The following is a 72,089-nucleotide window of genomic DNA, read 5'->3' as shown; positions in this document are numbered from 1 at the left end:
CAGGAAGGAATAACACCTATCAAGGAAGTTAATGAATCAGTTTTCATGTGTATGCCTTTATTATGTATGTTAGCATGTAAAAATATTGACTGAGCCTGGTTTTCTGCCATGAAAGGAAGGCCTGGACATCAGCCTGTTATTTTATATTCATAAACAGTAATGAAACGTAATTCAGTCGTAAGAGGTTTGCTCAAATAAGAGAACTGTAAGCTAGACCCCAGTTAGAGAGTTTGCAAATTATTTCATGCTGCTGGTATTCTAATATTTGGGGCATTAGAGGCTTTATAAAGATATATAAACCAGTTGGCAGTTCATGCTTAGGGGAGATGAAAATTATTCCTACATAGTGTTTACAAATAGCTACATATTCTGAGTATGGATCAATATCTATCACAAGACTATCCTATGACTGATAACCATTTTGAGTGAAATCATCATAGGATATGGTTAATGGTATCTTAATAATGCTTAATAATGTCTACCACCGAAAATAAAAGCATAGATTGCTGTTGTGTGCATGTGTGTGTACCACAATATCAAGAGATATTTACTTTTTCTCATGAACGTGCTTGTTCATTACAATTGCTTTAGGTTTTTCTATGTGTGTGTGTGGGGGGGGAGAGTTAGGAAATCTACAGGGTGGTGTTGATAAAGATAAAATCTTTTCTTTTGGGGAATATAAATGTCAAACCAAGGATTATACTACAGAATCAGAGAATACTCTGCATATGTGCAGAACTGTTTGTCTATCGTGATTAAATTATTCTTAGAATGTTTTCATTTTCTAAGCAGAGAAGGATATTTAGGTACAATGCTATAAGGTGGCTCTTTTTTTTTTTTTTTTGGCATTATTATTATTTTTTTTTATTTTACAAATTTAATCAGTTATACATATACATATGTTCCCATATCCCCTCCCTTTTGCGTCTTTTTTAAAAAAAAAATAGAGTAACCGGGGGCTTCCCTGGTGGCGCAGTGGTTGAGAGTCTGCCTGCCGATGCAGGGGACATGGGTTCGTGCCCCAGTCCGGGAAGATCCCACATGCTGCGGAGCAGCTGGGCCCGTGAGCCATGGCCGCTGAGCCTGCGCATCTGGAGCCTGTGCTCCGCGGCGGGAGAGGCCACAACAGTGAGAGGCCCGCGTACCACAAAAAAAAAAAAAAAAAAAAAAAAAATGGAGTAACCATTTAGAGAAAAATCAGGAAAAGACTAGGCAGATAATTTTAGTGCAAGCAGGCTTTTGCTTCAGTACCCGAGATAATTGTCTCAATCTCCTTTTTACTCTGCAGGGTCACAGATGTCAAAAGGCATTCCCACATGCAAGTTGAAATTGTGCAATACATAGCCCAGAAATTATGTGTCTTTTACTAAAAAAAAATCAGGTAGACCTATATGCCATAATAATTATAAAAATTATACTAGCATTTATTTGGTTTTATTAATATGCTATTTGTATTAACTAGTTTTACTAATTACCTAATTATTACCCGCTAGGGTAATTACTCATCTTGATTAAATGAATGTTGAAAGGTGAACTCATAGGCACGAATTTGGTAATCATTTTCCTATCTAGAATAATAATGCTGAGGGCAGATGCTCAATCCATTTAATACTCTCATTGATTGTAGAACTAGAAGGAGATTATAAGGTATAGTTCATAAAACCCGTATAACTAAATAGGAAATTGAAGCAAATTAGGTATACATTAGAAGCACTTAGTGGTGTTTCTTTGATAAAAAGGAACATTAATATGGATTGTTTGAAAGTCATTTTTAAAAAGGTGTAGCGGAAAAAGCAAAGACATTGGCACCAGATGGACTTGAGTTTGAATCTTAGCTTCATATGACTTGGGGAGAGCAGCCTCACCCCTTTGAGTCTCATTTTCCTATTCTGTGCAATGCAGATATCATATTCAATATCAACTTCTAGTATTGTTGTGAGGAGTGAGTTAAATAATGTTTGCAGAGTGTCTGGAACTGAAGAAGTAGCTTTTAAATCGCCTATGTTACACTCTATGATTTGGGTTTCATCATCTTGACATATTGTTTAATTATTAATAAGAAATCAAAATTGAAATAAAAGTGATTAGAATGATTAGTAATGTGGCAAAGAGAGGATTCTCATAACAAGTATGCTTCAACAGCTAAAGGCCGGTATCCCCAGTCCTAAAGCCCTAAAGTGTCCTGGTTGTATAAGACAGGTATAAATTTCGGCATAGGTGCCACCTGTGTGAATATGAACATCATGATGGTAGAGATTTGGTTCCTTTTGCTTACTCTTATATCCTCAGTACTTATCATGACTCTAGTACAGTTTGTTTAATAAATATTTGTTGAACGAATAAAGGAATTAATGGATGAATATCTGTCTAGATGTTTGCATAATAAATGCATCATATTCTTTGTGTTCTCCATGGCTTTGAAGGTCACTTTGGGGAGCCCATTGTATTCCTAGGAAAATAAGACATTATCTCTGTGGGCAACTTTTGCACATGTTAGCAGCTGTGATGGACCTGTATAGTTTACACTGCCCAGCTCTTATCAACATAATGTTCAAGGTGACAATGAAATGCACCTCGTCTCCCTCCTGTCATCACAGGTATGCAATTTATTTCACACTCTGCTTTAGTCTGCTCTAGTCTGCAGCTGCCAGCCAGCATGACTGACTCTGGGACCAGGCCAGAGATGGGGACCCACTCATTGCAGAGGGAAGGTCAGATGAGACGAGCCTTTTTCAGTTGGTGAAAGGGCTTTCTCTGCCTGCATTAAAGGGCTAGCTGTGAGGATTCAAAGGAGAATAAGACAAAATCACTCCCCAAGGAGTCCAATGGGCAAGCCAAACGACCAAGTGAGTGATTGCAGCCATGCAGTAAATGCTCATGAGATCTATGTTTGAGTACAGAAGAGGATCTGCCCAACACTTCCTGAGATGATCTGTCAGGAGGCCTGAAGGCAATCTCTGATGTCTCATAAGATGAAAAGCTTGGTGGGTGGTTAAGAGGGAAGCTCTAGTCCAGCGAGTACCCTTGAGAGAATCTGCATCATTTAAAACCCTGCCAGCCCTCTCAAAGATGTTGATCACAAGAAAAATGTAATAGTGTGAGCATCAGTAAGTGCAGATAACACACTTACGGTGATGGTGCAAAGTTAACATCAAACACTGCTAACAAGAATGGTGGTACATTAACAATTGCAAATACCACCGTTCCCCGTGATGGATGGACATTTGGAATAAAACACAAGCTGGGGGGGGTGATTACTTGGATAATTTTATGAGTGAATGAATTTTTTCTTTTACAGAGCAACTGTTTTAAATTGCACGATGCTCCTTATGCATTAAATGGGAACAGGGTTGCATGAGACATTTCAGTGACACACTGATACTCTAAAGAGAGGTGTACTCACATCATTCCCTGAATTTTTGTCTCACAAAAGGTCAGAGAGGGCCCTGAGTTCTTAGGACAGAAACACTGCTGGCCATTAGTTTCTCACTTAACCTGCTGAACTGGACTCAGTCTTTGCTTCCAGCTTTCAAACAAACAAACAAACAAACAGAACAGAACAGGACCTTGCATTTTATGCAACACAAGCAGAAGGTGAAGACTTCTTTTTTTCTTTTTTTTCAAGAGCTTTTAGGTGAGCTTCCAATCATTTCTAATACCATTTAAAAGCCTTTTAAAGAACAGCCTTCTCTCCCAGTAATTGACAGCCAAGACAACACCATGGGGGAAAGGAGGTGGAGAGGGACTGAGGTGTAGATGTATTTGACTGAAAGAGCCTCTGCGTTATGTTGTCAAAAAATTATAGCAACACCGTTTTAAATGCTTTTCCTCCTATAATGTTCTTTCCTCCAATCCTGATGTCTCCACTTCGTTTGTTTTGTGTGATCCACCTACAAGGTGAGGTTATGTTGTGTTTTGGGGGCCTCTCTTTACAGTGTTAAACGGAGATCCCCACAGTCCAGGCAGAGAGTGTTGGCTGCTAGTGTAACTGTACTGAGTTGTTACTATGTGCCTCTGAAGAAGTCCTAATTTGAAGTCTCCAAGAATGCTTTTCTTGGAGGATTCACTTGGAAAACCCAGGGAAGCAAGAGAGGTGGGTAAACTAAGGCAGGAGGGGCCTCAGAATTCAGTGGATTTAGAGACTACCTGACAGGAGCTGAGAAGGCAAGGCATGCCTCAGTCTAGAATGGGCATCCTCGGGGAGATTTTGAAAAGCTGCCATTTCCAGACTCAGTAAGTTAGCAGAAGTCTTGCCATCAGGAGGACCTTGAAGTCAAGGCATCAGGAACAGGAAGGACCTCAGAGGGTCAGGATGCTACCACCTGGTTTTTCATATTCTTAGAGACCCCAAAACGCAGATTCTCTTAGGGACTGATGAGAATCCTGTGGACTTAATGTCAGCCTCAGGGGCTCTCTGGTTAAGGTTTTCTGCATTTGCCCATCTCTTCATCTATCCATCCATTCATTCATGAAACATTGGACACCTAATGTTTGGACACGTATGTGTCAGGCTTTGTGCTAGGTACAGATATAGAGACTCAAGGGCATCACACATTTGACTGTTACTAACAGAAATTTTGGACTTCTAGTTTTTTTTTTTTTTTTTGCTGTACGCGGGCCTCCCACTGCTGTGGCCCCTCCCATTGCGGAGCACAGGCTCCGGACGCACAGGCCCAGCAGCCACGGCCCATGGGTGGGCCTAGCCACTCCGCGGCATGCGGGATCCTCCCGGACCGGGGCACGAACCCACGTCCCCTGCATCGGCAGGCAGACTCCCAACCACTGCGCCACCAGGGAAGCCCAGGACTTCTAGTTTTGGTTGATGCCTTAATGCCTCTTGTCAATCCTTTGACTTACTGGTTTACTCTTCTCTTAGTTATTCCAATCCTTTTTCACTCTCAGATCTATTTCATAGGAAACAACCGCCATTGCCCTCTGGCTGCCAGGTGGGCTCAGCCTATGGGGTGCACTAACAGAGGGTGGGAGGAGGAGGGAAACCAGGGTATTTCTCCCTTTCTTGCCCTCTCTTTCATATGTTATCTCTGGTGGTGACTGTGTCTTCTTTTTGGCTCCGGGCCCCTCACAGAGCTCCTCCCTCTGGAGTATCAGTTACTACAGGGCAACCCTGCAGTGCTCCAACTTCAGCTAAGGTGACCCCAGGTTTGGGCTAAGGTAACACCACTCTTCTTATTGTCTTGCAGTCCTTGGGATGACTGTGGCTTCTTGCTGTTGATAATCTCTGGAATGGCTCATCATTCCCTATTTGGCTTCTCAGCTTTTCCATCACCACTTGACTGTATTATATTGCCTGTTTGAAATACCTGGTGCTATGGACTGAACTGTGTTCCCCCCACCACCACATTCATTTATTGAAGTCCTAACCCTACTGTGATGGTATTTGGTGTTGGGGCCTGTGGGAGGTAATTGGTTTGGATGAGGTCATGAGGGTGGGGTCCTCATGATGGGATTAGTGCCCTTATAAGAAGAGGCACGAGAGAGTTTGATCTCTCCTTCTCTGCCATGTGAGGACACAGTGAGAAGGTGACCATCTGCAAGGCAGAACCTGGCTATGCAGGCACCGTGATTTTGGACTTCTAGCCTCCAGAGCTATGAGAAAATATATTTCTGTTGGCATTTTGTTTTGGCAGCCCAAGCTGACAAATATGCCTTGAGTGGCCTCTCTTTTCCTGATTAGACCCTGCCTGATACAGTCATCATTAATTTTCAATTCTTGCTTACTTTATTTTATGGCATTTAACCTTGTTGAACACTATTTTTAACCTTGTTTCTTTGGTCTTTGTGGTGTTTGTCATTCTCTTGATTCCTCCCCTACCCCCAAAATGTCCCTTCTCAGTTTCCCTCTGGCTTCCCCTCCTTCATCCTCTCTTTATTGTTCTCTGGGTTTTAACCTTCTTCCTTTACATATTCTCCTTGGGCCACCTCATCAGGTGTTACTCAAGTGATTCTCAAGTCCAAGCTTCAGTTCTGATCTTTCTCCTGAGTTCTAGACCTATATATCCACTGTCTCCTAGATATCTCTACCTGGATGTCAGATTCAGTGTATCCAAAATGCTCACTGACTTGTCCCCCAAACCTTCAGCCTCTGTGTTTTCTTTCCTGGGATTTAAACCCGACAAAAGTCAGGAGTTCAAAAGTTGTATGTGGCTCCTGAGTCTCCTGCCCCACCCCAATCATGTTCTAATAGCTCTTTACTTCTAATGGCCTCACTCAAGTCTTTCCCCTGTTTTATATCTCCACTGCAAATGATTTAGTTCAAGTACACATTTTTTCTTGCCTTTACTATGAAACTATTCTCTGATTTGTTCTCTCTGCTTTCTGTCTTGCTCAACTTCTCCATCCATGTTCCATTTTGCCACCAGAGTGACCATTCTTAAAAACAAATCTGATCATGTTATTTGTTTGTGTAAGACCATTTAAAGGCTTCCCGCTGCCTCACGAATAGTCAGGAATGGCAAACAAAGTTTTCCACTGCCAGTATTTTTTTTAAAGAGTTTATTTATTTATTTTAATTAATTAATTAATTTTTTTTTTTTGCTCTGTTGGGTCCTCGTTGCTGTGCGTGGGATTTCTCTAGTTGTGGTGAGCAGGGGCTACTCTTCGCTGGGGTGCGTGGGCCTCTCATTGTGGTGGCTTCTTTTGCTTTGGAGCACGGGCTCCAGGCATGTGGACTTCAGTAGTTACAGCACACAGGCTCAGTAGTTGTGGTGCACGGGCCCAGCCACTCCCCTCCACTGCCAGTATTTTTTGGTTACTGGAATTATAAATATTTCCCCACCACCTTCTTTAACACTTTGAGCCTGGAGGAGGCTCTATTCCATGCATTCAGGGATCCTGGCTTCTCCCATCTTGAGAAGATCACCCTCCTCTAGATCCTTGGAGTCCTCTCCATTCAGCCAGGTGGCAGGTGGGGAAAGAGCATGAGGGTTGAGTGTGAGAGGGTTTTTATGGACCAGGTTTGGAAGTGGTGCACATCACTTCTGCTTACATTAAGAACTCAGTCACATGGCAACATCTAACCGCAGGCTGCAAGGGAGGCTTCAAAATGTAACCTGGCCACGTTCACCCGAAGAAGAGGGAACACTAGTGGTTTCCGCCACTGTGAGCAGAAGAGAAAAAATCTTTGCCACCTCACCCTTTAAGAACTAGTTCAGGAGTCACTCCTCCCAACCTTTCCAGCCCAAGCCAGGCACTCTGTCCTTTGTCACCCCACTGTACCCTACTCACCTGAATTGTGGCACACATCATTCTTTTTTTAAAAAATTAATTTATTTTTATTTAATTTATTTTTGGCTGTGTTGGGTCTTCGTTGCTGCACGTGGGCTCTCTCTAGTTGCAACGAGCGGGGGCTACTCTTCGTTGCGGTGCGTGGGCCTCTCATTGTGGTGGCTTCTCTTGTTGCGAAGCGCGGGCTCTAGGCATGTGGGCTTCAGTAGTCATGGCATGTGGGCTCAGTAGTTGTGGCTCACGGGCTCTAGAGCGCAGGCTCAGTAGTTGTGGCGCACGGGCTTAGTTGCTCTGAGGCATGTGGGATCTTCCTGGACCAGGGCTCGCTGAACCCGTGTCCCCTGCATTGGCAGGTGGATTCTTAACCACTGCACCACAGGGGAAGCCCGGCACACATCATTCTGTGTTTCACTTAGTTCTTTACATGAATGGTAGTGGGAGACTCAGTGACTTGAGGAGAGGGACAGTGTCTTAGAACTCTTCATGGTATCCTTGGCACTTAACTCAGTGCCTGGACCAGAGACAATGCACAGTAAAAATTGCTTGAGTTAATTATTGAATGAATTCATTGTAATTAAAAAATTTTTGTATTGGAGTATAGTTGATTTACAGTGTTGTGTTAGTTTCAGGTGTACAGCAAAGTGAGTCAGTTATACATATAACCGCTCTTTTTTGGAGTCTTTTCCCATGTAGGTCATTACAGAGTATTGAGTAGAGTTCCCTGTGCTACACAGTAGGTATTCATTAGTTATCTGTTTTATATATAGTAGTGTGTATAGGTCAATCCCAATCTCCCAATTTATCCCTCCCCACCTTCCCGCCCACACCCCCATCCCCCCCCGTAACCATAAGTTTGTTTTCTACATCTGTGACTGTATTTCTGTTTTTTTTTTTTTTTTTTTTTTTTTTTTGCGGTATGCGGGCCTCTCACTGTTGTGGCCTCCCCCGTTGCGGAGCACAGGCTCCGGACGTGCAGGCTCCGGACGCGCAGGCTCAGCGGCCATGGCTCACGGGCCCAGCCGCTCCGCGGCATATGGGATCCTCCCAGACCGGGGCACGAACCCGTATCCTCTGCATCGGCAGGCGGACTCTCAACCACTTGCGCCACCAGGGAGGCCCTGTATTTCTGTTTTGTAAGTTCATTTGTACCATTTTTTTTAAGATTCCACATATAAGCGATATCATATGATATTTGTCTTTGTGTGACTTACTACACTCAGTATGACGGTCTCTAGGTCCATCCATGTTGCTGCAAATGGCATTATTTCATTCTTTATTATGGCTAATATTCCATTGTATATATGTACCACACCTTCTTTATCTACTCCTCTGTCACTGGACATTTAGGTTGCTTCCATGTCTTGGCTATTGTAAATAGCACTGCAGTGAACATTGGGGTGCATGTATCTTTTCAAATTATGGTTTTCTCTGGATATATGCCCAGGAGTGGGATTGCTGGATCATATGGTAGTTCTATATTTAGTTTTTTAAGGAACCTCCGTGCTGTTTTCCATAATGGTTGTACCAATTGATTGAGTACATTTCCCACCAACAGTGTAAGAAGCTTCCCTTTTCTCCACACCCTCTCCAGCATTTATTGTTTGTAGATTTTTGATGATGGCCATTCTGACCAGTGTGAGGTGATACCTCATTGTAGTTTTGATTTGCATTTCCCTAATTCATTGTAACTTTTTTTTTTTTTTTTTTTTTTTGCTGTACGCGCGCCTCTCACTGTTGTGGCCTCTCCCGTTGCCGAGCACAGGCTCCGGACGCGCAGGCTCAGCGGCCATGGCTCACGGGCCCAGCCGCTCCGTGGCATGTGGGATCTTCCTGGACCGGGGCACGAACCCGTGTCCCCTGCATCTGCAGGCGGACTCTCAACCACTGCGCCACCAGGGAAGCCCTCATTGTAATTTTTTGGAAAATATTTTTAATTTACTTCAATGGTAGATATATTTTCAAATGGAGAAATTTTGCTAATTTCCATCAAGTCTCTTGATTTTGTTCTCATATCACTCTCTCTAGGGGCCTCATAGCCCATCAAAAGAGAATATAGTTCTCCCCACCCTAGGTGACTCGATAATTAGGTTTTGGGGCTAAAGGGCAAATGAAAACACATTTTACCATTCAGGCAGGAAAACAGCCATTAATAAAGGCAGCAGTAGGGGCTTCCCTGGTGGCGCAGTGGTTGAGAGTCCGCCTGCCGATGCGGGGGACACGGGTTCATGCCCTAGTCCGGGAGGATCCCACATGCCGCGGAGCGGCTGGGCCCGTGAGCCATGGCTGGTGAGCCTGCACGTCCGGAGCCTGTGCTCCACAACGGGAGAGGCCACAGCAGTGAGAGGCCCGCGTACCACAAAAAAATAAAAAAATAAAAAAATAAAGGCAGCAGTTGTCAGTTGAGTAGGGAAAGCACTGGATTTAAAAGAGGCATCAGCACAGGCATGGTTCTGAGTGAAGAGCAACACTGATGGATCGGGCCTTATCTGTGCCCAGTTCACATGTCCTGCAGGGGCCACCACAAGGCCAATGAAAATGGCTACTGGAGGGAACACTCAGTGATTCTGCCTGGCCCACAAGTACTCAGGGTACTTTGTAAGAGTGATTCATCCAGTGCTCTTCAAAGGACCTTCTCTTGTATCCTAAGCCAGGGCCACAGACCTTAATGTAGAGAATTAAATTGTTCTCTAATTGCTCATTGTGTATAATCTTTTCCCTACCAGGCTGATAGGTTTGACGTATTTCTATCAAGTGTCTTCATAAAATGTTTGCTTTTAAAAACTTTGGCCACTTAGCCTGATAGACAGTTGGGGCACAAAGGGACTTTAGAAATCACTTGGTCCAATGATCTTCAAGTCCTGACGTCCAGGATTCTGCAGAGGTGAGTTAAGGGGCTTGGGTTGGGGACAGAAGTGGGGGAGGGGATGGTGGTGGTGGGTGAGTCTGGCCTGCCTGTCCAGACATAGTCACAGCAGCTGCCTTTTGATCACTGGCATATTAGGATTCTGGAAACTCTGAGAAAAAAAGGTTTCACTGCTAAAAATATTTGAAAACCTACTGATCTTGTAATCTCTTGTTTTACAGATAAGGAAACTGAGGATGAACGGGTTAAAATCACATTGCTAGTTAGCGGTGGAGGGTGTGGTGGAAGCCAGATTCTCTGTTCCCCCCCAGCCGGTGACTTTCCACACAGGCGCAGTGATTCTCTGTCTCTAGCTGACATTTAGAAGCAAATTAATTTATTTTAGGATGACTGTATAACACATTTGTGCACAGCATATTCTTATTTCAGATCACAGGCAAATAACACACAGCTAGTTCTAGAAAAAAGTTGTCCTCAGTGATGAGCAGAATTTGAGTCCTTAGCAGCCATGAGTAGAAATTTTAATTTGCTTTGAAATGCCCCTTTAAATGCCCCTTAGAGACTGCATCTACCACTAAATTATGAAACTTTAAAAAGGTAACGACTGTAGCAGAACTTTATGAAGCTGTGCTGCTTCTCTCTCTCTCCCATCATGGAGAGCGTGGCTCTGGTCAGTGAACGCCCATTTACTGCACTCAGAAGTAAATGAAGAATAAAGGGACTTCCCTGATGGCGCAGTGGTTAAGAAGTAAATGAAGAATAAGAAGCGAGTTTGCAGATGCCAGGGACTGAAGGGTGGGGCTTGCTGCCTTTGTCCCTTTTGTAGTCACTGAAGTGCTTGAGTTGTTGGTGGAGGGCCAGTGCTCCCCTCAGCAATTAGCCACAAGGTGGCCACAGCTCACCCCATCACCTGCTCAGAACCGCTCCCGCTGCCGCCTGCCCCCACCCCGTGCCCCACCCCCTTGGCCCATGGCTGCCGTGATGGGGATTTTAAGTACGTTAAGCAGTGTTTTTGGAAGATAAGAATAAACATGATTTCATCTTTAATCAGTGAAATTATGATTTTTTTATGAAAGAGCTGAATGAAAAGCAACGGGTAATGTTTTTCAGCTGAAAACGGATGCAGCAAGACTCTTGTAAAAAAAAAAAAAAAAAAAGAAAGCTCACAGGCAGTTTTATTGGCTGTTTTGTTTTTTATATTGAAATGAGGAAAGGAGATGATGCTGATATATTAAAAGAGATCATAGCTACCATGAAGTAATTTTGTGTTTTTTGGGGAAGTGGGCACTCTGCTAGGATACAGGGTAAAGATAATAGGTCAGGTCAATTCGCCTGTAATAATGTACTCTTCAAGTGGTCACTTTGAAATTCTAAATCTCTGCAGAACTTTACTCAGTCTGTTTAGGATAATGGTGACAGTGTGGGCACTGGTGTCCAACAGATATGGATGCAAATCCTGGCTCATATGCTGGCACCGAAGGTTATTTAACCTTGTCGAGCTGCCTCAGTTTTATTATCTGTGAAATGGAATAGGAATACCTTCCTCACAACCTTGTTTTAGAGATTAAATTGATAATATATGTGAAAGTTTGTAGCACATTGCTTGGCATATGGTAGCCATTTAATAACTGTGAGTCCCCCCTTCAAATTGCTTACATAGCAGTAAGTTGAGGTCAGGTTACTTAAATGAATATATGGTATATAAGGCCTATATTAAATAAGCTACACTGTACATGAAAATAAGACCCAAGAGACCTAGATATGGGCTTTTCTTTCGTATCTGCTCAAGTATTAAGACCCTGTGTATGGCAACTTTATTTTGTCTCCTTCCCATAGGATAAAGTGAATTAGAGCTGAAAATGAAAAAAAAATTTAAAAAGATATAACAATTGACCTGGACAAAATCCTAATAATTTTGCTGGAGAAAGAGCCAATGAAGATTAGGTGGTGAGGATTGTGGGTGAGGAGTGGGGGAGGGGAGGGGAGGTATCCCAGACAGCAGGTGGCTGGTTATCACTGTCACCAAAAACTGTGTGGTGCTGACTGAAGAGTCAGCACAAGAAAATGGCCTCTAAAAGTAGGACACGTTTTTACTGAAGGGAGTAATGTTAGGCTGAACCACATGAAACTGCCATCTTCGAAGGCCAGACTTGCTCAACTATTGGCAATTTCAAATGATTCAACTTAACATGTTGTTCATTAGGAAGATAAATATTGGAACAAGTTGCTACAGGGAGGCTGTGGGGTTTTTACTCCTGAAAATATTTGATAAGAGACTAGACGGTTATTGGTCCTGGGTGATTTAGACCTTGAGTTCCCTGAAAGCAGGGGGTGGACAAGATAATCTGTCAAGATTAATTTATCTGTCTCCTTGAGGAGAACAACTCTGTTCTTCTGGGATGTTAATGGAAACTATGGGTAGAATCTGGGCCTTTATGGAAAGAAAAATCCATCAATATTTTCTTCCTCCATCGTTTGTTGTGGGGACAATTCTGTAGACCAGGGTTTCTCCACCTTGGCACTAATGACATTTGGGGCGAGGTACTTCTTTGCTGTGGGGGGCTGTCCTGTGCATTGTATGATGTTTAGCGGTGTCCATGGCCTTGAACCACTAGATGCCAGTAGCACATCCTACTCCACTGTGAAAACCAGAGATGTCTTGAAACATTGCCGAATGTCCTCTGGGGGGCAAAATCACCCCTAGTTGAGAGCCACTACTCTTAGATAGCAGTCCCCAACTGGAAAACTTGTCTACTCAGATCCTGACAAATGTAAGGCCTGACTCTCCACCTGCTCTATCTCCTTTTCCTGGCCTGACATCCACCCTTGGGTGCTCTTGGGCGGTTTCATTGAGGCGACATGCTTACAGATTCTGAAATGCTTAGAGGTTCTTCTAGACTTTTTAAGGAATACTTGATTGAGCTTTGTGGAAAACTTCTTTTTTTTTGGCTGTACACAGGCCTCTTACTGTTGTGGCCTCTCCCGTTGCGGAGCACAGGCTCCGGACGTGCAGGCTCAGCGGCCATGGCTCACGGGCCCAGCCGCTCCGCGGCATGTGGAATCTTCCTGGACCGGGGCACGAACCCGTGTCCCCTGCATCGGCAGGCGGACTCTCAACCACTGCGCCACCAGGGCAGCCCGCTTTGTGGAAAAGTTAAATTTCCAGTGGGGGATCTGGTTACCATCGTCATTGTCATCTATTATATATTACATTCTGAAGCTCTGTGACAAGGCATTGTTGCTTGTTCCTTCACTGGTCATCTGTGTAATGTGAACCTTCCCAGTCAGGTTGCCACTGTGCCATTTAGCGGTGAAGCCGTCTCCACTAGGTGTACCCCCAAAGGTCCCGTGCACATGCATAGAACTGGGGGAGAGTCTGGCTATACGTTGCATAAAGTTACACAGGTTCTGTGGTACTCTTGGACAATTTAAACCTGTATGGTTTCTGTCTGGAGGCTTGTCCTTTCCTGAGTGTTCCCTCTCACCCACTGACCCAAGTGGACTTAGGTTATGTAGACAGTTGCTCCTGAGGCTAAGCCTTGAGGAGGAGAGGGTCGTGTGTTCCCATGCAGTTGAAAGCCTTTTTTGTTGTCCCTGGCAGCCGGAGTTGACTCAGTGCTTCCTTTCTTTTCCCACTGGAGACCCTCATTCACCTGCCAGGTTCAGGTGAAGCTGGTCTCTGGAGAGTAGCTGAGGGGCTGTGTGGCTTAAAGTTGGTGATGCGATATCTAGACCTCTTGAGGCATCTGCCTGTGTATGCTGGGGCCTGAGTGAGTTCTGGGGGACAAATGTGCCAATGGCCCTGTGGTGGCTGCTGCCACTTCAGTAGCAGAAAGTGCAGCCTCTCCTCCTCACTCGCTCCCAGGGGCACTCCGTACACTGAGGGCAGGGAAGGGAAGCATTGCTTGTACAAAGCCATCTCAGAGGGTGAGCAAGGGACGGGCAAAAAGGGCTGGCTGCTGATTATATTTTCTTTGCTGCTGAAATAAAAGCAATTTCCCTGCCCTGTGCAAAAGCATAGCAGCGTTGACAGCTGAGAATATATGTGTGAATCCTTTGAAGGCAGCAGAACGCCATGTCAGAAAGAGACCAGCCTTCTTTTCGAGGTCATTTATGTAGCATTCTTGAATCATGTCCTCCCACACTGCTTCACCTCTTACATCAGAGGTTCCCAGCCCTGGCCGCACATTTGAATCTCCTGGAGAGCTGGTAAATAATTTGGATGCCTGGTATCCATCTCACACTAAATTAAATCAATCTCTGATGATAGGCCAGCTTGGGCATTAGTAGTTTCAAAGTTCCTCAGCTGATTTTAGTGTGCAGCCAGGGTTAAGACCATTAGGCTTTTTTTTTTTCTTTCTTTAAAGCCATCCCCACAAGATTCCTTCATTTCTCTAGGTCAGTGGTTCTTGAGTGTGCATCAGAATCCCCTAGAGGGCTTCTTAAGACAGCTTGCTGGGCACCATCCCCAGAGTTTCTAATTCAGTAGGACTGGTGTGAGTCCAGAGAATTTGCATATCTAACAAGCTCCCAGGTGATGCTGATGATGCTGGTCATGGGACCACACTTTGAGAACCACTGCTCTATGGCTACGAGAACCCTGAAGGCTTGATGCATTAAGAAGTTCTCTGACACCGTCCCTGTCCTTGTTTTTCATTGCTACTGCATTTTCCTCTCATTTCTTGGTCTTTTGTAATGATAAACCATTTCCTTTTGATTCTAATTCATCCATCCATCCATCCATCCATCCATCCACCCATCCACCCATCCACCCATCCATCCATCCATCTATCTATAGACAATTCCCAGGCACCTGATACATGCCGGGGGCAGTCTTCCTGTGTCTTTCTTCCATTAAGCCTCTTTTCAATCCGAACACCATTGACAATAGCTGCTTTGCTGCCTCTATTACTATTCCTGGTTTAGTCTTTGCCCTTGGAGTTTGATTTTGACATGGGCATGCATTTCAATTTGGCACTCATTGTTACCTACTGAGTTTAGTATTTTCTTATTTCTTCTGAGGCACATTTGGTTTATACAGGTCTTTGCACTTAGGGGCTGTGAGAAAAGGTAGACCCAGAATGATGGTCTGTAGTCAACCAACAATGCTGGGACAGGGAAAACCTTTCTGAAACATACATTAGGTCTCCTTTATAGATCCTTTGCTCTTAGACATGGGAAGACAGATGAGGTTGGATGAGAATGGAAGCACTTGTTCTAATCTGTGATCCTCTGATTTCTGTGTTGACTGACGCTTGTGGGTTAGGGATCCACTTAGTGGAAGACTTCTATTCCACTGTTGATTTTTCATAACTGTATTCGTTTTCTGTTCTGCATAACAAGTTATCACAAACTTAGAGGCTTAAAACAAATGTCATTTATTAAAGTTTCTGTAGATCAGAAGTCTGGGCACAGATTGGCAGAGTTTTTTTGCTCTGGGTCTCATAAGCCTGAAATCAAGATGTAAGCCAGGGTAGTTCTCATCTGGAGCTTCCACTAGGGAAGGATCCACTTCTGAGCGTGGTTGTTGGCAAAATCCATTTCCTTGAGACTGTAGAATTCATGGAAGTTTGCTTCTTCAAAATCAGCAACAGAGAGAGAGACAGAGAGAGACAGAGACAGATTGCTGCTTCAAGTCTCTAACCTCCAGACCCTCTTTTAAACAGCTCACCTGATTAGGTCCAGCCCACCCAGGATAATCTCCCTTTTAATTAATGTAAAGTTAACTGATTAGGGACTTTGTTTACTTATGCAAAATCCTCCACATTGCCATATTCTGTTGGTTAGATGCAAGTCATAGGTCCTGCTTACATTTAAGCAGAGGGGATCTTTAAGAGGGTGTGGATCATTGAGGTGCATCTTAGAATTTTACCTACCACAATGACTGTAGCAAAATGCATGTTAAAAGCTGCAGAATTCCGTAGGTACTCCAGAACTGTAACTATGAGGCTGTATCACTGCATTCAAATAAGTGCCTTATGGATAAAGCTTCTTGAGCATAGTATGGAAGGCAGTATCTAGTCCTTGGGAAGCAGTTCTATAAGCCACAGAAAGTAATTGATTTGGCAAGAGCATCATTTTTCCCTTCTTCAGTAAAACAGACTCTTGATTTATTCTTCTGTGCTGCATTCCATTTTTTATTTCTAGTACATTTTCTAAATAAACCAATTATAAGTTATATTCTTGTCACCAAAGACAAAAAAAGTAAGCCAACCCATTTACTGCAAAATAAATGGGGTCTTCAATAAGAAGTAACAAAGTTCATCAGGCTGAAACTCATCATAAATCACATCCCTTTGGGTATATGTAACCAACAGGGTGAGCTATTATATTAAAAACTGGTCCACAAATCCCAGTCAAGATGACATGCAAGAGCATCTTTACCTAAACCAACTGGAGAAGCATTAGTACCCTAGAGTTTTGCCATTCTCTAGCAGCCTGGGAGTCTCTCACCATGTTCTAGACCCAAGCGTGATCTGACCACTGTGAAGTGTGATGGGCTTTCATACTCTTGGCACTGAAGACAGCATCTTTCTTTGACTTGTCCAGGAGGAGTTATCAGGAGAGCTGAGTGAGAATCAAGTGTTGACAGGGATAACAGAGTGGTAGAAGGAGTTGTGGGCAGGCAGTGGGGGAGCACTGTGGTGACACAGTTGGGAATGGTGGGGCCAATGAGCTCCATCCTCAATTCAAGCTTTTCAGTGACCTACCTGAGATTTCCAGGCAGCCCAGTCTTCAAGAGACAGTTCTAAAGTGAGCAGCTTAGTCATCTTCTGTTCCAACGAATCCAACCAGCAGACCAGTCATTTCAAATTACCTCTCTCCTGGATTTAGTAGCATTTTGCGTTTATTCTGTAATTTAAACTGAGTCATGGCAGCCAAAGTACTGTTGCATCACGTAACTCTGTAACACAGGCTACAGTTAGTAATGTTTCCCATGAGTGTCTGGACAAAATGCTCTTTCAAATGCTATTGGAAAAAGTAAGAACATCAGTAATGCAAGATGTTGTCCTAAAACACATAACATAGATTCTGATCCTTGGTAAAGAGATATAATTTCAATGAAATCCCATCAAAGGACGTCCGAGTCTTGGGAATAGGTATGCTTTACTCTAAGAAAACTTGATGAACCTTCAATCTAATGATTATTTATTAATGTTTTGAAAGAATCTTTTGTTCAAAAGGATTCACTCAAGGGTTCCTTTAAATAGTGCCTTTAAATGTTTGTTTATAAACTGTCACCTACTTGACAGAGAAGCAGGGAAACTTAAACTGTTGGGAGCCACTGCCAGTTGAAGATTAATCCAAAATGTAGATAAGGCCACTCTCTGATTATAATGTAAGTCAATGAGAACATATAATTAAATTTATAAAAATTTAATCACCACAGAACTCTTCAGGAGCATATCTTTTGCAAGAAAGTATATACACCTGTGGAGTGTCTCTGTCTAGCTCGTCTGCAAATCCTTCTAAAAGTCATTGCCCCCCAAATCTCAACTCAGCCCACGCAGTTCCCATGAGCCTTGTTTGCATTTGCCAGTACTTCACATCTTTCTATTTTGCTTTCCTCACAGTGCCTGGCAGATTGCCTGGAGCACAACAGGCTCCCTTGTAGGTATTTGCTGATTTGATGCAAGACATTCCTTCAACAGTAGGCCAAGGTATGGATATCACACATACGGTTTGTGTAGGGTTGTGTTAAGTCCTGCTATGGTTTTCAAAGTTGTTTTTGAAGCAATGATCAGGATTTACACCTCTGGGCTAAGGGAACATAAACATCGACCCGAACTTAATAAATTCAAAGTTCTCTGCTCAAGGACAGCTCCCACAGAACTTCAACTCAAGTGCAGTAGAAAGGAAGGCAGATTCTTCTGTTTATTGATTATGTTTTTACTCATTTATTTATGCAATTTACTGGAAAAACACAGACACAGAAAACTGGATAAAACAAATATAAAACTCAATGAATTATTATAAGGTCCACACCTTTTCCAAAGTCAAGAAATAGAATACTGCCAGTTTCCTAAGAAGCCCCAAGGTCGACCAAATGTCCCATCCGAACCTCAGCCGTCTACCTTTCTCCCTATTGGACTTGTAATTACTTTCTTCCATTTCTTTATAGTTTTATCACCCAAAGGTGCATCCTTAAACCCTATAGTTTAGTTTTGCTTGTTTTTTAAAAATAAGTTTTTTAAGTCTATTTTGATCGAAAGATTCCCCCCTCCACTGCTGCCTTTTCCCCTGGAAATTTATTCATTGAAGAATCTGGGTCATTTGATCTCTGAAGTTTCCCACAGTCTGTAATTTGCTGGTTGCATCCATGTGGTTTAATTTGACATGTTCCTCTGTCCTCTTGTTTTAACCTGTGGAATGGTAGTTGCATCTAGAGCAGTGGTTTTCAGTGGGGAGTGCTTTTGCTCCCACTGCCTGGGGACTTTTGGCAGTGTTTAGAGACATTTTAATTTTTTAATTAAAGAAAATTTTTACAACAGGGTGAGTGGTGCTACTGCCATATCCTACAATGCACAGGAAAGATCCCCACAGCAAGAAGTTATCCGGCTCCAAAGACCATCAGTGCTGAGGTTGAGAAATCCCAATCTAGAGGTTTGTTCAGATTCAGGTTCAATTTTTTGTGTGTGGCAAGACTGTAGGTGGTATGATCTTTCATCAGCAGACACATAACATCTGGATATCTCTATTTTTATGATATTAGCAACTTTTGATGCTCAATGCCTAGATTAGTGGTTGCAAAATGCTGATGTTACATATCTCTAATTTCTCCTTCATTTATTAGTTGGAATATTTCAATGTAAGACCCTTCACTTCATCTCATTGGTTAACCACTGGTACAATTCATATAAGAAAGGCAGGATAAATACTTGATTCTTTCCTTTCATTTAATAGTTGTCAAGATAATGAATTGGTTTCCTATCATCCTCCAAAGGCAACACAATTAATTAATAATAATAATTATTAATAATATGGTTATTAATATATTATCTTGCATCCTGTACAGATGCTGATACTGTGTAGGTCCTGTTATGTCAATGCATTATCCTCACCTTATATTATTTCTTGGGAACATTTTGCCACCTAGTTTGTTATAGATGTTGTCCATAGGCTTGGGGTTTTGCTGAGTTTGTCTGATTTTATGGGGGAGATTTGACCAGAGTCAAAAAATATACTATCACCATCACTGTCTTCCCAGAATACCTATGTTTATTCCAAACCACATGATTGGGATTTAGGGACTTTTAATTTTTTTAATTTTTCCTTTTTTTCCTGAAACTTCTTTTTTTTAAATTTATTTTTTATTGAGGCAACATTGATTTATAACATTATATAAGTTTCATGTGTGCAACATTATTTTATTTTATTTTAAGCCTTTGCCACATAGACAAGTATTTACTTCTGAAGGAATCATTTCAGTGTCATGAGAAAAATGACAAGCTTTGGAAGTAGACTTGGGGGTCAAATCTTGACTCCTGTATTCACTAGATGTATGCTATTGGGTAAATTATTTAATCCTTTGGGCCTCACTTTCTGCATCATAAAATTGGGGTAATAAGACCTGCCTTATAGGGTTTAAGTGAAGATAACATGAGATAACATTCATTCTTTCATTAATTCAACAAATATTTACTGGTTTTTCTGTACTAGGTACTGTTCTGGATCCTGGGTAAATATCAGTGACTAGACAAAGTACTTTGTTTTCACAAAGTTTTCATTCTGGTAGGGGTAGACAGACAAACAAATGCATATATAAAATAGTGCGTCTAGTGGTGAGAAGTGCTATGGAGAAAAACAAAACAGTGCAGGGTGAAAGGGCATGCCAGAATTTTCTTAGAATTTAAATAGGGTGGTCAGGGAAGATTTCATTGAGAAGATGACATTTGAGTAAAGACCTTAAGAGGGTGAAGAAGCAAACAGTGGACATCTAGATAAAGAGCATTACAGGAAGAAGGAATAGCAAGTGCAAAGGCCCTGAGGTGGGAGGATGAAACTGTGTTCAGAGAACAATAAGGGGCTTCCCTGGTGGCGCAGTGGTTGAGAGTCCGCCTGCCAATGCAGGGGGCGCGGGTTCGTGCCCTGGTCTGGGGGGATCCCACATGCCGTGGAGCGGCTGGGCCCGTGGGCCGTGGCCGCTGGGCCTGTGCGTCCGGAGCCTGTGCTGCGCAATGGGAGAGGCCACAGCAGTGAGAGGCCCGCGTACCGCAAAAAAAAAAAAAAAAAAAAAAAAAAAAAAAAAAAAACAATAAGGAGGCTAATGTGATTCAAGTGGAGTGAGTGGGGGAAAATAGTGGGAGCTGAAGTCAGAGACATATCCATAGGGAGGTTGTTGTAGGGTCTTGGCTTCTGAGAGGACTTTGGCTTTTACTCTGAGTGAGGTAGGAAGTCATTGAAGGGTCCTAAGCAGAAGAATGACATAACTTGACTTACTCTTTAAAAGGGGTCATTCTAGCTGCTGTGTTGAGAATAGACCACAGTGGGGCAAGAGCAGTATTAAGGAAACTAGGCAAGAGATAATGGTGGCTTGTATTATGAAGTAGTGGAAAGTGGTCAGATGCATAGTGGTCAGATTTAGAGGTAGAGCCAAGAGAATTTATTGATGGATTGGGTATGAGAGACGAGAGGGGAGAGGATTCAAGAATGACTCCCAAGTGTTTTGGTATGAGCAATTGGATCGATGGAGCTGTTACTTGCTAAGATGGGGAAGATTGTGGGATGAGTGGGTTTTGGTGGGGAGTTTAATTTTGGACATGGAAAGTTTGAGATGCATATTAGATATTTCAGTGGAGTTACTGAATTGGCAGTTGAACATGCTAGTCTGAAGTTCAGGAGAGAAGTCTGGGATGGAGATCATATTTGAAAGTTATTAACATAAAAATATCAAAATAAGATTATCAAAGGATTGGGTTTAGATAGAGAAGAGACGAGGTCCTGGAACATTCCAATATTTAGAGGTTGGGGAGATGAGAAGGAACCAGCAAAAGATATTGAGAAATTGTCATTCATGGGATAAGAAGAAAACCAGGAGTCTTTGGTGTTCTGGGAGCCAGTGAAGATTGTTTTTTTAGGAGGGAGTAATCATCTATGTCAAATGCGAGTGGTAGGTCAAGAGAAATGAGTTCTGAGAATTCATCATTGAATTTAGCAAAAAAAGGGCCATTTGTGATCTTGGCAAGAATTCTTGCAGTGGTGTATGTGGGACAGGGTGGGGGTTGAGAGCAAAGCCTGTTTGGAGTAGATTCAAGAAGAGAAATGGAAACAGGAAGAGGTTTTTTTTTATTTTTTATTTTTTATTTTTTTTTTTAGGAAGAGTTTTTGCAAAGATTTTGGCTATAAAATGGAGCAGAAATGGATAAACTGTTTTGTTTGTTTGATTTTTGTTTGTAGTTTAAATAAACTGAATAAAAAATACTTCTGGAATTTGAATTTGAAAACTACTTTGGGTATTCGTTAAATTTCCTAATTTTGATATGAACTGTGGTTATGTAAGAGGAATGTCATTGTTCTTGGGAGAACACACAGAGAAAGAGAGCGTGAGAGAGAGAGAAATGGTAATGGTGGTGGTGATAGACAAAATGTAGAATGAATGAATCTGGGTAAAGGGTATGTGGGAGTTCCTTGTTCTATTCTTGCAACTTTCCAATAAGTTTGAAATTCTATCAAAATGAAAGGTAATAAAAAATGTCAGGAGTATATTTCTTAATTCTGTGTATTTCTTAGCACCTACTGCAGGATCTTAACATTACTATAAATAAACAATGACTTATTCCTTGAGTTTCCATTCTCTGCTAGACACTGTCCTAGGGTGGCATACACATCATTTCTAATCCTTCTGATTAGGTATTCCTGTCTCCATAAAACAATGGAGCAGAAAAATGAGGCAATACCTGGAGGGGTATGTGGGGGTCAAGAAAGTTTAAACAATTTTTTATTTTAAAGATGGGTATATTTATAGAATATTTGAATACTGGTGGGAATGATTCAGTAGAAAGGGAAAAATTGATGATGCTGAGAGAGGGGAGAATTGCTGGAGAGGTGTTCCTGATTAAGGAAGAGGGATGGGATCTAGTATGCAAGTGGAGGGCTTGGCTTTTGATCAAAGCAAGGACAGCTCATCCATTGTATCATAAGAGAGGGTAGAGCATATGCAAACAGATGTACGTAGGTGCAGAGAAGGTGTGGTGACACGCTGTGGGAATTCCCTTTTGTTTCTTTGTTTACCATGAAGCTGGAAACAGGGCCGTTAGTGGAGAGTAAGTAAGGAGGAAGAGACATTGAGATTTGAAGAGAGGGGGAAGGTGTGAAATTAATGTCTAGTGGAGGGTGAATGGATGAAGGAAATGGAGTGGGATGGGCAGTCTTACCAAGGACACTCTTGAAGTAATCATGAATTTAGAATGAGACCAGTCACTACAGTTTTTTTCTCTGGCAACATTTAGGTTACATGGATGCAGGTCTGGAGTCCGGAGAGATCTGGATTTAACAAAGTGTAGGGTTTTGCTAGGCAATTACGATGAAGAGACAGAAGAGCAATGGAGTTGACAGTGAATGCAAGGAAGTGAAAATTGACCGTGGAGTATATGATGGGTAAGTAGGAAAGTTGAAGACCCTGTGCGGAGGTGAGGGACAGTGAAAGGGTGGCAGGACCAATGAATTGGATATATCAGTGGAGTAGAAGGATTGTTGGGAGACTAGATACTAGAGGGAGTAAGCCAGAAAGATAGGAAATGGTGTTTGAGGAATAGAATGATTGAAATTAAGATAATGGAGAGGTGTTGTTATTAGTAATGACAAAAATCTTGGATATGGCCATGGAAGTAGATGGTTGAGGTAAGGCTCAGTGCATGACGTGCAGTAGACTGTCACTAAATGTTTAGTCCCTCTCCTATTCCTCTACGGCTTATTTGATTAGAGCACCATAAATCTGGGGCACTACTAAGCAATGAATTTTCTCTCTTAAAATGAACCAAATAATCCAGTAGCATCTTTGAAATCCCTGGCCCACATCTCTCATTTCAGATTGAGGGTTTGTATTTTACTTTTCATAAATTATGGCAGTTAGCCCAAATTTTTGGTACTGGTACACATGCATTGTTGATTGCTAATTGATCCAAACATGTTTTTTCTTGGATATGACTTCAGAATCCTTCTCAACACAGTATCCAGGTCTCTACTACCAACCAGTAGAAGTTGGCATATATGATTAAACCTATTTGAGCTACTGATAAGGTCACTTAAAAATTGTTCTAATCTATGGATTTGGTGAAAGTGAATTATTTCTAAATGAAGGTCTTGAACTATATTTAATTTTCCAGTGTGAGAATAAATGCTTTCTTAGATGAGATGGGAAAACAGCTTTCAACTCTGAGTAATGACTTTTTAGGTATGTGGCTTATACAGTGCTGTGCTTTCTCTAGGACAGCCCCATGGAAGAATGCTCTTTTTTTTTTTTTTTTCAGATTAGCTTAATAAAAAGAAAATGGTAGGAAATTAGTTTCTCCAGGATACTTTTATACCAGATCATTATTATTAGTTAGAGTTTGTCCTAAAGAGTGGCACTAATTTGAAATGTTAGGTTTTGAGCATGTATTTTAAATCTTTAAATTATAACCATCCAGATAATTGTATTGGATTATTTTAGTTTTATCAGAGAAAGCAAAATGAGTAATGCTTTAAAAACTATTCGTATTTCAGCGTAACTTTGGATTCTGAGTGACTAAAAACATGAACTGTGTCTGAGTCACTTTGCTTTAACTATATTTTGGGGGTTGCTTGATTTATTTGATTGCCTTGAGCAGAACACATTTGTGTCCTAGTGATGGCTCACTCTCCCCCTGCTTTCATGGGGGTGGAGCACTTTGGCTATGCGAAGTGATTATTTTTGGTTTCATCCGTCAAAGGGAATAGAATGAGATAAAAAAGCATTAACTTTTTTTTCTAAACTTAAATTTCCAGCAATCTCAAAAGATGACTGCTTCTTAGCAAAGAATGTTGGCAGAGTTTATTTGATTGCAGAATTATCAGAATAGATGTTTTGAAAGTTATCTCTTTGCCGAAAGTCCAATTAAATCTTATTTAATGAGTGGAGAATCGTGCTAAGTGCTGTGAGGATTATAGAGAAGTATTATTTACAGTTCCTGCGTTCAGTGTTTTAGAGTCTAGTTGGGAAGACATGTTGTACTAGATGAAAATGCAACAAACATGCAAAACTGTAAGTGTTCAATATTAAATATGCATGATTGATGGTAAGAACTATAGGACTTCAAAAGGAGGCACTGTGGTGGCTTGAGTGGGCAGAGGCTGTACTATAGTGAGGAAGCCCTGGAGCCAGAAGCCCTGGGGCTGAATCCCTACCTTTCTGCCTAAGAGCTGTGAGTGCTTGCTTAACTTATTTAACCTCTCTAGGCCTCACTTTTCTTCTCCTATAAAAGAGAACAACAGGAATACCTATCCCGTAAAGCAATGATATGGATTAAATGAATTAATGTAAACATCTCACTATGTGTATTGGTTTCATTTACCAGTGCCTGATATATGGAAAGCTATATATATACGGAAATCAGTCAATAAATTTTAGTCATTGTTAGGGAATACAACTTTCTAGAGTTGTGTTTTGATATATTAACTTAATTTGGGGGGGTTCACTATTTATTTATGACAAATATTCCACATCCGTGATCCTCTCCAGTCAGAAGTTCTTTGAGAGATGTCGTCCGCCTTGGCCAGTTGGAGAATGGAGTCTTCTGACTCACGCATCCTGTGAATGGCCCTGCAGATAGAGTAGGTTTTAAACTGGCCATTGAACCTGGCTGTCACCTTGTCAACCTCGGCCAAATTCATCTGGACGGGCGCGTGGTCCTTGGAGCCGGTGATGCGGTTGTGCGGTGCGTACAGGTCCACGAAATCGTCGTTTTGCATGTTGAGGGTGCGTCTGGTGGCACCACAGTGGGCGTGAATGCAGAAAGCAAATTTTTTTTAACATCTTTAATGGAGTATAACTGCTTTACAATGCTGTGTTAGTTTCTGCTGTATAACAAAGAGAATCAGCTATACGTATACATATAACCCCATATCTCCTCCCTCTTGCGTCTCCCTTCCACCCTCCTTATCCCACCCCTCTAGGTGGTCACAAAGCACCGAGCTGATCTCCCTGTGCTATGCGGCTGCTTCCCACTAGCTATCTATTTTACGTTTGGTAGTGTATATATGTCCATGCCACTCTCTCACTTCGTCCCAGCTTCCCCTTCCCCGTGTCCTCAAGTCCATTCTCTACGTCTGTGTCTTTATTTCTGTCCTGCCCATAGGTTCTTCAGAACCTTTTTTTTTTTTTAGATTCCCGATATATGTGTTATTTATTTTTCTCTTTGGGACTTACTTCACTCTGTGTGACAGTCTCTAGGTCCATCCACCTCACTACAAATAACTCAATTTTGTTTCTTTTTATGGCTGAGTAATATTCCACTGTATATATGTGCCACGTCTTCTTTATCCATTCATCTGTCGATGGACACTTAGGTTGCTTCCATGTCCTGGCTATTGTAAATAGAGCTGCAATGAACATTGTGGTACATGACTCTTTTTGAATTATGGTTTTCTCAGGCTATATGCCCAGTAGTGGGATTGCTGGCTCATATGGTAGTTCTATTTTTAGTTTTTAAGGAACCTCCATACTGTTCTCCAAAGCGGCTGTATCAATTTACATTCCCGCCAACAGTGCAAGAGGGTTCCCTTTTCTCCACACCCTCTCCAGCGTTTATTGTTTGTAGATTTTTTGATGATGGCCATTCTGACCCGTGTGAGGTGATACCTCATTGTAGATTTGATTTGCATTTCTCTAATGATTAGTGATGTTGAGTATCATTTCATGTGTTTGTTGGCAATCTGTATATCTTCTTTGGAGAAATGTCTATTTAGGTCTTCTGCCCATTTTGGGATTGGGTTGTTTGTTTTTTTGATACTGAGCTGCATGAGCTGCTTGTATACTTTGGAGATTAATCCTTTGTCAGTTGCTTCGTCTGCAACTGTTTTCTCCCATTCTGAGGGTTGTCTTTTGGTCTTGTTTATGGTTTCCTTTGCTGTGCAAAAGCTTTTAAGTTTCATTAGGTCCCATTTGTTTATTCTTGTTTTTATTTCCATTTCTCTAGGAGGGGGGTCAAAAAGGATCTTGCTGTGATTTATATCTTAGAGTGTTCTGCCTATGTTTTCCTCTAAGAATTTTATAGTGTCTGGCCTTACATTAAGGTCTTTAATCCATTTTGAGCTTATTTTTGTGTATGGTGTTAGGGAGTGATCTAATCTCATACTTTTACATGTACCTGTCCAGTTTTCCCAGTACCACTTATTGAAGAGGCTGCCTTTTCTCCATTTTATATTCTTGCCTCCTTTATCAGAGATAAGGTGACCATATGTGCGTGGGTTTATCTCTGGGCTTTCTATCCTGTTCCACTGATCTATGTTTCTGTTTCTGTGCCAGTACCATACTGTCTTGATTACTGTAGCTTTGTAGTATAGTCTGAAGTCTGGGAGCCTGATTCCTCCAGCTCTGTTTTTTCTTTCTCAAGGTTGCTTTGCCTATTTGGGGTCTTCTGTGTTTCCATATAAATTGTGAAATATTTTGTTCTAGTTCTGTGAAAAATGCCATTGGTAGTTTGATAAGGGTTGCATTGAATCTGTAGGTTGCTTTGGGTAGTATGGTCATTTTCACAATGTTGATTCTTCCAATCCAAGAACATAGTATATCTCTCCATCTGTTTGTATCATCTTTAATTTCTTTATTCAGTGTCTTATAGTTTTCTGCATACAGGTCTTTTGTCTCCTTAGGTAGGTTTATTCCTAGGTATTTTATTCTTTTTGTTGCAGTAGTAAATGGGAGTGTTTCATTAATTTGTCTTTCAGATTTTTCATCATTAGTGTATAGGAATGCAAGAGATTTCTGTGCATCAATTTTGTATCCTGCTACTTTACCAAATTCATTGATTAGCTATCGTAGTGTTCTGGTAGCATCTTTAGGATTCTCTATGTATAGTATCATGTCGTCTGCAAACAGTGACAGCTTTACTCCTTCTTTTCTGATTTGGATTCCTTTTATATCTTTTTCTTCTCTGATTGCTGTGGCTAAAACTTCCAAAGCTATGTTGAATAATAGTGGTGAGAGTAGACAACCTTGTCTTGTTCCTGATCTTAGAGGAAATGGTTTCAGTTTTTCACCATTGAGAATGATGTTGACTGTGGGTTTGTCATATGTGGCCTTTATTATGTAGAGGTAAGTTCCCTCTATGCCTACTTTGTGCAGGGTTTTTTTTTTTTATCATAAATGGGGGTTGAATTTTTTCGAAAGCTTTTTCTGCGTCTATTGAGATGATCATGTGGTTTTATCCTTCAATTTGTTAACATGGTTTATTACATTGATTGATTTGCTTATATTGAGGAATCCTTGCATTCCTGTGGTAAACCCCACTTGATCATGGTGTATGATCCTTTTAATGTGCTGTTAGATTCTGTTTGCTAGTATTTTGTTGAGGATTTTTGCATCTATGTTCATCAGTGATACCAGCCTATAGTTTTCTTTCTTTGTGACATCTTTGTCTGGTTTTGGTATCAGGGTGATGGTGGCAGCGATTTTTTACTTAGTAAAATAATTTGCTGTATTCCAATAGTTTTGAGGAAATCATAGTTCCTTGTTCTCTGTTTCTTTTCCTCTTCTTTTCTACTACATTTCTTAGATCTTACTTTTTCACCCAGTTTGCTTCTTTCTCCAGATTTGGTCTCTGTTTCTACTTATCTTTCTCTGATACCCCTCCTCCCATGTCCATCCAGTATTTAATATTTTGTAAGAATTCAGCTAAGACTCAACAGACATCCATTAAGCGGGATTTTGGCATCTATGGCAATACTGGAGTGCAGTAAAAGAATTTCTAAAGGGTATGTATACTCTATGTACTATAATCTGTTGGCTAGTCTGCAGACTGGCTGCTTGCACACTGCCCTCTTCTTATTGGCTATTGTCTTCCAGGGCCCTGGAGGCAGGGTCAACCAGTAGACAGCTCAGCTCTGTTGTTCTTTGAGAAGTTTATGCAGATACTTATTGACTCAGGTTCATCAAGAAATACCACCAGGGTTTCAAAGATTCACTGTTTGTGAATATACCAATATGACATCAATAATACCTGGTATGTTTAAAATGGGGAAGATCTTTCTAGTCCAGTCTCCAGAGTGATATCCAATTAGGAATTCCTTTGCATATTTTTTCTTGCTGTGTATATAGTTTTCCACACTGCTTTTTTTATTTGTGCGTCTCCTTATTATTAAAGAATAATCCCTAAATATAGTTCAGATTAGTTGTATAATGCTCCATCATATTAGTGTTCTACAGTAGTATTGTTATTCTCTTCTTGTTGGTCGTTTAAGTTGCTTTTGTGTTTTCCACTCTAAACAATGCTGTAAGGACAGTTTTATGAATTTATTTGTCCAAATATCAGCTTATTGCTTTAAGATAGACTCCTAGATGAATGGGTAAAGTAGATATGATACACACACACACAGAGGAATACTATTCAGCCATGAGAAAGAAGGAAATCCTGCCATTAGCAACAACAAGGATGGATCTTGAGAGTATTATGCTAAGTGAAATAAGTCAGAGAAACACAAATACTCTGTGATATAACTTATATATGAAGTCTAAAAAAGTCGAACTGATAGAAACAGAATATTCTACCCTGGTTATGAGGAGTTGAGGGGTGGGAGAGTTGGAGAGATGTTGGTCAATGGGTACAAATTTCCAGTTGTAAGCTGAATAAGTTTCAGGGATATAATGTACAACATGATGATTATAGTTAACAATACTGTATCATATATTTGAAAGTTGCTAAGGGAGTAGATCTTAAAATGTTCTCACTACAAAGAGGAAATGGTAATTGTGTGACCTGCTGGAGGTGTTAGATAACACTAACACTTCCATCATTTTGGTAATCATTTTGTAATAGTGTTTCAAATCAACACATTGTACACCTTAAACTATGTTATATCTCAGTTAAAAAAGAAAAAAAAATCTTCCTCGAAGCAGAATTACTGGGTTAAGGAGTGTGAACATTTAAAGGATTTTAACCATCTTCCAGAAAATTGAGCCAATCTGTAGTCCCTCACCTGCTCTGAGTAATATCCACCCCCCCTTTATTTTGTCAACTGTTGCTAATTTGATAGGTGAAGATGATATATCATTGTTATTTTAAATTATAGAATTTATCCTTGATTCCTAGTGAGACTGAATATTAAAATTTTTTGTAGTAAAATAAAATCTTGGAATCCTTACTTAATTTTTGTGTATCATAGTTCAAAAATAGATTTTTTTTGGTACTTTGACTCACTTATTTTAGAAATATGCAAAATCAACAGGCTTTGAATCTGTCTTCTCCCCTATCTCCTGATGGTTTTAATGCCTAAGTATTGATGTTTCTATTGCATCCACACATAAAAGTGTAATCATACTTCAACTGATTATTTCTGGAACTGACTTTAACCAACTGTGTAGGATGGAGAACCTTCTTCTTACTATGGAAAGAATGGGAGAAGCCTCTCACTAAGCCTCTTTCCCTATCTTACATGTTCCAGTAGTTTGTGAAAGACCTTAAATAAGTTGCTTTCCTGAATCTGTAAGGGATGATTCATCTCTTTTAGGCTCAGTCACATTTTTCTAACCTCTGTGTCCTCAGGCAAAAAACTATGGTTTAAACATGGCATCCCAATGAGTCAGGAAATGACTTCATTTCTTACCAAACTGCTTTTCTCTTTAATGGGAAGCCCTGAAATAGATGTGCCTCACATCCCTGCTGCAAGCCTTTGCTGTCATTTAGAGGAGCTATTGCTCTATCAGAACTCACACTGAAGACTCTTATTCCAGGGAGACAATTTTGTTATAAAGAAGTGATTTGTTATTTTAAGTCTTGGCAAACAAGCATGCGAGGGGGAAAAAAGTTCATTTGGAGAGATGGCAATAATTCTCAGTGAGATGTGCTTCTACCTTACTTTTGCTTTACAGAAAGGGCCAGGATTTGGCATGAGCTAAAATTCTGTAAAACGAATTTATCAGGCTCAGCCAGCTTCTGCTCATTGCCCTTGAAAACAGACTGCCTTGTCTTTTATACACCTATGTGTGATACTGCTTCTGTTGCTTCAGTGGGACACGGTTAGAAGGAACACCCAATAAAGTACTACAAATGCCTTGTGATCATAATCAGGAATTGGTAGTAATTCACACATGACAAAATAATTTGTACTAAGTCTTCCAAAGCCATGCTATGTCTCCACCAGTGATTGCCTATGCTGGCTTATTTATTCCAAGTCTCATTGGAAGCAATTACAGACATTTTAAACTAGGCAGTCAAAATAACAAGTCATTTAGGCTGGCACTTATGCATTATATGTAGTTGTCCCTTCTATTAGAGGATGACACTATTGATGCTACAACCTCCCCATGTTAAAAGAAAATGTGGCTGAAAGACTGAAGTGTGACTGTCAGATTCTTCCACTTGGATCACGCACACTGCCTGTCATTGTGCTGTGAACTCAAGTGGCAGCCTGCAGGCGTCTTGGCTTTTCTTCTCCACCTCTTAGCCTCATGGTCAGGGCCTAATTAGGCATTATGAGCAGGCAGAGAACACATTTACAAAGTCCGCTCATGTTGGAGATGGTCTCGAGGCCTCAGTGAGGGTCATAGGTTTCTGGGTGATTCTTGAGCTTTGACCCACTGGAGGAGCAGTTGGCTCGGCAGGCATTTCCTTTAGGGTGACAAAACAGGGATGCTTTTTCACCAAGCCTGGTGTCCTTCAGAACTTCAGATCAATCCATGTTTTAGTGGAGGCTGTGAAGACATAGGATTTCTTTGTCAAACTTATATTTGTGGAATGCGGCAGTCTTAACTGTGTTTAATGTGTTTGGTTGATTTGCAAAATGGGCTGTCTCCTTAAAAAAGTCAAGATGTAAAAAGGCTGTATCTTTCGCTGAGAGGCTGAGTTAATAAGGAACAGCTGGGGCCGAGTGATGTCATGTGCCACCTGCATGAAAGGCTGCCCAGAGGCTCACACCAAAAGAGAGTGCTCCAGAGAAGTGGGTTTCAGACCTATTATTATTATTTTTTTGCTATTTTTTTTCTTTTTGCAGAGGATAATTTTTTGTATTGAAATCATTTGTAAAACCCCCAAATGTATCAGAGATCCAGGCTGACGTGCTGTGGATAAAGTTAGAGTGGGAAGCCCAGGACTCAGCCATCTTTCCCATCTTAAGCAGCAGTCCTTAAAGGTCCTCCTTGGAGTTTTGGGGAGCAAGGATGCACAATAAAAGTGTTTTGGGTAGTGGAATGTGTAACCCAGAGAACTGACAAGATTCATTTGGGTGTTGGAAGGAAATGGTAGTCATTCTATCTATATTTATTTTCCCCATATCTTTAAAAATTCTCTGTTTTTATATGTATGATAGTATAATAATGCACTGATACATTGGCATCCATAATTTATAAAAAAACATCATAGCTTGGAGGAGCATGCTTAATTTATTTTCCAATAGAGACACACCTTCAAGATTATTTGGAGGCTGCCTGTTAAGAATTCAGGAAAGGACTTCCCTAGTGGCACAGTGCTTAAGAATTCGCCTACCAATGCAGGAGACATGGGTTTGAGCCCTGGTCCAGGAAGACCTGCATGCCGTGGAGCAGTTAAGCCTGTGCACCACAACTACTGAGCCTAGCCTACGCTCTAGAGCCCAAAGCCACAACTACTGAAACCCTCGCAGCTAGAGCCCGTGCTACGCAACAAGAGAAGCCAGCCCAATGAGAAGCTTGCGCACTGCAATGAAGAGTAGCCCCCGCTCAACGCAACTAGAGAAAGCCCGCGTAGCAACAAAGATCCAATGCAGCCAAAAATAAATAAATAAATAAATTTATTTTAAAAAAAAAGAATTCAGGAAAGATGGTTCATGGGCACAGTGTAGATGATTCAGTGGGGTGGAATTTTACATTTTGGACTTTGTAGTGGGCTGAATGGCCCCAAAGATATCAGGTTCTAATCCCTGGAATCTATAAATATTACCTTATTTGGAAAAAGGTTCTTTGCAGATGTGATTATGTTATGCATTTTAGGATGAGGAGATAATCCTGGATTACCTAGGTGGTCCCTACTTGCTTCATAGGTGTCCTTATATGAGAGAGATAGAGGGAGATTTGCCGTACACAGAGGAGAAGACAGAGGCAGACTGGAGTTATGCAGCCACAAGCCAAGGAACGCCTGCAGCCACCAGAACCTGAAAGAGGCAAAGGACTGACTCTCTCCTAGAGTCCTGCGGGGGAGTGTGGTCCTGCTGACACCTTGATTTGAGCATAGTGATGCTAATTTCAGACTTCTGGCCTTTAGCACTGAGTGAGCAGATTTCTGTTATTTTAAGCGACCAAGTTTGTGGTAGTTTGTTAGAGCAGCCCTAGGAAATGAATAAATCCTCCCCTCCTTTTTAATTCATAGCAGAAAATAAGGTGGGTCAGCAACCCCTAAAGTGGTTCTTTTTTTTTTCTAAAGTGGTTCTTAAACTCAAATATCAAAGGGACCAGGAACGTATTTAATATTGATTGATATTATCGGGAGGGGCAGTCCAAGTGGTGAACTCAAGGGGGTGAGCTCAAGTTAATGGCAATAAAATTCAAATTCTTTTAATACTCTATGCTGACTAAATGTAATGGGTCCACAGGCTGTTATGGTTAATTTCTGAAATCTTTGAGTCTAAGCAGAAAAGACTTGGAGAAATTTATCACTGGGGCTCAAGAAAATGAATCCCAGCCAGTCTATTGGATGAGTCCCTTTGGGCTAAAAGATAATACCAAGAGGCAGAGATAGTTTGACCCAAAGATTTTAGGAGGTTCTGTGGGCCACATCTCATAGCCAAAACTTGAGTCAGGCAATGTACCAGAGCAAGTCTGACTCTTTGATAGGAAAAAATTTAACAGTTTTTATCAACTCCAGTTTTACAATATATATACAGTCCCAAATTTACAATATTTATAAGTAAACAAATCTCTAAATCTGTTCCTGTCATCACCAGGGCTACCTGTGTAATAAAAAAGGAGTTAGGCTTTGTCATGCCTATAATATTCCAAATAGACTATGGCCAGTTTTTCTGGCTCTCCAGGCCATAGGTAAAAGATTCTAAATTTCAAAATTTTATAATATCAGGTTATGTTTACCTGTTGTATCTGGGCAACTAGTACCAAGCAAAGATGAATCCAGAATTTAGCTGAAATATTCTAAAGCAAGAAATTAGCAGTTGCAAGAAAAATGGCAAAGCCTTCTTTGAGGAGGTCAAGATTGAGAGCCATCGTGGGGAGAGGTGCTGATTACCAAGTTTTCAGCCCACCTGGGTTCACATCAATTTTGTTTAGATTCATTCTTCTATATTTAATATTGGGCCTCTGGGGCATCAAGTCTCTAATTTCAAATGGTTAATTTTTGTCAGCACATAGGACCTTATGTAGCTTTTAAAAAGCATTTTAAAGAAGTTATGTACAATCTATCCTTTTCTAGTTATATTTTTATATTTATACTTTTTATAAAGCAAAGAGCCATGTTTTTCAGCACCCACACAGAGAAATAAAACATTACCAGCAAACCAGAAACCCCCCAGATGTCCATTCCCACTAGTAACCCCATTCCTCCCTCCATCAGATGTAACTATTACACTGCTTTTTTTTTACAGGAGTGGCTTTCTTGATTTTCTTTGTGGTTTTATCATCTGTGTATGCTATTCCTAAACAATATAGTTTTGCCTGTTTTTGAACTTTATTTTGATGAAATCATACTGTATGTATTTTTCTATGTCTTTTACTACTCAACGTTGTGTTTCTTAGATTCATCCATGTTCTTGTGTTTAGCTCTGATTTGTGAATTTTAACTGCTGTGTAACATTCCATTGTATGACTGTACCACAATTAATTTATCCATTTTACTGTTGATGAACAGTTATTTCTAGTTTGGGGCAATTATGAATAATGTAGATTCCTGTATATATATCCTTTTGTAGAGAAGCATGCATTTCTCCATGTTACTAGATAATGCCAGACTATTTTCCAAAGCAGTTGAACCAATTTATACTGTCACCAGTAGTGCGCAAGTTTTTGTTCCTGTACATCCTTGAAACACTTGGTATTATAGGGCTTAACATTTTTTGCTGAACTGATGTGATACCTAATTGTGGCTTTAACTTGCATTTTCTTGAATTACTAATGACTTTGATCACATTTTCATGTATACATATTTTTTAAATTTTTTTATTTATTTATTTTTGGCTGCATCGAGTCTTCATTGTGGTGAATGTGCTTCTCATTGCGGTGGCTTCTCTTGTTTGGAGCAGGGGCTCTAGGCGCACCTGCTTCAGTAGTTGTGGCACATGGGCTCAGTAGTTGTGGCTCGCGGGCTGTAGAGCGCAGGCTCAGTATTTGTGGAGCACAGGCTCAGTTGCTCCGCGACATGTGAGATCTTCCTGGAGCAGGGATTGAACCTGTGTCCCCTGCATTGGCAGGTGGATTCTTAACCACTGTGTCACCAGGGAAGTCCCCATGTATACATATTAAAGTATGTATGTATGTGTACATGTAAAAATGTATACACATACATATGCATATATGTACATTCTTTGGCCATTTCACTTCCTCTTTTTTAAAGTTTAAGGCCATTTTACTATTGGGTTGTTTTTCTTTTCCTCATTGATTTGTGAGTTCCTTTCATGTGTGTTGCAAAAATATTTTCTCCCATTTTGTGGCTTGCCTTTTTACTGTTTTAATTATATCTTTGATGAACAGAAGTTCTTAATTACAGAAATTTTAGAAATAAAGAAAGAATAAATAGCCCATAATTCCACCACCCAAAGATGGCCATTGTTAACATATCTTTTTTCTCCCCAGCTTTATTGAAGTTTAAATTGACAAATAAAGTTGTATATACTTAAAGGGTACAACGTGATGATTTGATATATGTATATGTTTTGAAATGATTACCACAATCAAGTTAATTAACACTGCCATCACCTCACATGGTTACATTTTTTTGGGGGGGGGGAGAATGCCTAAGATCTACTCTCTTAACAAATTTCAAGTATCGCATACAGTATTATTAACTGTAGTCACCATGCTGTACATTAGATTTCCAGAACTTATCTTATAACTGCAAGTTTGTACTCCATTTCCCCCGCACCCCAACCCCTGGCAACCACCATTCTACTCTCTGTCTCTATGAGTTTGACTTTTTCTTTTTAGATTTGACATGTGAGTGAGATCATTCAGTATTTATCTTTCTGTGTCTGGCTTATTTCACTTAGCATAATGCCCTCCAGGTTCATCCATGGTGTTTCAAATGGCAGGATTTCCTTCTTTTTTATGGCTGAATATATATATATATATATATATATATATATATATATATATATATATTACTGCATTTTCTTTATCCACTCATCTGTTGATGGACACTTAGGTTATTTTCATATCTTGGGTATTGTAAATAAGGTAGCATATATTTTGATCATCTTTAATGGCATATATATGCAGCATGACGTTTCCTTTATGAAAGAGAGATCATAGTTATATGTATTTACACAAATATTTAGTGACACAGATGAACACATATCCTCTGCTTTCAGGGAGCTTACAGCTTATTAAGTCAGAAACAGGCACGTTTATAAATATGTGCAATAAAGTGTTACAGATAGGATGCTAGAAGTGTGCACAAGGTATGATAGAAGCCAAGAAAAGAGTGGTCGCTTTTACCTGAGTGGGCTAGAAGAGGCATGAGAAAGCAGATGCCATTAGCTGAGCAGGTGGGAAAAAGGCGACAGAGGCATGGTATAATTTGTGGTGGTCAGAAAATTGCAAGTTGTTAAATGTAGCTAGAATGTGAGTTGGGGGGAGAGGGAAGGAAGGTGAGACATGATGAGAGAAAAGAGATGAAGCTGAGATCTAGACAGTTGGATGCTGACCTCTTCCTAAACTGCTGTTTCTGCTTTTCCCCAGTCACTTCTGTCTTGATAGTGTAGCCTTGTAGCAATACCACCAGGCCAGGCAGACGGAAATCTTTGGAAAGCACAAATGAAACCCAATTTGACAGCCTTTTTCATATAGGCTAATGAGTTGTTTTGTTCCCTTAATACTTGGCTGAAAAATCTTCTCCCGTTTAACTTTAGGTTTCCACCAAGAAGTTACAGGACTCAGTGAGAAAAGTGGATCCTAATAAGCCATTAGACGAAGATGTGGAGGAGGTAAGGTGGGGTCATATCCCTCAGGACTAGGATAGCATAGCAGTTAAGAGTAGGACTTAGAGGCAGAGAAATCTGAATTTGAATCTTGGCTCTGTCACTTTCCAGCTTTGTGGCTGTGGACAAGTCACTTAACCACTGAGTCTCAACTTCCTCCTATGTTGGTAGGGAATGATAACATCTACCTATATATAGGGTTATTGTGAGAATTCCATACAATAATTTAGACAACTCACCTATGAAAATGTCTAATACTTTATGCGTCATAGCTGCTCTGCCGCTATTACCTACCCCCTCATCCCCCTTCCCCAGCCACCCCCCTCAAAACCATAGAAGTTAATCTCTTCTGGGACTTATTAAATATCCTTTAGGTGTTTCTTGATTAAGGAACTAAATTGAAATGGGGCACAGTTGGTTTTTTCCCCCTTTATAATTATTTTTAAATTTAAAAAATTTGATCTGCCTGCGTCAGATCTTAGTTGCAGCACACGGGATCTTCATTGCAGCATGTGGGATCTTTTGTTGCAGCACGTGGGCGTCTCTCTAGTTGTGGCATGCGGGTTTCCTCTTCTCCAGTTGTGGTGCATGGGCTCCAGGGCATGTGGACTCTGTAGTTGTGGCGTGCAGGCTCCACAGCACGTGGGCTGTGTAGTTTGCAGCATGCGGGCTCTCTAGTTGAGGCGCGCAAGCTCAGTAGTTGTGGCGCATGGGTTTAGTTTCCCCGTGGCATGTGGGATCTTAGTTCCCCGACCAGGGATCGAACCCACATCCCCTGCATTGGAAGGTGGATTCTTTACCACTGGACCACCAGGAAAGTCCTTAAATTAAATTTTTGTTTGTATCAATGTAATACATACACAGTTTAAAAAACAAACAAACAATACTAAAAGGTTTATAATAAAGAAAAAGCAATTTCCTACCTTACCCTTTCTCTCCTCATAGGTCTGCTGCTCATGGCCCACATCCTCACCAACATTTAGATTTTTTTCTTTCTTTTTTTTTTTTTTTGCGGTATGCGGGCCTCTCACTGTTGTGGCCTCCCCCGTTGCGGAGCACAGGCTCCGGACGTGCAGGCTCAGCGGCCATGGCTCACGGGCACAGCCGCTCCGCGGCATATGGGATCCTCCCAGACCGGGGCACGAACCCGTATCCCCTGCATCGGCAGGCGGACTCTCAACCACTTGCGCCACCAGGGAGGCCCGATTTTTTTCTTTCTTTTTCTTCTTCCTCTTTCTCTTCCTCCTCCTCTTCTTCTTCTTTTTTTTTTTTTGATAATAGCCATCCTAACACGTATGAGGTGATATCTCATTGTGGTTTTGTTTTGCATCTCTTTGATAATTAGTGATGTTGAGCACCTTTCCGTATACTTATTGGTCATTTGTTTGTCTTTTTTGGAGAAATGTCTTTTCACTTCCTTTGCTTATTTTTTAACTGGGTTATTCGTTTTTTGGGTTTTTTGCTATTGCATTGTAGAGTTTCTGATATATTTTGGATATTAACCTTTTACCAGATATATGGTTTGCAGATATTTTCTCCCATTCCATAGGTTGTCTTTTCATTTTGTGGATTTTTTTTTTTTTGCTGTGCAGAAGCTTTTCAGTTTGATGCTGATTCTGTTTACCTATTTTTACTTTTGTTGCCTGAGCTTTTGGGTCATATCCAAGGTATCTTTACCAAGACCAATATCAAGAAGCTTTTTCACTATGTTTTCTTCTAAGTGTTTTATGTTTTCAGGTCTTAGGTTTAAGTCTTTAATACATTTTGAGTTGTTTTTTTTTTGGTATGGTGTTTAAGATAAGGATCCAATTTCCTTCTTTTGCATGTAGATATCTAATTTTCTCAGTACCATTTATTATCCTTTTCCCCACTGTGCATTCTTGTTACCCTTGTTGACGTTCAGTTGACCATGTATGCATGGGTTTATTTCTGGGCTTTCTTTTCTGTTCCATTGGTCTATATGTCTGTTTTTATAGCAGCACCATACTGTTTTAATTACTATAGCTTTGCAATATATTTTGAAATCAGGAAGTGTGATGCCTCCCTCCAGCTTTGTTCTTCTTGTTCAAAATTGCTTTGGCTAATCATAGTCTTTTGTGGTTTCATATGAACTTTAGGATTTTTTTTTTTACTAATTCTGTAAAAAATGCTGCTGGAATTAAAAACTTTTTTTAAAATTTATTTTTATTTTTTGCCTGCATTGGGTCAGTCTTCGTTGCTGCGCGTGGGCTTTCTCTAGTTGTGGCGAGCAGGGGCTACTTTTTGTTGCGGTGCACAGGCTTCTCATTGCGGTAGCTTCTCTTGTTGCAGAGCATGGGCTCTAGGCATGCAGGCTTCAGTAGTTGTGGCATGCGGGCTCAGTAGTTGTGGTTCGCGGGCTCTAGAGCACAGGCTCAGTAGTTGTGGCTCACAGGCTTAGTTGCTCCGTGGCATGTGGGATCTTCCTGGACCAGGGATAGAACCCATGTCCCCAGCATTGGGAGGAGGATTCTTAACCACTGTGCCACCAGGGAAGTCCACGATTGGAATTTTGATCGGGACTGCATTAAATCTGTACATCACTTTGGGTAGTAAGGAAATTTTAACAATATTAATTCTTCTAATCTGTGAATACAGGGTGTCTTTCCACTTGCTTGTGTCTCCTTTGATTTCTTTCATCAATACCTTATAATTTTCAGTATATCCCATTTTCTTTATCCATTTTTCGTTTGATACATGGTTGGATTGTTTCTACTTTCTGGCTGTTGTGAACTGTGCTGCTGTAAACATTCATATACACATTTTTGTGTGGACATATATTTCTATTCTCAGTAGAATTGCTGGGTCTTATGGTAACACTGTATTTAACCTTTTGAGGAATTGCCAAACTTTTCCACAATGGCTGCACCATTTTACATTCTCATTAGCAATGTATGAGGGTTCCAGTTTTTCTGTATTCTCACCAATATTTGTTAATCTCCCCCCCTTTTTTATTATAGCCGTCTTAGTGGGAGTGAAGTGGTTTATTGTGATTTTGATTTGATTTTCCCTAATGACTAACGATGTTGAGGATTTTTTCATGTACTTATTGGCCATTTATATATGTTCTATGGAGAAATGTCTATTCAGAATCTACTCCCATTTAAAAAATTGGGTTGTCTTGTTATTGTGTTATAAGAGTTCTTTCTACAGACTGAATCAAGTCTCTTATTAGATATATGATTTTGCAAATATTTTCTCCCATTCTATGTGTTATCTTTTCAGTTTCTTGATGCCATCCTTTCAAGCACAAAAGTTTTTAATTTTGATGTAGTCCAATTCATTATGGATAATACATTTTGTCATCATAAATTCTTTCCTACACTGAGATCATGAGGATATTTTTCTATATTATTTTCTAAAAACCTTTGACTTTTACATTTAGGTTTTTGAGTCACCTGGAATTGATTTTTTTTTGCATATGTTAGCTCAAGGTCCAAATTCATTTTTTTGCCATAGACAGAGTCACATGCCTCAGTACCATTGAGGTTCTGTTTTGCATTTCTTTGATGATTAGTGATGTGGAGCACTCTTTCCACACCTCTATGCAGTGCTCTCCCCTCATATATTAAGTGAACATACATATGTGGGTCGATTTTTCTACACTCTGTTGCACTGGTCTCTTTGTCTTGACTACTATAACTTTATAACATATTTTGATATCTAGTAGGTGAGGTCCTTCCACCCTGTATTTGTTCAAGTGTGTCTAGGCCTTTCTTGGCACTTAGCATTACCATATACATTTTAGTCAGCCTGTGAAATTCAATTAAAAAATCTGTTGGGGGGCTTCCCTGGTGGCTCAGTGGTTGAGAGTCCTCCTGCCGATGCAGGGGACACGGGTTCGTGCCCCGGTCCGGGAAGATCCCACATGCCACGGAGCGGCTAGGCACGTGAGCCATGGCCGCTGAGCCTGCACGTCCGGAGCCTGTGCTCCGCAACGGGAGAGGCCACAACAGTGAGAGGCCCATGTACCGCAAAAAAAATAAATAAATAAAAATAAAAATCTGTTGGGATTTTGATTGGGATTGCATCGAATATATAGATTAAATTCAAGTAAACCGATTTTTTTAAAAAATCTATTTATTTTTGGCTGCATTGGGTCTTCGTTGCTGCGTGTGGACTTTTCTCTAGTTGCAGCAAGCGGGGGCTACTCTTTGTTGCGGTGCACGGGCTTCTCATTGCAGTGGCTTCTCTTGTTGTGGAGCACTGGCTCTAGGCAAGTGAGCTTCAGTACTTGTGGCACGTGGACTCAGTAGTTGCGGCTCCGGGGCTCTAGAGCGCAGGCTCAGTAGTTGCGGTGTATGGGCTTAGTTGCTCTGCAGCATGTGGAATCTTCCTGGACCAGGGCTCGAACCCACGTCCCCTGCATTGGGAGGTGGATTCTTAACCACTGCGCCACCAGGGAAGTCCAAGTAAATTGATTTTAAAGTACTAAGTCTTCTAAACCATAAATGTGGTATCTCTCAATTTATAAAGTTCTTTAAAATCTTTCCATAACATTTATATTTTCCCCCATAGCAATCTTACACATCATTTGATAGATTTATTCTAAGGTGTTTGATATTTTTTGATTTGTCAGAAATGGTATCATTTCAAAATATGAGTGAAATGCTTGTTGTGGCATATAGAAACCCAATTTAATTTCTATATCATGTATTTTTGGCATGTTAATTTTTATATACAACAACTTTGCTAAATTATCTTATTATCCTAATAGTATGAATAATTTTGCATTTGCTTTTGACATAATCACGTAATTTGCAACTAATAGCAGTTTTTTTCTCTCTCATCTTTATTCCTTTTATTTATTTTTCTTGCCTTAATATGCCAACTAGTGTGCTCAGTAAAATGTAATCTGGTAATACAATAAGTTACATTAGTTGCTTTTCTAATATTAAACTTTTCAAGCATTCCAGGAATAAACTCAATTGGTCATGTTGTATTATTTCTTTCATATTCTGCTGGATTTGGTTTGATCTGTTTTCTATGGGATATTTGCATGAGTTCCTAAGTGAAATTGTCCATAATTTTTTTTCATTTTTTAATCGGATTATCCTAGACACATAAAATTAGGTGGGGTAGTGCTACTTTATTACCTTTTCCCTGGAAGAATTTGTGTGAAATTGGAATATTTCTTCATTGAATATCTTATAGAACTCACCAATGAGGAGAGTTGGCCCTTGCGTTTTCTTTGTAAGAACTTTTTGACTACAGACTCAGGTTCTTTAATTATTATAGGACTTTTCAGATTTTATTAAGTCAATTTGATGTTACATTTTTTCCTAGGAATTTACCTATTTAAATTGCAAATGTTCTTAATACCCTCTTACTGTCTTTTTAAAATGTCTGCAGAATCTCTAGTCATGGTCATTTTTTCATATGTGACTTTGGATATTTGTGTCTTCTCTCTTTTTACTTTGTGAGCCTCGCTAGGGTTTATCAATTTTATTAGCCTTTTGAAAAGTCAACTTCTGGGTTTATTATTCCTATCCATTACATATTTGTTTTCTCTTTCATTTATTTGCCTCTTTATTGTTTTCTTCATCCTTCTTTCTTCGGTTATATTTTGCTGTTTTTTTTCCTAACTTTTTTTTTTTTTACATCTTTATTGGAGTATAATTGCTTTACAATGTGTTAGTTTCTGCTGTATAACAAAGTGAATCAGCTATATGTATACGTATATCCCCATATCCCCTCCCTCCCACCCTTGTAGGTGGTCACAGAGCACGGAGCTGATCTCATTGTGCTATGCAGCTGCTTCCCACTAGCTATCTATTTTACATTTGGTAGTGTATATATGTCCATGTCACTCTCTCACTTCGTCCCAGCTTCCCCTTCCCCGTGTCCTCAAGTCCATTCTCTATGTCTGCGTCTTTATTCCTGTACTGCCCCTAGGTTCACCAGAACCATTTTTTTTTCAGATTCCATATATATACGTTAGCATGCGGTATTTGTTTTTCTCTTTCTGACTTACTTCACTCTGTATGACAGACTCTAGGTCCATTCACCTCACTGCAAATAACTCAATTTCGTTTCCTTTTATGGCTGAGTAATATTCCATTGTATATATGTGCCACATCTTCTTTATACGTTCGCTGCTGATGGACACTTAGGTTGCTTCCATGTCCTGGCTATTGTAAATAGTGCTGCAGTGAACATTGTGGTGCATGACTCTTTTTGAATTATGGTTTCCTCCGGGTATATGCCCAGTAGTGGGATTACTGGGTCATATGGTAATTCTATTTTTAGTTTTTTAAGGAACGTCCATACTGTTCTCCATAGTGGCTGTATCAATTTACATTCCCACCAACAGTGCAAGAGGGTTCCCTTTTCTCCACACTCTCTCTAGCATTTATTGTTTGTAGACTTTTTGATGATGGCCATCCTGATGGGTGTGAGGTGATACCTCATTGTGGTTTTGATTTGCATTTCTCTAATGATTAGTGATGTTGAGCATCGTTTCATGTGTTTGTTGGCAATCTGTATATCTTCTTTGGAGAAATGTCTATTTAGGTCTTCTGCCCATTTGTGGATTTGGTTGTTTGTTTTTCTGATATTGAGTTGCATGAGCTGCTTGTATATTTTGGAGATTAATCCTTTGTCTGTGGCTTCATTTGCAACTATTTTCTCCCATTCTGAGTGTTGTCTTTTGGTCTTGTTTATGGCTTCCTTTGTTGTGCAAAGCTTTTAAGTTACGTTAGGTCCCATTTGTTTATTTTTGTTTTTATTTCCATTTCTCTAGGAGGTGGGTCAAAAAGGATCTTGCTGTGATTCACAGAGTGTTCTGCCTATGTTTTCCTCTAAGAGTTTGATAGTGTCTGGCCTTACATTTAGGTCTTTAATCCATTATGAGTTTATTTTTGTGTATGATGTTAGGGAGTGTTCTAATTTCATTCTTTTACATGTAGCTGTCCAGTTTTCCCAGCACCACTTATTGAAGAGGCTGTCTTTTCTCCATTTTATATTCTTGCCTCCTTTATCAAAAATAAGGAAAGCATAGGTGCATGGGTTTTAAGGAGACCATATGTGCATGGGTTTATCTCTGGGCTTTCTATCCTGTTCCATTTATCTATATTTCTGTTTTTATGCCAGTACCATACTGTCTTGATTACTGTAGCTTTATAGTATAGTCTGAAGTCAGGGAGCCTGATTCCTCCAGCTCCATTTTTCTTTCTCAAGATTGCTTGGGCTATTTGGGGTCTTTTGTGTTTCCATACAAATTGTGAAATTTTTTGTTCTAGTTCTGTGAAAAATGCCATTGGTAGTTTGATAAGGATTGCATTGAATCTGTAGGTTGCGTTGGGTAGTATGGTCATTTTCACAATGTTGATTCTTCCAATCCAAGAACATAGTATATCTCTCCATCTGTTTGTATCATCTTTAATTTCTTTATTCAGTGTCCTCTAGTTTTCTGCATACAAATCTTTTGCCTCCTTAGTAGGTTTATTCCTAGGTATTTTATTCTTTTTGTTGCAGTGGTAAATGGGAGTGTTTCCTTAATTTGTCTATCAGATTTTTCATCATTAGTGTATAGGAATGCAAGAGATTTCTGTGCATTAATTTTGTGTCCTGCTACTTTACCAAATTCATTGATTAGCTATTGTAGTGTTCTGGTAGCATCTTTTTTTTTTTTTTTTTTTTTTTTTTTTTTTTTTTTTTTTTGCGGTATGCGGGCCTCTCACTGTTGTGGCCTCTCCCGTTGCGGAGCGCAGGCTCCGGACGCGCAGGCTCAGCGGCCGTGGCTCACGGGCCTAGCCGCTCCGCGGCATGTGGGATCTTCCCGGACCGGGGCATGAACCCGTGTCCCCTGCATCGGCAGGCAGACTCTCAACCACTGCGCCACCAGGGAAGCCCTGGTAGCATCTTTAAGATTCTCTGTGTATAGTATCATGTCATCTGCAGACAGTGACAGTTTTACTTCTTCTTTTCCGATTTGGATTCCTTTTATTTCTTTTTCTTCTCTGATTGCTGTGGCTAAAATTTCCAACACTATGTTGAGTAATAGTGGTGAGAGTGGGCAACCTTGTCTTGTTCCTGATCTTAGAGGAAATGGTTTCAGTTTTTCACCATTGAGAATGATGTTGGCTGTGGGTTTGTCATATATGGACTTTATTATGTTGAGGTAGATTCCCTCTATGCCTACTTTCTGGAGGGTTTTTTTCATAAATAGGTGTTGAATTGTGTTGAAAGCCTTTCCTGCATCTATTGAGATTATCATATAGTTTTTATCCTTCGATTTGTTAGTATGGTTTATCACATTGACTGATTTGTGTATATTGAAGAATCCTTTCATTCCTGGGATAAACCCCACTTGATCATGGTGTATGATCCTTTTAATGTGCTATTGGATTCTGTTTGTTAGTGTTTTGTTGAGGATTTTTGCATCTGTGTTCATCAGTGATATTGGCCTGTAGTTTCCTTTTTTTGTGACATCTTTGTCTGGTTTTGGTATCAGGGTGCTGGTGGCCTCGTAGAATGAGTTTGGGAGTGTTCCTCCCTCTGCTATATTTTGGAAGAGTTTGAGAAGGATGGGTGTGAAGTCTTCTCTAAATGTTTTATAAAATTCACTTGTGAATCCATCTGGTCCTGGACTTCTATTTGTTGGAAGATTTTTAATCACAGTTTCAATTTCAGTGCTTGTGATTGGTCTGTTTATATTTTCTATTTCTTCCTGGTTCAGTCTCAGAAGGTTGTGCTTTTCTAAGAATTTGTCCATTTCTTCCAGGTTGTCCATTTTATTGGCATAGAGTTGCTTGTAGTAATCTCTCATGATCCTTTGTATTTCTGCAGTGTCAGTTGTTACCTGTCCTTTGTCATTTCTAATTCTGTTGATTTGAGTCTTATGCCTTTTTTTCTTGATGAGTCTGGCTAATGGTTTATCAATTTTGTTTATCTTCTCAAAGAACCAGCTTTTAGTTTTATTGATCTTTGCTATTGTTTCCTTCATTTCTTTTTCATTTATTTCTGATCTGAGCTTTACAGTTTCATTCCTTCTGCTAACTTTGGGGGGTTTTTTTGTTCTTTTTTCTCTAATTGCTTTAGGTATAAGGTTAGGTTGTCTATTTGACATTTTTCTTGTTTCTTGAGGTAGGATTGTATTGCAATAAACTTCCCTCTTAGAACTGCTTTTGCTGCATCCCATAGGTTTTGGGTTGTCGTGTTTTCATTGTCATTTGTTTCAAGGTATTTTCTGATTTCCTCTTTGATGTTCTCAGTGATCTCTTGCTTATTTAGTAGTGTATTGTTTAGCCTCCATGTGTTTGTATTTTTTTACAGTTTTTTTCCTGCAATTGATATCTAGTCTCAGAGCGTCATGGTTGGAAATGATACTTGATATGATTTCAATTTTCTTAAATTTACCAAGGCTTGATTTGTGACCCAAGATATTGGCCAATCCTGGAGAATGTTCCATGAGCACTTGAGAAGAAAGTGTATTCTCTTGGTTTTGGATGGAATGTCTTATAAATATCAGTTAAGTCCGTCTTGTTCAATGTGTAATTTAAGACTTGTGTTTCCTTATTTATTTTCATTTTGGATGATCTGTCCATTGGTGAAAGTGGGGGGTTAAAGTCCACTACTATTATTGTGTTACTGTCGATTTCCCTTTTTATGGCTGTTAGCATTTGCCTTATGTATTGAGGTGCTCCTATGTTGGGTGCATAAATATTTTCGATTGTTATATCTTCTTCTTGGATTGATCCCTTGATCATTATATAGTGTCCTTCTCAGGCTCTTGTAATAGTCTTTATTTTAAAGTCTATTTTGTCTCAAATGAGAATTGCTACTCCAGCTTTCTTTTGATTTCCATTTGCATGGAATATCTTTTTCCATCCCCTCACTTTCAGTCTGTATATGTCCCTAGGTCTGAAGTGGGTGTCTTGTAGACAGCACATATATGGGTCTTGTTTTTGTATCCATTCAGCCAGTCAGTGTCTTTTGGTTGGAGTATTTAATCCATTCACGCTTAAGGTAATTATCGATATATATGTTCCTGTGACCATTTTCTTAATTGTTTTGGGCTTGTTTTTGTAGGTCCTTTTCTTCTCTTGTGTTTCCCACTTAGAGAAGTTCCTTTAGCATTTGTTGTAAAGCTAGTTTGGTGGTGCTGAATTCTCTTAACTTTTGGTTTTCTGTAAAGCTTTTGATTTCTCCATCAAATCTGAATGAGATCCTTGCTGGGTAGAGTAATCTTGTTTGTAGGTTTTTCCCTTTCATCACTTTAAATATGTCCTGCCACTCCCCTCTGGCTTGCAGAGTTTCTGCTGAAAGATCAGCTGTTAACCTTATGGAGATTCCCTTGTGTGTTATTTGTTGCTTTCCCTTGCTGCTTTTAATATTTTTTCCTTGTATTTAATTTTTGATAGTTTGATTAATATGTGTTGGCATGTTTCTCCTTGGATTTATCCTGTATGGGACTTTCTGCGCTTCCTGGACTTGATTGACTCTTTCCTTCCCCATGTTAGGGAAGTTTTCAACTATAATCTCTTCAAATATTTTCTCAGACCCTTTCTTTTTCTCTTCTTCTTCTGGCACCCCTGTAATTCGAATGTTGGTGCATTTAATGTTGTCCCAGAGGTCTCTGAGACTGTCCTCAATTCTTTTTATTCTTTTTTCTTTATTCTGCTCTGCAGTAGTTATTTCCTCTATTTTGTCTTCCAGGTCAGTTATCCATTCTTCTGCCTCAGTTATTCTGGTATTGATTCCTTCTAGAGAACTTTTAATTTCATTTATTGTGTTGTTCATCATTGTTTGTTTGCTCTTTAGTTCTTCTAGGTCTTTGTTAAACATTTCTTGTATTTTCTCGATTCCATTTCCACGATTTTGGATCATCTTTACTATCATTACCCTGAATTCTTTTTCAGGTAGCATGCCTATTTCCTCTTCATTTGTTTGGCCTGGTGGGTTTTAACCTTGCTCCTTCATCTGATGTGTATTTCTGTCTTCTTATTTTGTTTAACTTAACTGTGTTTGAGGTCTCCTTTTTGCAGGCTGCAGGTTTGTAGTTTCTGTTGTTTTTGGTGTCTGTCCCCAGTGGATGAGGTTGGTTCAGTGGGTTGTTTACGCTTCCTGGTGGAGGGGACTAGTGCCTGTGTTCTGGTGGGTGGAACTGGATCTTGTGTTGCTGGTGGGCAGGGCCATGACTGGTGGTGTGTTTTGGGGTGTCTGTGAACTTAGTATGATTTTAGGCAGCCTCTCTGCTAATGGGTGGGGTTGTGTTCCTGTCTTGCTAGTTGTTTGGCATGGGGCATCCAGTACTGGAGTTTGCTGGCCATTGGGTGGAGCTGGGTCTTCGCGTTGAGACGGAGATCTGTGGGAGAGCTCTTGCCGATTGATATTATGTGGGGCCGGGAGGTCTCTGGTGGTCCAATGTCCTGAACTGGACTCACCCACCTCAGAGGCTCAGGCCTGACACCAGGCCAGAGCACCAAGACTCTGTCAGCCATACAGCTTAGAAGAAAAGAGAGAAAAAAAAGAAAGAAAAAATAAATAAATAAATGAAAAAAAAATTAAAATAAAATAGAAGAGAGCAACCAAACCAGTAAACAAATCCACCAATGATAACAAGCACTAAACACTAAACTAAGATAAACATAAAAATCCAAAACAAATCAGCCACAGACAGCAAACCCCAAGTCTACAGTTGCTCCCTAAGTCCACCACCGCAATTTTGGGATGATTCATTGTCTATTCAGGTATTCCACAGATGCAGTGTAAAAACTTGTGGGGATAATCTGTTGCTCCTCAGGCTGCTGGGAGAGATTTCCCTCTCTCTTCTTTGTTCGCACAGCTGCTGGGGTTCAGCTTTCGATTTGGCCCCGCCTCTGCGTGTAGGTCGCCAGAGGGCGTCTGTTCTTCGCTCAGACAGGAAGGGGTTAAAGGAGCCGCTGATCCGGGGGCTCTGGCTCACTCAGGCCGGGGGGAGGGAGGGGTACGGAATGCGGGGTGAGCCTGCGGCGGCAGAGTCCAGCGTGACGTTGCAGTAGCCTGGGGTACGCTGTGTGTTCTCTCAGGGAAGTTGTCTCTGGATTACGGGTCCCTGTCAGTGGCGGGCTGCACAGGCTCCCAGGGGGAGGGTTGTGGATAGTGACCTGCGCTTGCACACAGGATTCTTGGTGGCTGCAGCAGCGTTAGTGTTTCATGCCCATCTCTGGGGTCCGAGTTGATAGCCGCAGCTCACACCTGTCTCTGAAGCTCATTTAGGTGGTTCTCTGCATCCCCTCTCCTTGCACACCCTGAAACAATGGTCTCTTGCCTCTTAGGCAAGTCCAGACTTTTTCCTGGATAGCTGTGGTGCACTAGCCCCCTTCAGGCTGTGTTCACGCAGCCAACCCCAGTCCTCTCCCTGGGATTCGACCAAAGCCCGAGCCTCAGCTCCCAGCCCCGGCGGGTGAGCAGACAAGCCTCTCGGGCTGGTGAGTGTTGGTTGGCACTGATCCTCTGTGCGGGAATCTCTCCGCTTTACCCTCCGCTCCCCTGTGGCTGCACTCTCCTCCGTGCCTCCGAAGCTTCCCCCCCGCACACCCCCTGTCTGCACCAGTGAAGGGTCTTCCTGGTTTGTAGAAACTTTTCCTCCTTCACAGCTTCCTCCCAGAGGTGCATGTCCCATCCCTATTCTTTTGTCTCTGTTTTTTCTTTTTTCTTTTGCCCTACCCAGGTACGAGGGGATTTTCTTGCCTTTTGGGAGGTCTGAGGTCTTCTGCCAGCGTTCAGTAGGTGTTCTGTAGGAGTTGTTCTACATGCATATGTATTTTTGATATATTTGTGGGGAGGAAGGTGATCTCCACGTCTTACTCCTCTGTCATCTTGAAGGTCCCCCCCTAACTTCTTGATATGGATGCTTAGTTCATACATTCTCAATCCTGCGTCTTTTCTAATATAAGCATTTACAATTTAGAAATCTTTTTTTTTCCAAGTGTCATTTGACTTTGTTGGTAATTTTTTAAAATAAATCTATTTATTTATTTATTTTTGGCTCTCTTGGGTCTTCATTGCTGCACGTGGGCTTTCTCTAGTTGCAGTGAGTAGGGGTACTCTTTGTTGTGGTGCGTGGGCTTCTCATTGTGGTGGCTTCTCTTGTTGCGGGGCATGGGCTCTAGGCGCACTGGCTTCAGTAGTTGTGGCATGTGGGCTCAGTAGTAGTGGCTTGCCGGCTCTAGAGCGCAGGCTCAGCAGTTGTGGTGCACGGGCTTAGGTGCTCTGTAGCATGTGGGACCTTCCCACACTGGGGATCGAACCCGTGTCCCCTGCATTGGCAGGTGAATTCTTAACCACTGCGCCACCAGAGAAGTCCCTTGTTGGTAATGTTTTATGTAATCAATGTTCAGTTATATTAGTCCTCAAGTTTACCACTCAGTTTTGATCTTCATTTTTTAATTATATACCTTCCAGTTAGAATCATTGTATCTTTGCTTGAAATATTTCTTGTCGTTTCCTGGGTGGGCAGTTGTTTTCTTTCGTCACTTTGAAAATATCATTCCACTGTGCTCTGGCTTCAGTTGTTGAAGACAACTCTTGATCTGACTTCTGTCCTTTAAAGCATACTGCCATCCTTTCTTCTGGTTGCTTAAAATTTTTTCTCTTTGCCTTCAATTTTCTACCATTTCATCGTAATAGGTCTAGGCATAGACTTCTTTTTATTTATCCTATTTGAGATTTCCTGGGCACTTGATTCTGTCATCAGTTTTGGAAAATTATCAGCCAATATTTCTTCAAATATTGCCTCTTCTCCATTCTCTCTCCTCTCTCTTGGATCAAATATATTTTAGACCTTCTCACTGTATATTCCATACTTATTACTTTTTTTTCTTTATTTTTCATTCTTTTCTCTTTGTGCTTCATTCTTTTTATTATCTTTGACATAGCTTTCAGTTCACATTTTTCTTCTGTCTAATCTGCTGCCAAATACATCCATTGAGTTTTTAATTTCAGAATCATACTTTTTGGCTTTTAAAAGTTCTTTTTTAACCTACTCTGTCACTTTTTATCATCCTGTTCCTTGCAGATATTTTCAAGTTTGTTATTCATTTCTTTAAACATTGCTATTTTAATATCTATTTCTGAGAGTTACAGTATCTGAAGTCTGTGCACATCTGTTTCTGCTGTCTATTTTTATGCTTTTTTTAAGTTAATATTGTCTTATTTCCTCTGTTCCTTGTCATCTTTAACTGGTTATGTGTCTCTGACCTCAAAAAATTATTTGTGAGGTTCTTTGAAGCCTGGGATGGATGTGCCCTCCTCCAGGGATGCCTTGGGTTGAATTCTGCCAGGTGCTCAGGCACTATCAATCAGAGATGATCTCAGACCTGGTTCTTTGGCTCACCCGGGTGCAAATCCATTTGAGCACTTGTCTGTGGCAAAATGTCTCATGGATTATTTTCCTCTGCCAAGGCAGACTTCTCTTTAGTCTACTGGTCTTGGGAACCAGGGGTTGATTTTGGATCAGAGTGTGTAACTCTTTGTGATCACAGCTTAGTATGTGGAGCCTCTTTTGTAAGATTTCCCATGCTTGGATGTCCCCTGGGCCTTGATTTCTGTCCCCTCTGTAGTATTGTATAGGGAAATGCCCTCTGGGCAAAAGTGGCTTTGGTGTTCTAGTAGTACTCTTATCTCTCTGGATGGTCTTTCATCCAAAATTTAGTCTTCGAGCAATTTGGTGATGATTTAAGATGATTAAAAATAATTTTATCCATCTTTCCAGCACCTCTGTTTTCAAAAGGTAGTTTTATCTGAATAAACTTGCATACCACTACTGGAAACAAGAAGTTCTACTTTGGTATTTACATTCTCTTTGAGTACAGAGTATTGGTGAATTTACTAAGGAAATATATATTTAATTTCTAAGACATCATTATACATGATTCTTTAAACCTTGGTGGGTATAATTAATCTAAGTTTGTCTCAGTTCTCTTTTCCCTGTGTTCAAAGAAGCTCTTGCCCACTTGGCATGTTAACTGCTGTTGAGAGGTACTAACACCCCCTCTGCCTGCTTCTAGGATTTTACTATTTTCACTTTAGTTCAAATTAATTTATTCTATTACTTGGTGGTACTTCAGGAAGCAAAGAACCTGCTCTCAAGAGATGGTACATAAGCCAGGTGAGTTTCTGAAGGATTGGAGGTGAGAACGTAGTGGCCCTGGCATTAGGCTCTTCTAGCTGTTTCAGCAATAAGGACATTTGTTGAAAGAGGTAGATGTGGAGAACAAGATTAAATGATAGATTTAGGGAGAGGGATGCAAGTTACTGGTGAACATGAACTAATATTCAGTTAGTACCTGCTAGGTGCCATGCCAGTGCTAGAGACTTTACATAGACTGTTTCTTTTCATGACATGCTAGAGGGTAAGCATACTGAAGCTGTCAATCTTAAACTACTTAATAATTGAATCTTATAGGTAATAGCTCAGCTGCTTAAATTCTTGGTCCTAAACCATTTCCAACAACTAAAGGTCTAGGGGAAGTCAAATGTAAAATTGTCACATTTGACTTTTGGTGTTAACAGTCATGTCTCTATTCATAAGTGGAGTGAAGAAGAACTCAATGAATGACCTCTATTAAAGACACTTCTGGAACTTCCCTGCTGGTGCAGTGGTTAAGAATCCACCTGCCAATGCAGGGGACATGGGTTCGATCCCTGGTCCGGGAAGATCCCACATGCTGTGGAGCAACTAAGCCCATGCGCCACAACTACTGAGCCTGCGTGACACAACTACTGAAGCCCGCGCACCCTAGAGCCCGTGCGCTGCAGCTACTGAGCCTGTGCTGCAACTACTGAAGCCCGCGCGGCTATAGCCCGTGCTCCACAACAAGAGAAGCCACTGCAATGAGAAACCTGCACATCACAGCGAAGAGTAGCCCCACTCGCCACAGCTAGAGAAAGCCTGCGCACAGCAACGAAGACCCAATGCAGTGAGAAAAAAAAAAAAGATACTTCTGGAACTGCTAATAAATAGCAGAATGTATTATTTGAATTTCATGTTTTTGGGCCAATGTGTAACCTCTGTGAAGACTTGGCAAAATTATTAAAGTGTCAAAAGTGAGCAGTGGGAAGACTAGGATCATCCTCAGGTTGGATAATCATCTTCCACATTATTGTTGGTTTATAGCATTCATTTCTAAGGTGGTATAAGTGGGAGCTGTAGTCTACAGACTGTTTTCTTCCTAGAACCTCTTATGGTGGTAAATACCAGATCTGCAAATGTAGCTTTGTGTAATTCTTGGTTCTGGTGGCAGACAGGGTTTGTACCTTTGAGCCCGAGTGGAAGAAATGACAAATGCAGAATTAAATGTTAGTTAGTTCAGCTTGTCTCTGAGCAATTGTAGCTTTTAAAGGCCAAAGTCTTCAGCTGTTACAGCACTGATTGGAGGTAAAGAGTTGGCTCTCAGGAGAAAGAACACTTGCTGAAAAGAACAGAACTCTGTGGCTTTGCCTTTTTAAAAATTCTACTGCTAAACCCTAGACTGCCCCGCCTCCTTGCTATTTTTGTCCACTGGCAATTTCCCCTTGAAATGTTATCATCTAATTCTCCCCCAGGCTTTACTCAACCATGTGTTGAACTGCTAAATTCTGCTTCAGCTAATGCCACCATTCAACATAGAGCAATCTCTTCCTAGTCTCTAGAAACTGGAGAAAACAACAACAATAACTCCCCTTTGACCTTTGAGGCAAATAGCTCTCACAATGATTTTGCTTATAGCAGTTTTAAGTAAAGCCATAAATTACACAGCAAACTTTTAAGAACTCATTGATGCCATATATTTCGTCTTGACAGAACTGGGCACTCTTCAACTGGCCATAATACTGTCACTCCTCAGATTTGTTCCTGAATCTTTCACCTTACCAGGCATAATGCTAGAGTCTTTATATACGTCCAGTTTAACAGTACATCTAATAGGGATAGTGATAGATAATATGAGTAGTAAGAGTATACCAGCCAGATAACTTTAGAGAGATCATTAAATATATTTTGGAACAACAGAATTTATAAACATGTAAATAAAAGTACAAGGCAAAATAATAGAGGCTAAATTATGCCATCATGATAATTTGTATTGAACTGCTTGGTGTACTAGCACTCATAGCACTAAACAAAATAATCTTTAAGAATGGTATAGGGGCTTCCCTGGTGGCGCAGTGGTTGAGAGTCCGCCTGCCGATGCAGGGGACACGTGTTTGTGCCCCGGTCTGGAAGGATCCCACATGCCGTGGAGCAGCTGGGCCTGTGAGCCAAGGCCGCTGAGCCTGCGCGTCCGGAGCCTGTGCTTCGCAGCGGGAGAGGCCACAATGGTGAGAGGCCCGCATACCGCAAAAGAAAAAAAAAAGGTGGTATAGGCTGTCCTGATCTGGTGGCTTCTTGGTGGACAAAATGCTTTCAAGGGATAAGTCTTTATTTGCTCTGTATATTTCAAAAAGAATATATCTTGTTTAGTACTATAAAGTTCATATGCTGTTTGTGGTGGATTGGATCACTACTCTGCATCCTTCAATCTTCTTGTTATGGCCTCATGGGAGACAAGAGACTTCTTCCCTACCCCTTGACTTTGGGTTTCTCCATGTGACTGTGTAGGTGAATGGGGTGTTAGTGGATATGATGCAAACAGAGATTTAAAATGTGCTTATGTAATTAATTTTGCCTTTCACCATGAGAAGAATATGCTTTGGATAGCTTCTTGTCCAAGAAGGAGGAAGGCTATGTGGAGCAGATGTGGACCTAACTCATACCTTTGAATCACAACTGAACCCAGCCTTTATCAGTAACGCCCAGCTATCCCATAGATGCATGAGCAAGAAATAAATGCTTATTGTTGAATGCCATTGAAATTTGTGTAGATCTTTGTTATGCAGTGTTATTATGGCAGTGGCTAATTGATATGTTATTATTGCAGAATATTTGTCTTAGTGATTTTATTTCTCACTGAAATAATCCAAGTTGAAGTCTTACCAGTTGGACCTGCCTAGGATTGAACTTCTCATCCACTTGGCATTATCACTTACATGTCACCAAGGCCATCATGAGAAAACTTTATATTTTGGGAAAAGGGAATGATAACCTTAGTTTTTGAAACAACACTGTGACAGTTTTTATTCTGGCTTTTAATACTTTTTCAAATGGTATCTTTTTAATAGGGGTTTCACTTTTTCAGAGAATGATCATCATCAGCTGTACATGAAAAGGTACTTTTTCAAAAGATTGCTCGAATACACTTAGGAGTTGTTCACAGTGTGGTGGATCCATTGCTTTTTAGACTTCAGTAGCTTTTTGCTTTTCACAAGCTCATCTTGATTACTTAAGGGTTGTGGTTCTCCACTTTTTCTTTGCAAGAAACTGTTTCTGAGTATAGCATAAAATAAAAGAAGAAATGTTTTATTTCTTGTGATACTTTCGTATGGGCTTGAACAACAAATTTTAGTCTTGGTAAAAGAAGAAAAAATATTTTGTTAATCTATTTCAAATTCACAAGGAGTTGTATTATGAAATGTTCAGTCTTCCAAGTGACAGAAAAGCTGTATCTGTTCCTGGCAGGGCATTGATAAATGGTTCAGATACATGGGGCTTTTAGTTTTCAAACTCATTCTGTGTAGATGATAATTTTCCAATGTATTATGTAGAGATGATGAATTACACTGTTGTAGAAACACTCGTGGAATGGTGTTCTGAGAAGTGTAGACCTATTCAAGTGATTTACTATATCAGTTTTTGAAAAGCAAGACAAAAAACTGAGGGCATAATTTATTTAAATGAATTAAAAACAAAATTCCTTGATTAGTATTATGGGTTGAAGTAGTAGTAGTAGTAATAGTATTATTATGTTGAAGTCCTAATCCCCAGTACCTCCAAATGTGACCTTATTTGGAAATAAGGTTGTTGCAGATATAATTAGTTGAGATGAGATCATACTGGAGTAGGGTGGGCCCTTAATCCAATGTGACAGGTGTCTGTAAAGAAGACAGTGTGAGGACACAGAGCAAGAATGCTCTATATCGAGGGAAACAGAGATTGGAGTTATGCAGCTGCAAATCAAGAAATGCCAAGGATTGCTTTTTTTTTTTTTAAATAAATTTATTTATTTATTTATTTTTGGCTGCATTGGGTCTTCATTGCTGCGCGCGGGCTTTTCTCTAGTTGCGGTGAGTGGGGGCTACTCTTCGTTGAGGTGCGCGGGCTTCTCATTGCGGTGGCTTCTCTTGTTTCAGAGCACGGGCTCTAGGCGCATGGGCTTCAGTAGTTGTGGCTCATGGGCTGTAGAGCGCAGCCTCAGTAGTTGTGGCACACGGGCTTAGTTGCTCTGCGGCATGTGGGATCTTCCTGGACCAGGGCTCGAACCCGTGTCCCCTGCATTGGCAGGAGGATTCTTAACCACTGCACCACCAGGGACGTCTCCAAGGATAGCTTTTGCCACCAGAAGCAAAGAGAAATCATGGTCCTGCTGACACCTTGATTTTGGACTTCTAGCTTCCAGAACTATGAGACAATAAATTTCTGTTGTTTGTTAAGGCAGCCCTAGGAAACTGATTCAATTAGTGATTAGAATTTAAAAATAATCACCCTTTTTGATAGGTGTCATAGTATAAGCACATAAATTAAAAAGTGATATAACATATAAAGTTAGAAAAATAAACAACAGCATCAAAATCATATTTAGACAATACTTCAAAATAATCTTTCTCTTTATACAAATAATATGTAGCTATGGAAGGAATTACAGGTAAGCAAAGCAAAAAAAAAAAAAGTAAAGAAAGAAACTAAAGTTTACCACATGTTCTAACCCCAGGAATAATCATTGTTAAATTTTTTGGTATAGCCTGCCAACATATCTATGTAAGGTAGATCATTTTCTCCCAAATAGGATTATATTATACACACTGGCTTTGTGACCAGTTCTTATTTTTAGCACTGCATCTTAAACACGCCATTTTTTTTAATTTAAAAAATTTTTTGTCCTACTGTAACCTGAAACCACATAAGGAACAGAACTCTAGGAAATGTTGTTCCAAACTTAACCAGGGTAACAGTAGAACAACCATATAGTTACAGTTTTTACATTTTTAGCTATGTAAACATGCCATTATTTTTTTAACTTAGAAAAATCAAGTATTTATGCTTCTAATCCTATATCATTAAGTACCTTACAAAGTGCTTCCATAGCCATCATCTCATTTGATAATGAAGGAACATGAATGAAGATAGCTAGAGAAGAGTGGTGCATAGCCTGTTTGCCATAAGCCGGGGAATCAAATTTTAGGGAAGAAATACTGGTTTACCTGTTGGGTTAAACTGAGGGGTAGGAGGAAGAATTGTACCTCTATTTACTGCTACTTCCTCCCCGCTTTGTCCTAAAGCTTGAGAATCAGCTCATGGAGAGCCCAACACAATGGAAAACAGAAAACTGTGGAGCAAAAGGAATCTAATGCTCAATAATTAGTCTCTATCCATATTATGTGACCATTAAAAATCATTGTGTGAATGAAGTTTCAGTGGTATTGGAGAACATTCATTGTATATTAGATGAAAATTGGATTATAAGAATATATGTACCGGGCTTCCCTTGTGGTGCAGTGGTTGAGAGTCCGGCTGCCGATGCAGGGGACGAGGGTTCGTGCCCCGGTCTGGGAGGATCCCACATGCCATGGGGCGGCTAGGCCCGTGAGCCATGGCCGCTGAGCCTGCGTGTCCGGAGCCTGTGCTCCGCAATGGGAGAGGCCACAACAGTGAGAGGCCCGCGTACCGCAAAAAAAAAAAAAAAAAAAAAGAATATATGTACCATATGAGCCCAATTTTAGAAAGCAAAATATATGGATATATGTGCATGGAAAAAAGACTGGAAAGATCTACATGAAATTGTCAACAGTGATTATATTTGGGCTATTGAGTTACAGTTAAGTTTTTAAAAGTTATATAAGGAAAGGACCTTGGGGAAAATTTGCTAAATTCTAAAGAGGTGAAGATGTTTCAGGAATGGACCAAAAATGCCAGTGTTGTATATTTGCACAACACTTTGGTTAACAGAGGTACATATACAGTTGGCGGGTTTGGCTGCTGGGATCTAGCTTAGGTCACCTGAGTGGCATGATCTCTTCTCTACACCATGCAATAATAAAGGGTAAAAGATGAACCTTAGGGAGTCAAATGGTAGGTATTGTGAAAGAAAGAGATAGGGTCTAATTAATAAAAAATATTGTTTATATTTGTTTGTTCAACCAATATTTAAACTCCTACTATGTGCCTAGTACTGTACTGGTACTGCTGGAAGGGTTATAAAGAAAATTAAAGACATGATGGTTTTCAGTCTGATTAGGGAAGCAAACATGGGCATGTGTTTGCTCATATCAGTCTCTTAGCTCCCTGGCTTATATCTCATGACACTCATCTCTCTTATGAGGACTTATTTGATGTCTGTTTTCCCACTCAGACTGTAATTTCCACGAGGATAGGAATACATGTGTGTTTCATTTTCCTTGGTATCCCTGGACCCTGACTCTCTTGATGTAGGCAGACAGTAAACACTAGTTGAATGAATGAATGGGCAACAATGTGAGAGTTTGAGAAGGAGAATAATGCAGGCTAACACAGATGGAGAAGGCCTTGTGGGAAAGATGGAACTTGCACCATGTCTGAAAAATGGCGGATGTGATTAGGAAGGAGAGATTTTTAGGAATGGAAGGGAAAGAATAGGAAGAAACTGCTTTGTAGACCCAGATGGAAGAATGAAGAGTCCAGATGAGCTTTGAATTTTGGGTAATGGGGAGGGAAAACATGGTTACAAGAGATATACTAAAGGAAAGGGCAAGTAGGACTTAGAAAAAAAAATTACAGAGTGACTGAAGAAGATATATTACGGGTTTTCTTAAAAAGGGCAAATGAAGAAATAGTCAATATTGTAAGTGATTTCTTCAGGAAAGATTACTGTATGAATCATACATTTGAAGAGTGTGATGTAATTTTAAAAGCTTATATAGTTAGTGCTTCTTTAAAGTTCTAAGAATATTTGAAGGTATCACATGTTCATTGTTCTCTTTTAAACTGTCGATCATAAAGAGTAAATCAACTGTATCATTAATAATAATGTTTTCTAATTGCTGGGAATTGTCAGGAAAGAAGTCATATATTAACTTGTTGTATCTCCTCAATAATCCTGTTGTTATTCTCATTTTACATTTGAGGAAACTGAGACACAAAAACATTTGAATAATGTGCCTATAGTTACACAGCTAGTAAGGGGCACACCTGGGATTTGAATCTGGCTTCAGAATCTGCAAGTTTAATCACTGAATTATGCCTATTTATAGTGTATCTATATGATCAATGGATAGTAACAGAAACTGTAATTTTTAATATAAAACATATTTAAAATTATGTATGTGAATTTGAAAAGGTAAGACTAGGACAGTCAAGGAGTGGATAAATCTATTAAGATGGGTTAGTATTTAAAATGGTGATGGAGATTTTTTGTGAACATGTTCATTCTTGCACATTTGCTTAGAGAAGCAATGTCTAATAGAAATATAATGCAAACCACGTATGTAATTTTAACCTAATAGATTAAAAAAGTAAAAAGGAACAGGTAAAATTATTTTGATAATGTATTTTATTTAATGAAGTACATCCAATATGTTATCATTTTAACATGTAGTCAATATACAAACTATTAGAGTTTATTATTTTTTAATTATTTTTTCATACTAAGTCTTCAAAGCCCAATATGTATTTTACACTTACGGCACATCTCAATTTGGATTTGCCTCATGTCATATGTTCAATAGCCAAAGGTAGCTGGTGGTTGCCCTGTTGGTCAGTGTTGGTTTAACAGACTAAATGTCTTAGGAGCGACCCTCTTATTTTTTGCTTCCATGCATTATTCTCAGATTATTCTGAGTTTCTTTGCTTCCTTTTTTTTTTTTTTTTTTTTTTGCATGGACATCGAACAGTGTCATTTAGTTTGTCTAAAAGATTTGATGGACTTATTCCAATGTGTTATGAAACTTATTGTGTTAATAGCAGAGCCCAGGAATTCTGGACTTCCTGCTGCTTTTGAAACTGTATAGATTTTGATTTTTCTGTATGGTGAGTCTGATCTTGTTTTTGATGGATCACTTTAATCACTGAGTCCTCTATTTCGTTTCAGAACCCCTGCTTTCTTTCTTGCTAAGGGAGCCGTGTGGGCTAAAGAACCAAATTTACTGGTCTCTTTCTTTTCTTCCACTTGGAAATCTAGTTCTACTTTCAGAGGAATTTCAGCAATATCCATGTCTCTTCTGATAGGTTCTCAGGGTCTACGTAATTAACTTCTTTCCACTAAGCCTGAGGGATCCGTATCTCTGGAGCAATTATTTTCTCCAGAGCTGTTATACTTCTGTGGTGTCTATTTGCCAGAAGTTAGATTGAAGTACACTTAGTGACTTCAAACTGAAATGAGGGCAATGGCGAGCAGTAGTGATAGAAACAGATTACTGAAATAAAGTCTGGAAATCCATGAACATTGCATTTGTGTTGTATAATTCTATTAGCCATCAACTCCACAGGAGGTGCAGATTTATTTTATATATATGCATTTAAAATATGTATTATATAAATATATTTATAAGTATATGCATACAGAAAGTATGCATAAAGAAAACCTAAGAGTTATATTCCTTCACTTGAATTTTAGGAAGTTTTTGGTAATTGGAAGCATTTCAGGAGGTAAACCAGGTTAAATTAACTTACTGAGAATCTAAGCAAATGTGGAAAGAATGTTATTTGTAAAACTAATTTAATAAGACTTTTCTGACTAATAGTTGTTGCCATGAGTGGCATTGACTTGGCAAGAGACTTCAGCCATGTCTTGGTCAGTTAGACAGGATGAAACTTTGTCTGTTAACTACTATAACAACTAAATAGGCTGTTGTCTCAAGAGAGTTAAAAGTGTATGGCTCTCATACTAAGTGGCTATGAATAACCAAAAACATTTCTTTTGTGTGTGCATATCCTAACCCTCATTCATTGAGTTTATACAGAATTTCGGGGTTAATCTTGCTACCCACTGGATGTCACTGTTGCTGCACCAAAAATGTCAAATATTCAAGCATTTTTTCAGTCCCCCAAAAGGCACATAAGGAAGTGTCAGTTAGGGATATCAGTGATAATGCTGTGAGATGGGACAGAGAAGACCAATAGCTAGGTTTTTAGGTTGATAATTAAAACGTTAGTCTGTATCAGTCTTTATTTTCACCACAATGACAGTCGATAGAACACTTTCATGTTGAGACTAGAGACTTCTGTGGAGTGACCCAAAGCTGTCTCTGATATCACGGTGGTGTTTTCATCACTTTGAAGCAGGACAGATGTTTTTGCATCTGTTCCTTCCTGTCCCAATGAGGGTTGAAAGGAGTCTTGCTTGATTGAGTCCCCTTAGATAAGGAGTATGGAAATTATATTTTTAACCTTGGTGTGACTGGACTGCTGAGTAACAAGTAGGAGAAAACATCTTTCTTTTGATTGTTTGTGAAAGCTTTCCACTCCAGTGGTATAGAATTCATCCATATTAGAGCTGTCAAATCTTCTCAGGAATTAAGAATGCATTTTTTGGGGTTATTTTCATTTTTATCATTTGTTTACCTCTGGTCAGTTGAAATGCTGTCATTTAGCAGTGTATAAAAGACATGACAAAGCATTGGATTCACAAAAAATTATGGTCCGTGAAGTTTATTTACTGTTTCCAAAGAATTCAAAAAGTTATGTGGAGTTTACATTAGAAGATTTGGATTTAAACTGTTAGAATTAGAAATGAATATATTTAATTTTATATCATAAGATGATCTCACCTGCCTAGTGTTGACTTTATTTTGCTTTCTAACAATGCTATACTTAAGTGATTCGGGGATAATATTACACTTACTGCTAAACTCCTTGAGATCATGTTGATGTTTTCTTATTCCTTTCAGTACCTCCAGTGCTCAGCCTGGTGCCAGTCAGGTAGTAGGTATTCATTAATGTTGGTTGGGTTGGATTTGACAACATGCTAAGTGAGGGGCTATTAAGATAGAATAGGCGTGGGCTTCCTCGGTGGCGCAGTGGTTAAGAATCTGCCTGCCAGTGTAGGGGACACGGATTCCAGCCCTGCTCCGGGAAGATCCCACATGCCACGGAGCACCTAAGCCCGTGCATCACGACTACTGAGCCTGCGCACCACAACTACTGAAGCCCACGTGCCTAGACCCCATGCTCCGCAACAAGAGAAGCCACCGCAATGAGAAGCCCTCGCACCACAACAAAGAGTAGCACCTGCTCGCCGCAGCTAGAGAAAGCCTGTGTGCAGCAACAAGATAATAAATATTTATCACCAAATCTCTCTTTCCTAGCAACCACAAATGGAGGAGGAAATGAGTGTCTAATTTTTTTGAGACCCAACGCAGCCAAAAATAAATAAATAATAAAAAATTTTAAAGATCATTAAAAAAAAAAGATGGAATAGTAGATGTCTCTTGTAGCTTTAGGGAGCTTATGATCTAGTTGAGGAGCAGGTATACTGACAACGAACAGTAGAAGAACGCTTTTAGAGCAGTACCATTCATAAGAGCAATATTTTCTTTTTTTAGCTTGAGGGACTTATCCAGTCACAGGGTGTTATAATTTAGAGAAGCAACATGTTGAGAGGCAACTCTGCATGAAAACATCAAATACATCTATTTTAAAAATATGAAATATTATATATGTATTATATATAAAATATTTTAAAATGTTGTCTTCGTTTATGTGGGCTTCTTAATTTATTGTCTTTGCTTGACTCTTTGAAGTTCCAAGGGGAGAGACGAATCATTTATGGTCTTACCACTCAAAGGGAGCTCTGCAGACAGCAGCATTGGCATCACTCGAGGGCTTGCAATCTCAGGTCCCATCTCAGACCTGCTGAATCAGAATCTGCATTTTAACAAGATTCCTAGGCAGCTCATGTGCTCACTAAAGTTCAAGAAGCACATATTTAGAGGATCCATTATGTTAGCAATAGGTTAAGGAAATGTGGAGGCCTTTTTCTAAAAGAGAACAGGGGTTTATTGTCAGAACAATAAGTACTTACAGTGCTGTTTACTAGAGAAGGATTAATGAAGGGAAACAGAAGAAATGTTAGTGAAGTTTTTCTAAAGCAGTTTGGGAAAGGCTCACCAGCACACTGAGGGAAGCATTTTAAATTGGCAAAGAAATGGAAAAAGTGAAAAACTCCAGACTGATCCTTGCCCCTCTCCAGCTGTTTAATTTCCATAGGGAGGCTGCTCCATTGTTTCTCCAAGGTCAAATGAGCCTTGGTAATTTTCCCTTTTTTTCACCCTCAACCCTGGGGCAACAATAGTTAGAATTTTGCTTCATTGCCAGACACGTATTTGGAAAAAGAGGTTGCTCACTTTGTATAATAATATTTTACAACTTCACTCGCCTCCTCCCACAGATTACTTACATAATGAGAGGACCAAGGACCTCTGGATTCTGCAGAACCTTCCTTTGACAAGATGCCTGTGAATGGTGATGCACAGATGGGCCGGGATGAGCTTAATTCATTATTGCACACACACTATAGCTTTGTTTATTATTAATGACACGGCAGACATTTTCCTTAGCTTTGGAGCTGAATAAAGCAATAACCTCACCATAAGGGAGACAGGAATTGGAACATAATAAATATTTATCACCAAATCTCTCTTTCCTAGCAACCACAAATGGAGGAGGAAATGAGTGTCTAAATTTTTTGAGAGCCAGTGCCAGGAAAACAAAAGCCTTAGAAAAAATTCATTAATCAAGCAGATTGATTGCTGTGGGTTCTAGAAATCTCAGTACGGTTTTTTAATAGAAGGAGATGCAATGACTGAGCACAGTTGAGACACTCTTTGAGACCCACAATCTTGGCCAGATGCCACTTGCAAAAATGACTATCGTCTATCAGGAGTATTAAATAATACAATCTGGTGGCTCTGTTCACAGAACAGTATTATTTTGTTTGTTTTCCAGGGCTGAATACACAGTATAGCAACAAAGCCATAAAGCTGCGTTGTCTCACACAGCAGTTGGGTTCATTTCAAGGAATTTATTAATTCATTGGAATTGTGTTTTAAAGATTATATATAAATAGAGGTGTGTCATGCACTTTTTTTTTTTTTTTTTTTTGCTTTTCCTCGTATGGAATAGTGCTCTTGAAGGAGTCTAAGGTCTTTCAACTCTGTCAGAAGAACAGCTCAGCTTCTCTAGGACCAGGAACCACTTTCGTCAATTCATGCATTTCATTGCCATTGTTTAGTGCTAAAGAAGAAAAGACAGAACTACTATGGGTTTCTGGTCCTATCACTGTAACTGATAATCCATGTGACTTTGAACAAGTTGTTCTGCCCCTTTGAGCCTCACATTCTTCGTTTGATAAATGATGGGGCTCCCTGAGACCCCCTCTGGTGTTGGACTTCTGACTCTACACCTCCATTGCTAGCCTTGGTTTTCTTATCTGAACCCCTATGTTTGACCACCCATATAACTTTGGCATCATTACTCCCAAATGTATTTTTATTTGTAATCTTACTCCACTCTATCTTCTTTTTTTTTCACCTGAGCTGTATTTTATCTTTGCTTTATATTTTTTGATGTTCATTGGTAATCCATGAAATAGCTGTCATTTGGCATCTGTGTCAGTGGATATGTAATAACTTCAATTAAGGCAAGTAGCACAACTGCTACTGGTATCGCACTGAACTTTCTTTGTGACCGTGTTTTTTTTTTATATTAGTTTCTGCTTTATAACAAAGTGAATCAGTCATACATATACATCTGTTCCCACATCCCTTCCCTCTTGCGCCTCCCTCCCTCCCACCCTCCCTATCCCACCCCTCCAGGCGGTCACCAAGCACCGAGCTGATCTCCCTGTGCTATGCGGCTGCTTCCCACTATCTATCTACCTTACGTTTGGTAGTGTATATATGTCCATGCCTCTCTCTTGCTTTGTCACAGCTTACCCTTCCCCCGCCCCCCATATCCTCAAGTCCATTCTCAAGTAGGTCTGTGTCTTTATTCCTGTTTTACCCCTAGGTTCTTCGTGGCATTTTTTCTTCTTAAATTCCATATATATGTGTCAGCATACGGGATTTGTCTTTCTCTTTCTGACTTACTTCACTCTGTATGACAGACTCTAGGTCCATCCACCTCACTACAGATAACTCAGTTTTGTTTCTTTTTATGGCTGAGTCATATTCCATTGTATATATGTGCCACATCTTCTTTATCCATTCATCTGTTGATGGACACTTAGGTTGCTTCCATGTCCTGGCTATTGTAAACAGAGCTGCAGTGAACATTTTGGTACATGACTCTTTTTGAATTATGGTTTTCTCAGGGTATATGCCCAGTAGTGGGATTGCTGGGTCCTATGGTAGTTCTATTTTTAGTTTTTTAAGGAACCTCCATACTGTTCTCCATAGTGGCTGTACCAATTCACATTCCCACCAGCAGTGCAAGAGTGTTCCCTTTTCTCCACACCCTCTCCAGCATTTATTGTTTCTAGATTTTTTGATGATGGCCATTCTGACTGGTGTGAGATGATATCTCATTGTACTTTTGATTTGCATTTCTCTAATGATTAATGATGTTGAGCATTCTTTCATGTGTTTGTTGGCAATCTGTATATCTTCTTTGGAGAAATGCCTATTTAAGTCTTCTGCCCATTTTTGGACTGGGTTGTTTGTTTTTTTGCTATTGAGCTGCATGAGCTGCTTATAAATTTTGGAGATTAATCCTTTGTCAGTTGCTTCATTTGCAAATATTTTCTCCCATTCTGAGTGCTGTCTTTTGGTCTTGTTTATGGTTTCCTTTGCTGTGCAAAAGCTTTGAAGTTTCATTAGGTCCCATTTCTTTATCTTTGTTTTTATTTCCATTTCTCTAGGAGGTGGGTCCAAAAGGATCTTGCTGTGATTTATGTCATAGAGTGTTCTGCCTATGTTTTCCTCTAAGAGTTTGATAGTTTCTGGCCTTACATTTAGGTCTTTAATCCATTTTGAGCTTATTTTTGTGTATGGTGTTAGGGAATGATCTAATCTCATACTTTTACATGTCCCTGTCCAGTTTTCCCAGCACCACTTATTGAAGAGGCTGTCCTTTCTCCACTGTACATTCCTGCCTCCTTTATCAAAGATAAGTTGACCATATGTGCGTGGGTTTATCTCTGGGCTATCTATCCTGTTCCACTGATCTATCTTTCTGTTTTTGTGCCAGTACCACACTGTCTTGATTACTGTAGCTTTGTAGTCTAGTCTGAAGTCAGGGAACCTGATTCCTCCAGCTCCGTTTTTCGTTCTCAAGATTGCTTTGGCTATTCGGGGTCTTTTGTTTTTCCAAACAAATTTTGAAATTTTTTGTTCTAGTTCTGTGAAAAATGCCAGCGGTAGTTTGATAGGGATTGCATTGAATCTGTAGATTGCTTTGGGTAGTAGAGTCATTTTCACAATATTGATTCTTCCAATCCAGGAACATGGTATATCTCTCCATCTATTTGTATCATCTTTAATTTCTTTCATCAGTGTCTTATAATTTTCTGCATACAGGTCTTTTGTCTCCTTAGGTAGGTTTATTCCTAGATATTTTATTCTTTTTGTTGCAATGGTAAATGGGAGTGTTTTCTTGATTTCCCTTTCAGATTTTTCATCATTAGTGTACAGGAATGCCAGAGATTTCTGTGCATTAATTTTGTATCCTGCTACTTTACGGAATTCATTGATTAGCTCTAGTAGTTTTCTGGTAGCATCTTTAGGATTCTCTATGTATAGTATCACGTCATCTGCAAACAGTGACAGCTTTACTTCTTCTTTTCCAATTTGGATTCCTTTTATTTCCTTTTCTTCTCTCATTGCTGTGGCTAAAACTTCCAAAACTAAGTTGAATAAGAGTGGTGAGAGTGGGCAGCCTTGTCTTGTTCCTGATCTTAGTGGAAATGGTTTCAGTTTTTCTCCATTGAGGACAATGTTGGCTGTGGGTTTGTCATATATGGCCTTTATTATGTTGAGGAAAGTTCCCTCTATGCCTACTTTCTGCAGGGTTTTTATCATAAATGGGTGTTGAATTTTGTCGAAAGCTTTCTCTGCATCTATTGAGATGATCATCTGGTTTTTCTCCTTCAATTTGTTAATGTGGTGTATCACGTTGATTGATTTGCGTATATTGAAGAATCCTTGCATTCCTGGAATAAACCCCACTTGATCATGGTGTATGATCCTATTAATGTGCTTTTGGATTCTGTTTGCTAGTATTTTGTTGAGGATTTTTGCATCTGTGTTCATCAGTGATATTGGCCTGTAGTTTTCTTTCTTTGTGACATCCTTGTCTGGTTTTGGTATCAAGGTGATGATGGCCTTGTAGAATGAGTTTGGGAGTGTTCGTCCCTCTGCTATATTTTAGAAGAGTTTGAGAAGGATAGGTGTTAGCTCTTCTCTAAATGTTTGATAGAATTCACCTGTGAAGCCATCTGGTCCTGGGCTTTTGTTTGTTGGAAGATTTTTAATCACAGTTTCAATTTCAGTGCTTGTGATTGGTCTATTCATATTTTCTATTTCTTCCTGAGTCAGTCTTGGCAGGTTGTGCATTTCTAAGAATTTGTGACCATGTTTGTTGAGTGATGTTTGTACCTGCTTCATCCTTTGGGGCTAGGTCTTCACGGATTAAGGAAAAAATCTTAAGGAAATACTCTTGTAGCTTCCTCCACAAAGGAGAAAAGACAAAGGGGATGACTGATAGAGATAGGATAGAAACAAACCCATTAGTTCTAACCATATCTTGTTCAGCATTTGTGATCTAATGTCTTTCCTACATATTACATGTAGAAATGTCTATTAAAGGGAGGCCTTCCCTGGTGGCGCAGTGGTTGACAGTCCGCCTGCAGATGCAGGGGACGTGGGTTCATGCCCCGGTCTGGGAAGATCCCACATGCCGCGGAGCGGCTGGGCCCATGAGCCATGGCCGCTGAGCCTGCGCGTCCGGAACCTTTGCTCTGCAACAGGAGAGGCCACAACAGTGAGAGGACCGCGTACCGCAAAAAAAAAAAAAAAAAAAAAAAAGGGAATATTTGTCTCTGCACCAAAGACAGAAGTACATACTGCCTAATTTTGTGTACCAAATTAGTAGTCCTCAGTGCACTGGATTAAATAATCATTGGGCCAGATTTCATGGGGTGAATGAACTACTGTCTGCACAACAGATAATGCATTTCCAATCCTAACTTTGTTCCTGACCATTATGATGCTATTTAATGCCCTGGAGATACAGTTTACTAAGTGATACACTAGTAGACTGAACAAGTTAATGTACCTCTCAAAATGTCTACCTTATGCCCAGGGAGCAACTCATTCCCTACATTTTCACATTCAGTATGTTATAGAAATGTCAGTATGGCCATCACTATCAACATTTCACTCTTACAGCTTCTCTTCAGCCTTGTTGTACTATTAAGATATGACTTCTTCAGCCAAAAAGAGGACTCATTTGTGGAAATAAGGTATATCTATCCCTATGGGTTGGTGTGAATTGAGCTAGATTTCTAATGTTTAACAAGGTGCATATTTAAATATCTAAACTATTCTTGAATTTAGTACCATGAAAGAGTACTTAATGATATTATCAGTAATGGTCACTGGACCAAAACACGCATCTTTAATAGTGCATTTTCACGGGGAGTATTTTTTTTTTTTTTTTTGCGATACGCGGGCCTCTCACTGCTGTGGGCTCTCCCGTTGCGGAGCAAAGGCTCTGGACGCGCAGGCTCAGCGGCCATGGCTCACGGGCCCAGCCGCTCCGCGGCGTGTGGGATCCTCCCGGACCGGGCCACGAACCCGTGTCCCCTGCATCGGCAGGCGGACTCTCAACCACTGTGCCACCAGGGAAGCCCCTCATGGGGCGTAATTTTAAATGAATTTGTTCTCCACATTCATTCAAATATCCATGCAATTCTGGTCCAGTATTCTGTGCAGCTCTTGCATTTTCAAGATTCATTTTCTAATCAGTGAGATCATTTACCTCTCTCAGATGCTAGGCCAGGAGTAATGGAGCTGAGAGAGTCGTTAACTATGACACACTGTCGTTTTGCTCATCTTTCTGGGAAAGGCAGGAAAAAGAACACCTTAGCAGCACTTTTCTTCACCCAAAGTGGTAACCGACACTAATCAGCATTCAGTTCTGCCCCCAAATTCAGCAACTCAATTGTCTACAGTGTCACAGTGCTGCCTGTCACATGGGCTCTTAATCATGAAGTCTTCTTAAAAGAATGGCCAGTAGCTTTGGTGTATCCCAGGTGTGATCTGGTGCACTGTTCAGGACCATTTCATTTCTTCAGAAGAAATGATAATGATGGGCAAAGTGGTGGTGTCTCTCCTTAAAATTCCCATTATGTAGTGTGACTCAGAGCCTTACAAAATGCCAGACGGTATACTCTGCTTTTACAACGATAAAATCAGTGTGTTTGAAAAGATTTGCATTTTCATCAAGGAAAGGAACATGGCAGACTTAGGTTTCTAGCAATTTATCGTAAGCAGCAGTGTTGGCAGAAATGATTTAAGGAATTGAAAAATCACTGACCCTCCAGAATGCCTTAGGAGAGCAGTATTAGAAAAGCAGATGAGGTGGTAATCTCATTAATTTATATTTGTCTAGCATTTGGGGGAATGCAGTATGGAAGCCAGATTTGTATGCATCTTTCTTTTGAGTCATTTGCACATTGGTGAAATGTATAAATTGGGCAGGGCAGGACCATGAAATTGACAGTGTCTGTCTAACTCTATCTGAGGTAAGTTCAATCTTGTCACATCTTTCCCGTTAAACCTGACTGTTCCCAAATGTCTTTCACCGGTTTTTAGTGGTAACCAAGGAAACACAGTAAATGGGACCCATCTCTCTAGGGACTGGCTCACTAGAAATTCTACTTCTGTTAGAATGTCTCTCTTTTCATCATTTCTTATGGTTAGATTAAAAGTTTACTTTTGATTTTCACCTTGTGGAGGGCTTAAAGATTGTTTTAGTATACTTTTGATTTTGCCGAAGTATTCTTTCCTCAGTTTTCTCATTTTCTGACACCTTGGAAAGTTCAAGCAACTGTTCACTATTCATCCTAATAGAAGGGAATAGAGATATAAATAATAGAAAACTACAAATAACCCACAGATTATTACAGTTTGGTTTTGAATGAAAAATTACAGCATTTTCATTTAAAATGTTTTAAATAAGAGGTCTGGACGTCCACCACATACTTGCAGTATCTTTTTTCCTCCCTTCTAGGTTAGGTCTCCCTTTTTGGATTTTGATGGCACTGTATACTCTCCATTCATAATTCTTACTTCTGTTGTGTTTTTAATCTATTGATTACTGTCTGCCTCTCCCTCATGAGGGCAGGAACAGAGTCTGTTTCTGCTCATTGTTGTGTCCCCTGGGGTCTGGAGCAGTGCCTGGTACTCAGTGAACTATCAACCTTTTTATGAATGAATGGAATGGATACTGTATAGTCATCATGTTTCATAACAATCTTGTTACAAAATAACAAGGTAACACATACTTCTTGTGAAACAGTGGGAAAAAAGTAATATGTCTTCCTCTGATTAGAAAATGATTGAAAACATTTTGGAAAATGTAAAAGAAAAACATGCAGGGAAGTAGAAATTACCCATAGTCTTACTATCCAGAGATAATTGCTGCTAACATTTTGGTATGTATGCTTGTAGTAACTTTTCTTTGACTGTATTCACCTATATATAAACATATTTCCTTTGCCCCACCTATATGAAAATTACTGTTGGTAAACTGCCTTTCATTCTAATGGTATATTTTCTTTCCCCATATTTAATTATTATTCTATCATATCATTTTATTGGTTGTAAAAAGTTTCTTTAAATGGATTTGCTGTTTTATATTTTATGAATCTCTCCATAGTGGAATGTGTGCCCCAGAGAGGGAATATTTGTGGAGCAAAAATTTAGTTTCTATTTTTATTTGTTTTTATATAAAAATAAGAAAGAAATTAGGCTTTCTTATTATGTAATATACAAGCTGATATAGACGCATCTATTCATTTCATATATGAGATGATTATGGGTTCTCTTTGGTCAAAGGGAATTCAGGAGGCTTGATGGTGACTCACGTATTTCAGTCTTTTGTGTATTTCAGTTGATTTGTGCCCTGTTTAGTGGATTTATGGTACATGTTAACTATATTATATATTAATTGATCTATTGGTCTCCAAATGGATCAAATGGATTAAAAGGAATTCTGCCAAGAAACTGAGGATTAAGAGAGTACTCAGAATGCAAGTACAAGCAAACCATCAGAAAATGGCAGAGCTGACTCTTCTATTCCTTGTGTGAATTCTTCCTTAGTTTCATTGTCGGGTATGAGCAATGATACCTAGTCATATCTGACAGTAGAATACTTACTTGTATTTATTCACCCACACGCATGCACACAATCTGTATCTTCAATATAAAGTTGATGTTTTAACACTATGCGAGAAAGTAATTGCTTTTCAAAACAAACTTGTGTAATGGAGAGTGCATTTTGGAAATAGATGTTTGGGAATGTTTTCTTCCTTTTGAGATTTTTGTCATTGAAAACCAGTGTTACATATAAGTATCACTCACTCACACACACACACACGCATGCACATTTTGGGAACAGAAGTTTCTAATACCTTTAAATTTTGTCAAAAAAAGAATTTTGGTGGGAGTTGAGACAGTTTGTCGAAGATATAAAAATTTGGCACATTCTGATTAGTTTGTAAGAATAATGGATTAGTGTTAAGGAGGGTGGAAATTAACTGCCCTACCTGCCCCCAAACCCATTGTGTATAATTGGTTACTGGGAGCAAAAAGCAAGTATCATGATTTGGTTAGCATGGGCAATGATGCATTTCTTTCATTTGTAAGTACATATTTTTGTGATATGTCTTCTTTAGTCATGGCAGCTATTAAGCTGAACTTAGAATTAGAACTTAAAATTGCTACATTAGAGGGTGTTAAACTAAGATTTAAGAATATGAAGCATATTCAATCACGTCATTTTTCTTAGAACTGTTACAGCATAATATTTTTGGGAGAGAAACAGGATTTTGGTACCATTAAGAAATGACATAAAATTACTTTAAGATGTTGTTTTTATAATGTTTATCTCTTTTGAAAAAATAACTTCTATTTTTGGGAAAGTCATGATGTGTTTGACATTTTTCAGTTGTATATTTATATTATTTATAAATAAGATACATATAATATGTTGAAGATGCTATATATTTGATGAGTCTGTGAGAAATATTTAGGTTCACTTCCATACACAAAATGGAAATTAGGGTAGGAAATAAATGGGATAAAGACTGCCAACGAAATGACAATTTATAACTATATACAGGAACTAGTCACATCAGTTCTGCTAAGAAAATGTCCAGCTAAGCAACTTTGAGCCTTCACAACTTATAGCAGAACACATATCTGTTTGGGCATTGAGACCGAAGCCCGATACACCTTGGATCTTATCATCTTAAGACTTAGTCAACTCAAAGATCTTTTTTTTTTTTGACATCTTTATTGGAGTATAATTGCTTTACAATGTTGTGGTAGTTTCTGCTGTATAACAAAGTGAATCAGCTCTATGCATACATATATGCCCATATCCCCTCCCTCTTGCATCTCCCTCCCACCCTCCCTATCCCACCCC

This window comes from Mesoplodon densirostris, chromosome X, assembly GCF_025265405.1.
Source record: "Mesoplodon densirostris isolate mMesDen1 chromosome X, mMesDen1 primary haplotype, whole genome shotgun sequence".
NCBI lineage: Eukaryota > Metazoa > Chordata > Mammalia > Artiodactyla > Ziphiidae > Mesoplodon > Mesoplodon densirostris.
This window is presented reverse-complemented; position numbering follows the sequence as displayed.